Raw genomic sequence first — 60,948 nt, 5'->3', positions numbered from 1 at the left:
GGAGAACTGCCCCGGCCTCGCCCCCAGGGCTGCAGATGGCCGTCTTCCCTTGATGCCTGTCTGTCTGTCCAAATCTTCCCTTTTTATAAGGACACTGGTCACCCTAATGACCTCATTTTCACTTGATCATGTCTGTAAATCTCCAGATAGGGTCATGCTTAAAGGTTCTCAGGGTTAGGACCTCAACCCATGAATCTGGGGGCACACATTCAGCCCAGAACACAGGTCCTCCCAAGTCCAGTCTCGCTTCAACGCGGTCTGAAGCCAAGTTAGCTTCTCACAAGCACCCGCCCAAGACAAGCGTCTGACCTGGTGTTCAGTGGGCCCGAGGCGGCAATGGGGACATCTTGGTGCGGTGCCCACCGGTCACCAAGCCCACGGCAGCATCTCTTGGCAGCACGGACCCTGTACCCGGGGTAGCTGCCTGCCAGACCGTGGCGACGTCCCAGCACATCTCTGAGCTGCACGGAAGCGCTTGGGATGCAAAGCCTCGTCCGAAACGTGTGCAGACTCCTCCAGCTGTTTTCAAATTCTGCTCATCTGAGCCCAAGGGGCCCTGGGGGATGCTTCTGGACCGTGCGGGGAGTGAAGGCTGCCAAAAACACAGGGAAATGTGTGCCTGACTACGGCTTTCCACAAAAATAACCTCTGGGTTTTTTTTTGTTTTTCAATTGGTCTTTAGTGTAAGTTGACGTGGCAGGTTTTGTTTTTTTAAAAGACCAGGATCCTCTGCTGCAAAGAAAATCTGAAACTCTAAATACCATCCATTTTATCCACGTTCTGTGTTCTGCTGGTCCTACTTCCAAAATACACCCTGATTCCCGCCACCTGCCACAGCCCCCGCGACGCCAGCCCCGAATCCGCCCTGTGCACCTGCCCAGGGCTCAGCAAGCTCCTCTGAAAAGGACCAGACGGCAGAGACTCTCGGCGACGACTCAGCGCTCACCCAGCCCTGCCGCGCTTGTGCTCAGGCAGCCAGCGCCAGGAGAGGCGGCGGGTCGGACTGGGCTCCGCCGACGCGGCTCAGACCGGGCACCACAGCTCACCCTCCCCGCCCTGCTGCACCGCAGCTCGGGCCTTTACCTCCAGCTTTACTGAGACATAAATGACACGTAACTTTGTGAGTTGCCAGGTGATGCATCTGTACATTGTAATACGCTCCCCACGTGGCATCAGGAACCCCTCCACTCCAGCCCACCATCACCCGTGTGGTGAGAACATGTAAGATCTCCTCTCTCTGCAACTCTCAAGCACAGGACACAGTATCAGGACGTGTCAGTCTCACCCCTGGGAGTCTGTGCCCTTTGGCCAGCATCTCCCCCTTTCCCACCCCCTGGCAACCACAATCTACTGTTTCTCTGGACACTGGCCTCTTTGTGTCTCTCTACGGTTTTCTGAAGAGCTGTCTGCGAACAGCATCGTCTCACTCCCGCCCCGTCTTCGGTGCTGCTGTCCTGGAAGCCCACGATCCATCGCTACTGTTTTTGCTTTAGAAACTCAGTAACGTATAGAATGATTAAAAATAACAAAAACAATGCTTTGTAGCTCTACCTTCACGTCTAACAATCCTCATTTTCTGGGTGTGGACCTAGGTCTGTCTGGTATCTCTCACTTCTGTCTGAAGAGCCTCCTTCAGCACCTCTTGTGCGAGTCTGCGGATGATGAATTCTGTCTGCTTCCAAAGCCTTTCCATTTCTGAGAGATTTTTCTGGGAAGACTCTGGGCTGCCAGCTTTTTCTTTCCAGCATCTCAGAGACATCGCCCTACTCTCTCCGGCTCCCACAATTTCTGACAAGACAGCTGCTGTGATTCCTACCTTTGTTTCTTTGCAACGTGTGCCTTCAAATCTTTCTCTTTATCTTACTTTTTAAAGGTTTCAGTGTGACGTGTCCCGGAGTTTCCTGTGGTGGGCAGGTCTGTTTTGTTATTATCCAGCTTGGGGTTCTCTGAAACGTTCGGACCTGTAGCTTGATGTTTTCCATGATAAAATTACTGGCCATTATCCCTTCAAACTGTTTGGTACCGCCCCACATCCCAGGTGCCCTATTCTTTCGGTTTTCCCCCCATTCTTCTCTTTGTTCCAGTTTGGGTGGCCCCAGTGCCTCTTCCCTCAGCTGTGAGGTCACGGACGGGCCTGTCAGGGCCATCCTTCCTGTCACCACGATCTTGGCTCCCAGCACCTCCATCCACGTGGCCCCTCCTCACACAACCCCCATCCCGCTGAAGGCTCCCGTCTGTTCCACACATCTTCCCTGAGAGCCGTCGACACATTAACCCTAGTTATCCAGAATCTCCGCCTGCCGGTTCCAACAGTCAGATCATCCTGAGTCCGGTTCTATTGCTCTGTCTCTTGGCAGTGAGTTTTCTACTTGCTGTTTTGTGTGTCTTGTGATTTTTTTTTTTTTTTTTTTACCAAACGCCAGACCTGCGTGGGATGGCAGAGACTGACATACCAAGTTTTTATGCCTGGAATTGGCCGGCCTTTCGCCTCCAGGCCGTCAGTGAGGGGCCGAGTCACAGGCTGAGCTGGCTGGGTTCTGTCGTTGCTGTGATCACCCCCGGGCCCCAATGGCTTCACCTGGCCCCGTGGGGTCACGCTCTCAGGGAGGGGCTGCTCCCTGGCAGCTGCACGCCTTCCTGCCCTTCCTCGGCGGTAGACGCCCCTGTCGCTCAGTGTTTCCTCCCCTGGGGTCCCGTCCCGCTTGCCCTCCCCCACCCCTCCCTCCCCGGAGCAGAAGCCCCACCATACTGCTCCCGATGGAGCCTCAGGGCTACACCGACCCTGCTTCTGCTGCTGAGTCCAGACACGCAGACCATCACGTGCTGCACAGAGCATCACTCCCATGCACCACGGTGGTGACGTGTCGCTGACTGGATCTGATGAGCAGACAGTTTAATAATAGTGAACTAAATAAGCCACAAGATTAAGAGTAAAAATGGTACAAATGAACTTACTTACAAAACAGAGGTAGAAAACAAACTTATAGTTACCAGGGGGAAAGGAGGGGGATAATAAACTGGGAGACTGGGATTGACACATACACACTACTATATATAAAACAGGTAACTAATAAGGACCTGCTGTAGAGCACAGGGAGCTCTACTCAGTACTCTGTAATGAGCTATGAAGGAAAAGAATCTAAAAAAGAGTGGATATATGCACGTGTGTAACTGATCCCCTTTGCTGTACCCCTGAAACTAACACAACATTGTACATTAACTGTACGCCAATAAAAGTTAAAAAATAAAGATAATTTAAAAAAATTAAAATCAATCAATCCATCACAAGAAATAATGCTCCCCAAACTCAGGGGTCCCCAACTCAATGGCATTCCTGTGGATTCCGTGCTCTGAAGCGAGAAGACAGGGCACTGCGTCTCCCACACCCTCCCGAGAACAGGCAGCCCTGCTGGCTTGAGAGGCAGCACAGACCGTTTTGGGTGTGTTAATTCCATCCGTCTACACAGGCAGCATGTGGCTCCCAGTTAAAGAGGAACCCGAACGAGTTCGAAAATGCTGCACGACCATTGAGCCTGAGGATACGAGAGACCTAGTAACTCAACATCCGCGGCGAATGAGGACGTGTCACAAGCCTCCAGCAGGGACCAGAGGACACCGGCACAGACCTTCCAAGCACGTCAAACCTGTCCTCCTCCGTGGGCGCTGGTCCTCCGCAGAAAGAGCCTCCGCTACGCGGGCCGAGCACCTAACCACGGACATCGGTGACCGCGTGGCACGAGTGCCCTGAACACAGTGAGTGCTGTCGACCGCTTGGCCCACTCTGGGTGTGCAGCGACGGACACTCGCGCGCAAAGTACAGCAAGAGTGGGCGGCTGTGACGTGCACAATCACGCCCGCTGCACAACCGCAAGTACCCTTGTGACCAGGGACCCGAGGACCATCGTTTACTGTAACTTTGTCTTCAAAGTTCAGCTCGGCTGGACGGTCAAAGATTTGGAAGCAACGGGATTTAAGGACTGGCGACAGAAGATCCGGGTGGGGACAGACCTCTCCAAACAGGCACAGACTGTGCTCACCAAGGAGAAGCCCGACAGAGGACACTCACCGCCAGGTGGACAAAACGGCCAGTTGGGGGAGCAGACAGCTCGCTGAGAACCCCCGCCCCACTCCATGAACAAAGGGGCCATCGAGATGGGGACGGGGCTGTCTCAACAAGCTCGATGTCAGGCCCTGACCCTGGCTCACCAGCTGGCCCTGCCGGGCGCCCACTTGGCGACTGGACCGGCACCGAGGCCCAGGAGCAGGTGGCCACCTGCCGGCAGGCCCACTACACGGAGGCCAGAGACGCATCCTCACGGGATCGAACCCGTCTCCTGGACGCGGATCTGCCTGCCCTGCCTGTCGGCACCACCCCCCGCAAAGACGCTCCGCCAGCCCCACGGGACACAGAGCAAGGGCCTTGTGTCCACGTGGCTGCCCACTGAGACGCAGGCACGAGTCTGTCTGCCAGGACAGCTTAACGCTTTTAACCAGAGCCTGCGACCGGACCGTGCGGATCCTGGGGTGGAGGGGTTAGGGCTGGGCGGGCTCCGCGGGTCCTGGGGTGGAGGGGTTAGGGCTGGGCGGGCTCCGCGGGTCCTGGGGTGGAGGGGTTAGGGCTGGGCGGGCTCCGCAGCTTTACACCTGGAGCCCCACCGCGCGTCTTCCTCCCAGGCCTGGAGAACTCTGCTGGGAAGGCCTCGGAGCCCCGGGGGAGCTGCCTGCAGGCACGCGGCAATGGTCCTCCTGAACGTGGAGAGACCCCCGGGCAGGACTGCTGCTCTGGAACCCAGGGGCACTCGCTGGTACTTCCTGATGTTTCCGCGTACGTGAAGTGAAGGAACGTGTGACAGAGGCATCCAAAAACAGCACGCTTCAGAAATGAAGGGTGGACCGGGGGGTGGGCAGAGTCGGAACCGCACTGACCAGGACGGGGGCTGCTCTCCGACCACACCCTCCGCCTTCTCAGCGCCCGGGGAGCCGCACACCCGTACCGCGGCACCGCATCCCAGGTCCTGTAATCAAACTCCAGCAGGGGTTCCTGCGTTTAAAGAAGCCCCTCGGGTGGCTTTTAAGTTCGTCAAAGTCTGACAGCCCACGGTGTCCTGAGTCCCAGATTTGTCACCATCCTGCCCCCGGGAGGAGGGGACGCAGGGGGCATGGACTTCCCGGCCCAGGGCAGGTCTGGGCTGGAACAAACCGAGAAGGGGCTGGGGTCACAGACGGGACTCGCGTGCTAGTAAGGGAAGACGGGCCAGTTTTCAGAATAAAATGTAGCTTTATTACGACACAGGAAAAGACTACAAGCCATTAGAGAGAAGAGCCAAACAGTCCCTCAAAACGACAGGTGAAAGGGACGCGGAAACATCCCAGTAATAAAATCCACAGCACAATCATTGGAATCTCGTTCTTACGATTTCTGTTTTCAAAGTTATAGTAAACGACGAAACAAGTCACTTGAATTGTCAAAAGAACGGCAATTTTATACGACGAAAGCATCCACACCGAGCAGAACTACAACGGCACGAGTGTACGTGATGCAGCAGGAGCGTCCTGGACATTCTGGCGCCGACGGGAGGCCCGAGGCGGCCTGGAGAGGGCCCGGGCCCAGCCCCCCGCTCAGGACACCCAGGGAGAGCCCACTGTCTCACTGTAAAGCGCTGACACGGCAGCCAACGTCTCACAAACACAAGTCACTTTAAACACACTAGCCGGGGAGGAAGGGTCGCCCAGGGATTCCTCAGCGGTCTGGACATCGACACGGGTGGTGGTTTGAAACAGGAAACCATTTTCCCGTATTTAGTAGCTGCATCGGGAGCTGAAAGAAAATAAATTCCCCAACCCATCACGCAGTTCTTTGTTCCTGATGAGGTGACGTCAAAGCAGGACCTCAGCGCGCGGGACGGGGGGCGGGCGCGCGTGCAGGCAGCCGGAGCCTCACCGCGCCCCCCAGGTAGTTCTTCCAGCCACAGGGGAATCTCAGCAGCAGAGAGATAAGTGCTCAGAACACCAGGCCAGAGGGAACAGAGGGTTAACTTCGACATAAAAATTCAAAAGAACACCCAGAAAAGAGAAACGGCCTCACTGTCTCCTGAATCTTCCCATCCTTGGAGCAGCTGAGCCCTGGACGTGAGTGGGCGGCAGGGGAGGGCCGCAGGGCTCACCAGACCACAGGCGACCCGCCAGAACCCCGCGGCCAGTACCATCTCCTCTGTCGCCACTCTGCATGGAGGCCCAGGGCTCCAGGGCCCTCAGAGCAGTCGGGCCACGCGGGGCAGGCGCCTGAGCTGCGTCGCTGAGGACTCTGCCGGGTACGACGCCCCCGCCGCAGGACCCCAGCACCTTCCACGAGGGGGGGCAGGAGCCACGCCGCGCCCAGACCCGAGCAGCCGACGAGCTGGACCTGGTTCACGGTCTGTCGGCTGAGAACCCGTCACACGTTTTTAAACAGTGAAAACGGCTGAAATTTTGTGACGTGGCTGAAGTGTATGAAATTCAACTTTCCGTGATCATGTAAAGTTCTGCTGGAACACAGCTACGCTCATCCACGTGACCTGCAGCAGAGACCACAGGGCCCACAAAGCCAGAAACATCTACTACCTGGCCCTCTGCGGAGAGTCCGCTGACCCTGCCGCAGGTGAACGTGTTCCTCTGCAGGAAAGAAGCCTCACGTTCAGGGGACACTGGCTCGCCCCCCGTCTCTGGGCTGGAATCTCTCAGAGACGGGCAATCTAGGTTTGGGTGTGAACAGACAGATGTGTGCGAGGCGGCTCACAAGGAACAATGATGCTGCACCTCCCCCGTCAGCCCCTCCCACCAGCTCAGTCCCGGTCGTCTGTCCGGCGGCGGCAACAGAAGCTACCGGAACGCAAGGCAGAGGCACCCAGAGCCAGGATGCAGCCCCCCTGGAGGCCGCCGCATCATCTGACACACCCGCCGCCCAGCAGCGACCAGGAGAGCTCGCGGGACAGGTGGCCAGGAAGGAAACACGGGAGGGAAACAGTGAAACCACTGGAAACGCTTCAGGTACTAAAAGATTAATACGACAGAGACCGTTCCCAGCGCAGCCTGATTCTCCTCCACTGAGCCAGGCAGCTCTGACCAGGTCCAAGGTGCCTGTGGGGGGGGGGGGGGGGCAACAAAAACAGCACCGATGAAAAAGCAAGATCCACTCTCCAGGAAAAAAGGAAAACGATCTAAATTTCAGCCTGAACTCAATAATTCATTCACGTTACCATCATTACGTTTAAGAGATTCACCATCGTGGAAAGAGAGAGAAAGGGGGACGATACGCAAACGCCTATCTCTAGAAAACGGGGATCTGCTTCCACATGCAGGACAGACGTGCTCGGAGGCCCCACGGGGTCTTCAGCTCCACAGGCTCCGGGGCTCACGCCCGAGTCCGTGCTGCGCACGGACACCAAACTCACCAAGAGAAAGACCCGCGAGGCCTGCATCTCCTCCACCTCCTGCTTTCTGGGCCCCAGCGTGGAACGGCTGGCGCGGGGGCTGCGCCTGCCCCGGCTCGCGGGGGACACAGGAGACACTCCGGCGCACGTCTCCTCTGCCCCCACCCCCCCAGCCCACCTCTTGCCAAGTGTCCACACAGCATGACCCCGGGCACCCGGATGACTTCGGGGGACTTGCCGGTGCGCCGACGGCTACTCGTACTCCAGGAACTGTTTGTGATAGAAGAGCAGGTACCTGAGGAGGAGAGAGGACAGAGCACGCTTACTTCCACCTCCCGAGGGGTCGGAGCAAAACCACCCTGACCAGGACAGCCGTGCTCAGCCTGTCACCGCAGAGAAGAGACGGCAGGGAGGCGGCAGGGCCCCCAGTCCACGACCAGCCCGGCCTTCGTCCACCTGCTGGGCCCTGGCGGTGGCCGCCCCCCGGCCCTGTACACGGTCCCTCTCGGAAGGACGCTGGCCCCGGGTCCCTGCCCCAGCCCACCCGCCCGTCCTCCTCACGGCCACCGCACAGCCTCTCAGGGCTGCCCCACTGCTCGTGGCTCCAAGCCCAGACGCCTGCTGGAGCTCAGGGCAGCTGGGGTGGGGCAGGAGCCCCGCGGATGGTCTGGAGACCGAGGGAGGCAACGATGAGCAGGAAGGAGCGAACGGGGCGCAGAGGGGCGACGTGGTCCCGGGGCCCCGCGGGACACACCCCTCACTGTCCAGCACGTCTGCAATGCCAGCCTTGGTGATGATGGCGTCGTCACACTTGAACCACTGGTCCTTGTGCTGCCGGATGAAGCTGGTGTAGTGGCCACTCTCCAGGGTCCCCTGGTGGTTGACCACCGCAAACAAGGAGTACCTGGTTTGGGGACGGTGGCGGGAGATGGAGGTCACGACCCTGTCCCCACCAGGGACCACAGTCCCCACCGGGTAGCCGCCCAGGAGCAAACGCTGACAGGCGACAGCAGCACAGGGGAGAGAACGGGCCCGCCTGGGAGGCGCTGTTGCTGCTCTACCCTCCCCGCCGCCACCAACAGGAGGAACCGGGAGAAGGGCCTCACCGCGATGCGGCAGGGGGGAGGAGGGGGGAGGCCCCTCCCCGACAGAGGGTCGGTGGCAACACGACAGGAAGCAGGCCAGTGGCCAAGAGCAAGCAAGCCCGGCCGCTGCCCCTCACACGCAGCACCTCCTGGGAGACGCAGGTGGGCCTCCCGCGAAGCCCCTGGCCCCACTCGCGCTCGAGGTGCCACTCACTTGTTATCGTTACTGAGACTGTCCACCGGCTGCTGGTACTGTCCGTTCATCCTGTTCTCTTTGCTGTAAGACGGCGCAAACTCAGGCTCGATTAAAACAGTTCACTAACAACCCGCGGTTCACATGGTATCGTGGGCACCGGGGACGCGCGACACCGGACGCCGTGCTGGTGCGGCTTCCACGGGTCCGCTTCTCCCAACAGCTCCATCTCAGGCAGAGATGACCCCCGAGTTACGGTGGGGAAACCGAGGCCCAGGTTGGGAGGCGGACTGCCGAGATCGAGGCTCAGAGCCGGCCCAGACCCACGTCTCCCTGCCAACCCCCAGGCAGGCAGGCAGGCAGCCTCTGCAGATCGTCCTGAGGCCCCGCCAACACTGGACTCAGGCCTCTGTTGCTTTAAGCCGCCCCGCCTGTGGTTATTATTCACTAAGGCAGCCCTCCTACCAGCAAGCCTCCTCCTATTTTTGCAAGGGTAAATTTCAAGCAGTCCCTGATACAAAGACTCCAAAACAAGATAAATGAAGCCTACAACCACAAAACCACTGTGTTGATTTGTATCCAATCTCAGTGCCTGTGGCTGAAACGCCTGAAATGCTGCCCTGAGCCAGCTGGTAGGAGGACAGCCTCCCTCACACAGGGACGGTCCTGGGGTGAGATCAGGACAGTGAGGTGTCACGGACGAAGTGACATCAGGGCCCACTGGGGCCTCATCAGGGACCTGGTGCCACGCCCACCCGACCACAGACACGGAGGACAAACCTGGAGGCCATGAAGGGGGTCATGTCCAGCTCCAGGGGGAAGGACACGTAGGTGGTGATCTTGCGCCGAAGTTTGGCCGAGTGTTCGAATCGCTGCAGAAGTGGGGGTGGGAAGGCTGTAGGGCTCCTCCGACAGCACCGTCTCTGTGGCTCCCTAAGTGGGCCTTTCCTGCATTTTCCGAACCGCCCTTGGCCACAGCTAGAGCTCAGAGTCCACAGGGCGACATAACCCACAGGGCTCAGCCCAGCCCTGAAATGATGCGCCCGACAGCAGGTGTGGACCTAGCACGGTGCCCGGTGGGAGAAACAGGTAGGGCTGGGGATTTGGTTTCTGTCTTACATCTTTAAAGGGTCATGAAGTAAAAGAACGAGCAACAGAGACTGTATGCTTTACATGTAAAATCAGATCGCAAATACCCAAGACCAGCAAACACACTGTCTCTGCTGCATATTCTCTCATAATACATCATACACATGATTCATATTTGCTACTGGCCCTTCACAGGAACATGCTGACCCCCAGACTAGACCTTAATGCTAAGGGTCCTTGCTTTCAAGTAAAAGAAAATCGGAAAACTTGGGGTGAGGATAGAAGAACTTGGAGGAGAGAAGCAGTAAATCCCTAACCACCCCCCACCCAGAGTAACTCACCCTATTTTCATTACGAAGCAATTACTTTCTGATTCACGGGCAAACCTCCCGGCGACAGACACGAGCAGAGTAGTTTACGGGCACCGCCCTCTCTGCTCCACAAGCACGGACAGACTCTGCACATCCACCCACCCTCAGGCCCCGCGTGCTCAGGGAACTCACTTTGAGATGGAAGCAGGCCACGATGGGCAGCTTCTTCATGGTGAGCTGCTTTGTGGACTCCTGGTAGCTATGGCAACCGCTACACTTGATCTTGGCACTGCTTCCTAAGTGCTCTGGTCTGGTAAACCTGCAACGCAGTGAAAACATGGATTTTTAGGGAAAAAAGATGGCAGCAGTAAGAGAGGAAAAAGAGAAAAGTTATTTTATCACTTTCAGGGGGTTCACGTCCTTCCTAAAAACACACACACAGTTAGGGACGTTTATAACTTCACAATGAAAAAGCTATTCCTTCCTTTCTCTTCTCGAGCACTTCAAAAAATATTTATCCTCAACTTTTTTGGAAAATGAAAGTCTGGTGGACTCAAAATAATTTTCTAACTACTGTTAAGACCCAGCAATCAAATCTGTCCCTGAAAAGTGACAACCAGCACTCACACAAAAACTGTACATGAGTGGCTACAGCATTTTTATCTGTAAAGGCCAAAAAAAACCCTGGAAGCAATGCAGATGTCCTTCAGCGAATGAGTGGTTAAGCCGTGTACACCATGGAATACTAGTAAGCAATAAAAAGGAGACAACTGGTGATGCACACAACCTGGATGAATCTCCAGAGAATTAGGATGAGTGAAAAAAGTCAATCCTTGAAAGGTTACATGATGTATGATTCCACGGATATAGCATTCTTGAAATGTGGAATTTCTAGAAATGGAGAACAGATTTGCGGCTGCCAGGAGTTAAGGAGGCAACAAGGGTAGGAGGTGCAGGACGTGTGGTTGTGAGGGACCCTGCGGGGGTGCAAGCATCCTGCATCTTGACTGCAGGGATGTTGAGATCCTGCTGACCGTGACACTGTGCTGTAATTTTACAAGATGTTACCACTGGGGAAAACTGGGGAAAGAGTACACAGGATCTCTCCGGATTGTATCTTACAACTGCACGCAAAACTACAATTATCTCAAAATAAAAAGTTTAATTAAAAACGTTTTCATCACCTTCAGAAAAGGCCACGAGCCACAGCAGGAGGGCGGCCCTGCTGGGTGTGACTCTGCCCGTTAGTCACTAAAGGCCGCGGACCTCCAGCCTCTGCCGGGGTGGGGGGCACTCAGGGACAGAAACAGCTCGTCTGCTGGCCATCCCGTCTTCCCTCAGCTTTCGTGCGGGAACGTGGGGCCCTGGGGGGCCTGGCTTTACCAGGACTTTCCCCGAGCAGCCACGAGGAAGGGCCCCCTCCCCACAAGGCGTGGACGCCTCACCTCCGCAGGCAGTCCGTGAGGGTCGTGGTTCCCGACGCGTGGCTCTCTCCGTTCACCACGCTGCCCTCGCTCCCAGGGCTCAGTGGCCAGAAGGGGGTGGAAGAGCCGGGCAGGTCCAGGCTGATGTCCCAGAAGGGGTCGATGGTGGTGGAGACCCCGCTAGGAGCAAGCGGGGGGACGGGTGAGCACCACGGCCCGGGGGCGGCGCTTGGCCGGCAGCACCGGGGCTGCGGAGGCCGCACTTACTGGCATGCTTGGCAGGTGACGTCGGACTGCAGCCCCCCCGTGAAGATCTGGTCTATGATGCAGTTGCAGTGGTTAGGGTTGTTGGCCTTTTTCCCATTATCATCACCTGGCAAGAGACGGTGGCTCTGGGACCCTGGGCCCCCAAGGCAGCCAGCCCACTGCCAAGCCGCTGACCCAAGGGGCAGAGCTGGTGCAGCAGGAGGGCCCGGGTTTCCACAGGGGCGCGGGAGGGACGCGCGTGTGCTTTCAGTTTCTCCCCCTTGCTCCTCCCTGTGAACAGTTCCCTGCCATCCACCTGGCAGGCCCAGTAACAGGCCCTGAGAAACAGCGCCCACCTCTACAGCGCCCACCTGTGCAGTGCCCACCTTGCAGTGCCCACCTGTGCAGTGCTCACCTGTGCAGTGCCCACCTGTGCAGTGCCCACCTGTGCAGTGCCCACCTGTGCAATGCTCACCTGTGCAGTGCTCACCTTTGCAGTGCCGGTGCAAGACGTCCAGGGCTGCGATGAGGAACTCGTGCGCGTCCTGCTGCTCGTAGCCCGCCAGGTGCCGGGCGTGCGTCCACACCAGGTGCAGCAGCTTGTATGGGATGTGGGGGGACCGGTGCCCCGAGTAGAACTGCTTGGAGAGAAGGAGAAGCACCCTCGTCAGGAGCGCGTGCCTCCCTCGAACACAGACGCAGACACGCACGTCTGACAGCCGCCCGGAGCCTCCGCCGGCGAGCGCGGCCCAAACAAGTCATTTCCTTTCCTTTTCAGGCAAACTGTGTTTTCACAGACTCTGAGTCTGCTCAGAGTTTTCTCCATTCCCACCACTTGTTTTCTAGAAATAAGCCAAAACGATGAACGGCGACAAACTTTTGTCAAACACACACACATACACTAAAAGGTGACTTGTGCCGTGTGAAACGCGTACCCCCGTAAACCTGAACCTAAAAACCAACCTGACAGAGATGAACTCACCACCAACAGTGCCCTAGTGAGGCCCCCCCATCAGCCCGTTCTCCAAGGCACCCGTGTCCCCGTTTTGGCCCAACGATATCATTCAGCTTGCTCACTCCTGTGACCCCAGGAGCCGCTGTCAGGCTAGGCTGTAGGTATGTGGGGACTGGCTAAGCCAGGCTAGGAGTCGGGAAACTTCTGAAAAGGGCCAGACCGTGAATCATTCCAGCTCCGCAGCCAGATGGGTTCAGGCAGCCGGGGCCCAACAAGGAAAACGAGAGGATGTGATCAAAGGCTGACAAAACCAGACCCGGCCGAGTCTGCTGGCCCAGGGCCGACGCCTGAAGAACCCCTGGCTCCCCGCAGCACCCGAGGGAGCGGCTGGGCTGCACTCCCGCTCTGAGAAGGGGGGGTCCAGCCTGCGAGCCCGTCGGGACAGAACCTGATGTCCATGGCAGGGGCCCAAAGACAGAGGCCTCTGGTGACACACACAGTCAGCAGGGCCGGTAACAGGAGACCCGCCCGTCCCGTGGACAAAGCCGGAAAGCGGCAGGTGACGGGGAGGGGTTGGCACCTGCCACCTGCACCCCTGTGAGGCAGCCGCGAGCCTCTGCAGATGACCAAGTGCCTCACCCAACGATCCCTCTTGGGAAGGACGTGCGATTCCACAGTCGGCACGTCTGTGGATGTTCAGAGCCCACCCCGTGACGGCCCGGCCCCCTCCCGGCCCAGGCGCACCTCCTGGAAGAGGGAGGACATCTCGCAGACCAGGCAGGAGCCAGGGCTCTGCATCTCGCAGCGGTGCCGGTCGGACAGGAAGAAGTCGCGCAGCAGCGGCGTGTGCGTCAGCGCCTGCACGATGCAGTTCATGAAGCACGTGTTCCCGAGGTTGATGAGGCCGCGGAGACCTGGCAGGCAGAGCGCGGGGTGGAACCTACTTCTAACGTCTGCGCCCCACCCGTGGGAAACGTCCCGAGGCGTGCTCGCGCCCACCCCCACCAGCCCTCACTGCCCAAAGGCTCCCAGTAACAACGGGGCAGGGCAGGGAGGAGCCTCTGCGACAAGCTGACAGCCACGCTGCACCTCCCCGGAGAATGCACCCTCCACCCGGCCGTGCCCACCCACCTATGGTGCAGTTGGACGTGATCTTCCGTCGCTTGGGGTTGTGTTTCAGCAGCTCGAGCTCCCGTTTGGTCGGCTCCCACGTTGAAAACTTCTCCCCGACGCCTAAGCGGGTGGAAGGTGCCGTTAGCTACACTCTGATCGTGTCTATGAACCAGCGTGGTGGCAGCACAGGGTTTATCAGATTCAAAGGCGGGCAACGTAGGGTCCTTCTAAGACCCTGTTCCAGACAATGGAAGGAGCTTCTCTCAGAGCGTGCCGTGAATGAACCACGTCACATTCCCAGAGGAGGAGAGGAGAGCGGGACCTTGGGGGACAGCTGCCCCAGCACCAGCGGTCTCCTCAGCCTTAATTACGCCCTGAGCAGAGGGACCACGGCACCAGTGCCCACAGGGAGCGCTGGGTGGCGACGGGGATGAAGGGACGGCCGTACCCACCAGAGACTTAAACCAAGGACGGCGGCAGGGCCACCTGCACCCCAGTGCACAGACTACTCCTCGGAGGCACTGGCTCCACGCACCTAGAACTCAACACGCTCTGAAGGACGCACCGTCCTGCTGACAGATGGAATTGTGGAATGATTTTAGAAGAATCCCACTTTTTCCTGGGACATGCATTTCTCAGCCCTGCGGTTTGACTGTTCTGCACGAAGAAATAACGTCCTCAGCCTTAGCCTCACCGGCAACGTTACTAAGGTTTGGAGGTGGAAGAGAACAGGAAGTGGACTAAAGAGACTGTTCTCCAGAGAAGACAGGCTCCTCGGCTCTGATGACCGACAGCCTGGCTTGTGCTCCGTTCTCTAACATGGCACGTCTACAGAGGAGCACAATTAAGGCAAAACACTGTAAACCACATGCTGGGTTGTATGTTCTCTGTGGAGAGACGGTCACAGGCCAGTGGGGCTTTCTACACCTATTACTGTTGTGACCCATGACCGTGTGCTGGAAATGAGAACAAGAAAGAAAAAACTATCCGGGAAACCAAAAACAGGCAGCTGAACAAAAAAGAAAAGAGCTGCATAATGTTCACGTGTGCCGCTGCCTACGAGCCAGCGAAGGGACGGGAGTGGCGGCACGGCTCCACGGCCACCGCGCCGTCAGTGGGACACACGTGCCGCCCCTGCCCCGTCCCCTGCATGAGCCCCGCGCCCTGGTAATAAGGGCGCCTTAGCGGGAAGGGCACTAGAGGAACCTCTTGTCCTGATGAGATGACTCCGGGCGGGCTCCTGGATGGGCACTGGCCACCAGAAAGACCAGGGAAGCTTGGAATTTGCAGCACCCGCACGGCCGGCCCCAACTCCTCCACAGAGGGGAGGGGACTGGAAATGGGGTTAATGATCCATCAGGCCTCCAGGAAGAAGCCCCCATAACATCCCAGTAGCACGGGGTTCGGGGAGCGAACCAGGTGGGTGAACATTCCGCACCGAGTGGGTGATGCACCCCAACTCCACGGGGACCCTCCCCGGCCTTGCCCCTTGCCTCTCTCTAGCCATCTGGCTGCTCATCTGTGTCCTTTATCACATCCTTTAATAAACTGGCGAACGTTAAGTGTCTCCCTCAGTTCTGTGAGCTGCTCTAGCAAACGCTCCAGTCCAGGGGGGTCCTGGGAGCCTCCGATCTACAGCTGGACGGTCAAGAGCACAGATGAGACCCTGGACTTGAGACTCCAGCATCTGAAGTTGGGGAGGGGATCCCCCGGGGCCTGACACCTCCAGGCCGACTGTGTCAGAACTAAGTTGATCCATAGGATACCCAGCCGGCGCCACAGGGAATTTCTTGGCAGGGAACTGACCCCCCCAAAAAAACACTTGGTGACCAGAAGTGCCGGGTGTGAAGGGTTCTGTGCAAGTAAAGGAGACTCACGGGAGAGAAACACTCATCAGGGAAGACCTGGGTTGTTCCTACACAAGAAGGAAAGCCTGGAGTTCTCCCTTTCCGGCTACAGAGGCACCGCACAGGACGGAGAGCACGCTCCTGAACTAAGGGGTCTCAGCGGTAGACTGTTGCATTTTTCCTCTGGGAAGTTTAATTCTGTGCTGACACAGGTTTAGCATAACCTAACCAGTTAAGAGGTTTTTTTTTCCAGTTAAGAGTTTTAAGAGATTCCACGGTAATTTAATGAGAAAACAGTCTACCCTCCTGGAAGCAGTCAGCATACACATCCTGCAGTTACCGAGGAGCTGCTTTCTGGGCAGCTACCAGGGACGAGGCAGCACAAAATCCCTGCAGACACTGTGCCTGGTTCAGCCCTGTGTCTGTAAAAATGCCCGGCGACCGGAGAGGCTAGGTTGGGGGTGTCTCTCTCAACCCCGGCTAAGCCCTCACAGCAGCCGCAGGCCTGTGGGCACCGCGCCTGCCTCCCCTGCCCCCCCCCCCCGCCCCGTGAGCCTGCAGGAGGGAGCAGGCAGGTGTAGGGGCTCCTCCCCTTCAACAGAACCACCCCCCCTCCCTCCCCACCCCCGCCACGCCCTGACAGACAAGGGGGCAGGGAACGCAGGGCTAAGACACAAGCAGCCATGCAGATCTCAGGAAAACCAAACCTTGCATTTTCCAAGCTTTCCGCTGTTCCTCTTTGGCAATGATTTCTATGTCTTTGTCATAAATGTAGTCCTGACACAAAAAGCAGTAGATACCTCCATACATAAGCTCTATGGCTGAAAAGAGAAAAGAGGGAAGCGACAAAATTCAATTAAAAGTCGAAAGGTAATGCTTCAGGACACAAATTAAACAAGCAAGTTTTTTAGGCATTTCACTGCACCGTTTCTCAAAGCAGAGAATCCCATTATTACAAAAGGTTGTCCCCCCACTTCAGATGGTGTATCCTAAGCAGAGGAGGCACGTGAATTTTTTTTGGAAGCTCCCGCCAAGGGCTGAGGAACCTGAGGGAGAAAGAGGCGCCACGACCATATTTTGCGAAGGACCCGACCCCCAGGTACCAGGAGCCTCCGCCTATCCTCTGAAACAAGGGGAACTCGCATTCCTATCAGCCCACGAGGACTCGTGGCGTCCTGATGGGCAGCACGGCCCCAAGCAGACAGCCTGGAGGGCGTGCCCAGAGCTCCCGGTGAGCGGATCCTGCACTTTCCAAACTGCATCCTCCACGGAAACAGGCATGAAACCCAGCCCTTAGTTACTTCCTCACGAAGATAAACAAGAGAAAAGTCCTCGAAGCATCTGGAAGGAACTCGCTCAGTTCAACAATTAAAAAGAATTCCCCTTACCCTCAGAATGGGCGAAAATATTTGCAAACGAATCAACGGACAAAGGATTAACCTCCAAAATACATAAACAGCTCATGCAGCTCAATATTAAAAAAACAAACAACCCCATCCAAAAATGGGCAGAAGACCTAAATAGACATTTCTCCAAAGAAGACATACAGATGGCCAAGACGCACATGAAAAGATGCTCAACATCACTAATTATTAGTGAAATGAAAATCAGAACTACAATGAGGTATCACCTCACACCAGTTAGAATGGGCATCATCAGAAAATCTACAAACAAGGAATGCTGGAGAGGGTGTGGAGAAAAGGGAACCCTCTTACACTGTTGGTGGGAATGTAAATTGATACAGCCACTATGGAGAACAGTCTGGAGGTGCCTTAAAAAACTAAAAATAGAATTACCATATGACCCAGCAATCCCACTACTGGGAATATACCCAGAGAAAACCATAGTTCAAAATGGTTAAACTAGGGGACTTCCCTGCTGGCGCAGTGGTGAAGAATCCTCCTGCCAACGCAGGGGACACGGGTTCGAGCCCTGGTCCGGGAAGATCCCACATGCCATGGAGCAACTAAGCCCGTGCGCCACAACTACCGAGGCCACGCGCCACAACTACTGAAGCCCTCACGCCTGAGCCCGTGCTCCACAACAAGAGAAGCCACCGCAATGAGAAATGAGAAGCCTGCATACCACAACGAAGAGTACCCCCACTTGCCACAACTAGAGAAAACCGGCATGCAGCAACAAAGACCCAATGCAGCCAAAAATAAATAATTAAAAAAAAAAAGGTTGAACTATGGACAAATGCACCCCAATGTTCACTGCAGCACTGTTTACAACAGCCAGGACATGGAAGCAACCTAAAGGCCCATCAACAGACAAACAGATAAAGAAGATGTGGCACATGTATACAATGGAATATTACTCAGCCATAAAAAGGAACAAGATTGGGTCATTTGTAGAGACATGGTGGACCCAGAGACTGTCACACAGAGTGAAGTCTGAAAGAGCAAAACAAGTACTGTATATTAACACGTATATGTGTGGACTCTAGAAAAATGGTTCAGATGAACCTGTCTGCACGGCAGAAATAGAGACACAGATGTAGAGAACAAACGTATGGACACCAAGGGGGGAAAATGGCAGGGGGCGGGGGGATGAACTGGGAGATTGGGATTGACGTATATACACTAGTATATACAAAATAGGTAACTACTAAGAACCTGCTATATAAAAAATAAACAAAATAAAATTCCAAAAAAAAAAGAGAATCCCCTTGACTCAGACTCACCAAGGGACAGCAGACGTCTGCCAGGTGACGGGACACAGCTCGGAGCACAAACCCGGCCCCGCCACCTGCGCACCTCTGAGCACCTCTGAGCTCACCCACGTCCCCTGTGGTATAACAGGGACAGCAACAGCACTGACACAGGTCTGCGTGGTCACTAAGTTCATATATACAACTAAGCAGCACGCACCTCCTGGTAAATGGTAATGTCTTAACAAATCACAGCTTTTATCATATTTCATGTCTTTTTTTAAAAAATTATTATTATTTTTTGGCTGTGTTGGGTCTTTGTTGCTGTGCGCAGGCTTTCTCTAGTTGCAGTGAGCGGGGGCTACTCTTCGTTGCGGTGCGCGGGCTTCTCGTTGCGGTGGCTCCTCTTGTTGTGGAGCACGGGCTCTACACGCTTGGGCTTCATTAGTTGCAGCACGCAGGCTCAGTAGTTGTGGCTCACGGGCTCTAGAGCGCAGGCTCAGTAGTTGTGGCGCACAGGCTTAGGTGCTCTGTGGCATGTGGGATCTTCCCGGACCAGGGCTCGAACCCGTGTCCCCTGCATTGGCAGGCGGATTCTTAACCACTGTGCCACCAGGGAAACCCCCATATTTCATGTCTTAAGGTACAAAGACACAGGTCAATGATACTGTGGTGGATCGAAAGCAGATCTATCAAGACTCAAAGTAGCAATTTCAGAGAATCCCAGGCCTACCACTGCCCCTCCCTAAAAACCTACAAAATTCCGACCAAGTCTCTGCAAGTCCACGTCGAGGCTGCTCTGGAGGCCGGGGCCAGCTGCCCTGCGTTCTGCCCACTCCTGGGCAGTGTCACTCCTGCTCCGGGGACCAGAGCAAGCTGGCAGAGGCGGGCTTACGGTGGGAAAGAGGGACACTTTCAGGGAAGCAGTGGGGTTCAGCGAGAAACAGGTCAGCCGCACGGCGAGGGCAGAGGGAGGCCCCATGTCCCCAGATGAGTCTGCCTCCCACCCGCTGTGTGGGGCTGGGACCGCCAGGAGGGGCGAGGCCGACAGCGGGCGCTGGGGCCCCGGGATGAAACGAGGAGGCAGCTTGCCTGACCCCAGCCCCACGCAAAACTTCACTCCACACGGTCAGCAACCTACATCACAGCTAAAAGTATAAAAACTCAGACACACACGGGTAAGCGTCACGACCTCAGGTTTGCCAATGGATTCTTAGTCTGACACCGAAAAAGCAGGAACAACCAAAGGGAAATGCTGTTATTGCACACTTAAACTACGGTACAGTGTAAACATTATCTTTATATTCAGTGGGAAACCAAAAAACGTGTGTGCCTCGCTTTGTTGAGATATCTGCTTTATTGAGGTGATCTGGAACCGAACCCACAGTTATCTCCAAGGTCTTCTGGTATCCACAAGAAATGAAAACGTATGTCCACAAAGAAACTCACACAGGCATGTTTATAGCAGCATTATTCATAAAAGCCAAAGGTGGGAACCCAAATGTCTACCAGTGGATGACTGGATAAACAAACTCTGGAATATCAACACAAAGGAATGCTATTCAACCACAAGGAAATGAACTGACACTTCATGAACCTTGAAAACCTGCCGAGAGATAGAAACAGACACAGAAGGCCGTGTGTTGTATGATTCCTCTTATAAGAAATATTCAAGACAGGCGAATCCACAACTGAAGACACATCAGCGGATGCCAGGGCCCGGAGAGGATTACGTAACAGAGACATGTATTCTTCGAGGAGACGAAAAAGTTTTGAAAATAAAGAGAGATGGTATTTCCACACACCACATGGCAAGTGACTAAATGCACTGAACTGTACTGGTTGAAATGGTTAATTGTGTGTTCTCTAAATTTCATCTCAATATGGAATTCAAAAACCCAATGCAACACCTACAGTCACGGTAGTTCCTCCAGAAAATTATCTCACAGTCAAGATAACCAAGGACAAAGGCTTGACTGCATCAGGACTAAAGGCTGAGCAGACAGTCAGTGGTCCCGTGGTACCCAAGGTGGGGCTGGTTCCAGGACCCCCGCGGACACCAGGATCCAAGGATGCTCCAGCCCCTTGTAGGAAATGGTGTGACATCTGCACAGAACCTACATCCTCCTACACACTTTAAATCACCTCCAGGCTGCTTTACCTAATACAGCGTGAATGCCACGTAAGTAGCTGCCTGGACCAGACAAATTCAACTTTTGCTTTTTGGAACTTTCTGGAATTTGTTTTTCGATCTGAGCTTGGCTGGATCTGCAGGTGCAGAACCCATGGAAACAAAGGGCCAGCTGCCCAGGAACCCAGCTGCCTGGATGCGGGCGAGACGCTCCCAGGAAGAGAGGAGGCCGTCAACCCACTCACCCGGGAACCCCCGGCCGACAGGCCCCAGGCAGGCGCGTGTCCCCCTCCCTCCAGCCACAGGAGGATCCTGAGATGGAGGGAAACGTCACCCGCTCAGAGGGGAGCCGATACGCCCTCTTATGCCCACATACATCCTCACACCCTCTGGGAAAACGAAAATAACGCTTCCTAGAGGCAGACACAAAGCTAAAAGCACTCCTTTCACAGCCTCTGTGGCTCACGCAGGCAACATCCACGGGCCCCTGTGACTCGACATCAAACAAAAACCTGTACGAAACGAAGGAGCACGAAACCAAATCTTACTCAGTGACCTGGATCCCAACACCGTCCTGCACAGCAAACCGGCCGGCAGCGGGTCAGGACAGGCCCTTCCTCCTGGGGGCCACTTCCGCCACGTCACACCAGGCAGGGTCACAGGGCAGGTCGGACAGAGGAGCAGAAGCTTCGTCCTCCCACAGGCCGCCAGCAAAGACCCCATAGCTACCGACGTGCTGGTTTTAACTGAACACTCGCAAAAAAGCAAATACTCAGACGAGACTCCCCGTGGGCCTCTCACGCCCCTCCGCTTAGAAGCCGCAAGCCCTGGGAGAAATCCTTCTAAGCGTCCACCTCAGGCCCCAGGGTTATTCCGCGGGGCTCCCAGAGGCAGGACCCGGCCCAGGAATCACGGCCCCTTGGCCCTCAAACGTCAAGCCGCCGCTCTGAGGGGCTCCAGGGGTAACGGGGAGCAGCTCGAGACGCAGGGCCGGGGGCGGGCAATCCCTTTCCTGCCGGGGCTCCTCTCCCGTGCCCTCCCCTGCCATGTGGACACAGAAAGCTAAGCTCTGGCTTTGTTAACACACACGCACACACGCGCTCACACACACAACCTGCAATAAACTCCTGGGCTCTCCCATTTTGTGGTTTTGTCTCTTGAAGAAAACCTTCTAAAACTTATTCATTCTGGCCAAAGTAGAGGCAGAGTTTATCAATCAGTTGATAAAATTAATAAGCACACAAATTTCTCGAGTGACTTTTGTAGATGATGCTAGGTAACAATAAGAGTCTCAGCCCTTTGCAGTGCAAAGGTGTTTCCAATTCTCCATAACCCTTTTAACCACACAGTAAGTATCACAGCCCCGGTGTGAGAGGAGCCTAAGCGGGTCTGGTCCCAGAATCAGATGGTATTAAGCACAAAGATCTACATGAACTCACCACCACAGAATCCCACCACACCCGTCCTGCCCCATCAGACCTCCCCTCTGGTCCCTCGTGGGGAAGGGGGACGGGATTGCTGACCCCCGCCCTGCCGGGCAGCCGCTCACCCACAGCCTGTGAAGCACCTCCAGGGCCGCCAGCTCTCCTTCCAAAAAGGCCACTTAGCTCCTGGTGACAGGCTGACCCCCAGCACTGGCTGCAAGTTCTCAGCTGCAAATGAAACGAGGCACGACCTCCGGAGATGACCGAGTTTGAACGAGCCCATTCCTACTACCTAAAAGGCCTGAGACTATCTTTCACTGGAAGGCTAGGTCACACCAAGTTATGTTCTAGAAAAGGGTCTGTGGTCTGGACCTTCTGAAAGTGATTTTCTTACAGATATCCTAACAACCTCAGCATCGTTTGACAGAAAACACAATCCTCAACGAGGGAAACATTGAGTGACAACGGTCAGAAAATCAAGCCAAGAGCAAAACTCAGCTTCGCGTCGCCTCTGGAAGGCACCAGTGTCTGAACATGAAACGTGAGCTCGCCTCAACGCCAGCCTCTCTGCGAACACTGACGACACTGCAAACCCGTTACAGAAATCACTACATTCACCCAGTGCCCCCCACCCCCACGCTGACACCACTAACCTAAGGCTGCATTTAAGACCTGTGCAAATTTCTGCCTGATCTAATACCTAACCGTTCTTTTCAGAGAGAAAGATGAGTCTCTGATGCTCCGTTAAAGAAAGTCACCGTTCAGGGTTACACGACTTTATGTGACCTCGGGCACGCTGGGCACGTGCCCCTCTCGTGGGTTCAGTTTCTCTCTTTCCTCTCCCCCTGGAGTTCCACGAGGAGAGCACAAGCTATTTCACACAAAGGTGGACTCCCGAGAGAGTGGAAGGTCAAATTCACAGAACGAGAGTCGGGGAGGTGACCCCAAAGCCCAGGAGGCGTCGCGCGGCCTTACCCAGGTTGTGCCTTTTCGACTTGGCGTGCTCGTGAATGTGCTTCTTCGTGAAACAGCCAAAGAAGACGCAGTGGAGGCACGAGTGCAGCCGGTTCAGGTGGACGCCGCACACGTGACACACGCACGACTTCGCCTGAAATGCAGAAGAGAGAGTTAGAAACCAGGGGTTCTCGGAAACACCAGGGCAAGGTGATCCCAACGGGCACAGCTCGGGAGGAAGGGAAAGCCCGGATTTCCTCTCAAGGTCTCACTGCCTAAAAGGTCATTTCGTTAATCCTTTCAGTTGCCCCCCAAAAGGCACGTAGATCATTTAGCTCAGAAGTGGCTCCGTGTAAGAGACCTCGGCCCCTTCTCCAACTCAAAGCCGCTCAGACAAAGCGCCTGGAGCTCCAGGAGCTGTCAAGGTCCTTCCGCATCCAACAGGGCCCCCAGCCCCAGGTCACCTTTAACCTGCACTTCACTTCCAGTTTCATATTCCAGGTTCCAAGACCACAGCAAACCTATGATCCATCAATCCAGATGAATATTAATCAAAGCAATACACAGAAACAAGAAAAAGAACGGCGTGTGTCCGAGAACCAGACCACGGAAACCTGAAGTTCTAACCTCAGCGATTAAGAGCACCATGGTAAACAATTCTCGTCCCCCCGAACCACCCAGGACGCCCGGCACGACAATCACACCCGCGCCAACTGTGAACCCCTGCAGGCCACCAACTTGAACTCCCAGCCCCTGCGATGACACCGCACGACACAACCCTCTCGCTCTGACTGGGGTGCAGGGAGCTTGGGGTGAAGGGAGGTGGAAGATGAACGGGCCTGGGAGGTAAGGTTAAAACAGAAAAGGCCCAGAAACAAAGGACAGCAGCACAAACGTGACACGGACACGGGCGCCGGGTACTGGAGCGATTACGCCCTTTGATCCTCACGGCCAGCCCCGAGGAAGGCCGCGAGCCCTTCTGACATGCGTCTGCTGGTGGCCACACAGCGGCACGTGGGCTAGGACCTCCTGACCCCGCAGGCCACGCTCCCCCATGGAGCCCAGAAGCAGCCCCTCCGAGCCTCACTCTGCACACACAAGACCCAGGCAGGAGCCGCCCGGGGGTCAGGCTGACCGTCCACCCTCGATGGCAGGCGTGGAGGGCATGGCCTGAGGACGAGGCACAAACCTCTCATCACGTGAAACTCGAGCCACAGTTTTTCCACCAGGGAAAGCTGCACAGAGACTTCGTAGAAGAGCAGGAAGTGGTGCAGGGGAGCTGGGGGAGGGCGTGTGGATGCTCCCTCAAGACGAGAGCCCCGAGGCTGGAGCACGGGTCTGAGGACAGGCACACAGGGCGGCCAGACCACCAAGTTCCTCGACGCCAGGTGCTCAGCTTGAGAAACACAAATCCTCACGGGCAGCCACAGGCCAAGAGGCCCTGTCCTGGAAGCACAGCCTCAGGAAAACCTCACGCCCAGGCTGATCTTTCACCTCCACGTACAATTTATCTCTGGACCCAAATGCAACTCTGATCATTACCACCGTATTTCTTCTTGACTAAGAGCCGCTCTCGGGACTCCCCTGGTGGCACAGTGGTTAAGAATCCTCCTGCCAATGCAAGGGACACGGGTTCGAGCCCTGGTCCGGGAAGATCCCACATGCCGCGGAGCAGCTAAGCCGGTGCGCCACAACCACTGAGCCTGCGCTCTAGAGCCCACACGCCACAACTACTGAGCCCACGTGCTACAACTACTGAAGCCCGTGTGCCTAGGGCCCGCGCTCCGCAACAAGAGAAGCCACTGCAATGAGAAGCCCGCGCACCACAACAGAGAGTAGCCCCTGCTCGCTGCAACCAGAGAAAGCCCACGCACAGCAACAAAGACCCAACACAGCCAAAAATTAACTGACTAATTTTAAAAAAAAAGAAGAGTCGCTTTCAATGGCTAGTTACTTACCTTGTTTTGACACCAGCAAGAGGTTACCTCTGCAAACCCCGTATGGTCAAGCCCCAACGCAGGCCTCAGCACAGGGGGCCCGTGTGTGTGCTCGGGTGGCGCAGGGTGTTCCCGTGGATGGCAGGATGTCCAGCGACATCCCTGGTCTCCACCCTGGGTTGCAGGGGGCGCCTGCCCCCTCCCAGCAGGAAGCCCTGCTCTGGGACAATCCCACAGGAGTGCGAGGGTCACTGGAAAGACTTGTCTAAAATGCTGCGACGCTAGAAACAGTAGTTGTGTCACCTGTTTATTCTTCCAATGAGCAATCTAAGGAATTCGCTAACTCTAACTGTCCTCAGTAACACAAGGACGTTTTTATTTTTTATTTACTTATTTTTTAACACAGGGAAATTTTTAAATTACATTAATAGTTACTTGATGTGTAACAAATGATGCTTCCCAGTACCCGTGAAATTTTTCTTTTATATAAATACTGTTAGGAACAGATTCCAGGAAGCTGTTTACTGCTCACTACAGCTACAGATGTAAAGATTAAGAGGTATTCCTTATTTTTATCACTCAGGATATATTAAATGTGTGATCGTAATTTTATTAAAATTCCTCCACGAACTTAAAAAGAAATCCAATTCTGTTTATATAATTTGAGAAAGAATTCAGGACTAGCATTACCCTGAAAATACAGACAAATCAGGATAAGTGTATCATTTTAACACATCATTTTTCCCCTTAAAACACACAAAAGCTTTAAAAACAGATCAAAATTAAGCCCTGAATTTCAAATGTAAATCTGTATCACCTGTTCTCTTGCAGAACTTCACAAAAGAAAAATCTGCCTAAAGAAGAAAGGCTTCAAGAATTTTAGCTGCACAAAAAAAGAACTACAGAAATTAAACAGAGGCAGATGGGCTACAACCAGAAACAAAGAAACTGGTCACATCCTGAAACAGATGAGGGAAAAGAAAGCCCCAGATTAAACACGCACACACAATTTGACTAAACCTTTTCCACATAAATAAAGCCCATGCTCAGGGCTCATTTTAAGGCCGTGAATCCGATTTTATAACTAGGGCTCCACTGACAGGCAGTCCCAAGCACAAACCTATTTTCCATAACCACCAAGGATGCGCCACCTGCCCCAGGCGGAAACGCCTGGCTTAGCTGGTGCTTCCGTGAACAGCACCTCCCACACGCCAGTGACTCCAGCGTGATGGGCATGAGGAGGGAGGGGAGACAGCCTGGGAACTACCGCTGGGCAATTCTGGCCCTATCTGAGCACAGAAATGAGTAGCGGAGAGAATGGGTTATATGCACTGTACAAAAAAAGAATCCCCAGCTCCACTCTGAAACTGACACTGCACACACACGCTGCGCAGTCTTCTTCATAGGAGGATTCCACCTACCGCAGTAGAAAAGACTACAAAGCCTTCATTTTATAATCAGCATAGTAATAACTGATTCACGTAAAAAAAAAAAGGGGGGGGTGAAAAAATACTGGGTCATTCACAATAGTTAAAAGGTGCAAACAGCCCAGATCTCCATTAATGGATCAATGGATACACAAAATATGGTGTATCCACACAATGGAGTACTTACCCAGCCATAAAAAAAAACACAAAGTACTAATTCACGCTACAACGTGGATGAACCTTCACAACATGCTAAGTGAGAAAAGTCAGACACCAAAAGTCACATACTGTGTGACTCCGTTTATATGAAATGTCAAGCATAGGCAAATCCAGAGAGAGACCAGAGATCAGAGGCTGCCGGGGGCTGGAGGGAGCGTGGAGAGCAGGTGACACGGTTTGAAGCTTAACAGAGGCAGCTGGTGATTGTACAACGCTGGGAACTCACTGGTATTTTAAAGTGGTTAATTTTTGTGTGAATTTCAGCTCAATAAAGAAAAAAATACATCAAAGTATTCACATGTGTGTATACATATGCACGTATGTATGTATACTGGGGTGTTGGATATTTTCAAAGTATCACCCCAGAGACGACTACTGTTAATTAAACGGGAAAAGGTTATGTTTGGCAACAGAGAACTCCGGCCAACACGGCCTTAACCAAACTTAACATCCTCAAAAGGAAAAGCTTACCAATCCAGATAGATGTACAGCTGACCCTTGAACCACACAAGCTTGAACTGCACTGCACGGGTCCACTTATGTGTGGATTTTCAATAAACATACAAAAAATATGTGTGTAGAACACTATATGCAAGACTTGTAGTGAAGTGGACAGCCTATCCTCACATATGCGTAAGGTAAGGGATGTTTAATGTAAACTATTCATTTCTTACTGTTTTAAAACTTTGCTTTCAAAGAATTACCATACAGTATGCGCCCCTTGCTCCCGCTCTCCTCGCAATCGGAGATACTGCGTATCAGTCTATCATCACGGGTAACTTTTTAATTTAACAATGTTTCCAATACGGTATTATGAACATGACTGCAATGCTGTGTACCGCAGACATTTTACAATGATTCAATCATTACCGTACAAGCTACTGTACTGATTTGATTACACTCAGCTACCATAAAGCAATCACACTGCTACTTCTTTGTTACCAATACAGAATTGCTCTACCTATAAACTAATATGAATTTCTTTTTCACATTATCTTTTCATTTCTGACATTAGCTCCATCCCCCAACCTCCATCAACAACCTATGATTTAATCAATCACACCTGTGTAATGATTTAATCACTGCCTATTTTTTAAATAACTAAATTTATTTATTTATTTTGGCTGCATTGGGTCTTCGCTGCTGTGCGCAGACTTTCTCTAGTTGTGGTGAGCGGGGGCTACTCTTCATTGCGGTGCGCGGGCTTCTCACTGCGGTAGCTTCTCTTGTTGCGGAGCACGGGCTCTAGGCACGCAGATTTCAGTAGTTGCAGCACATGGGCTCAGTACTCGTGGCTTGCGGGCTCTAGAGCGCAGGCTCAGTAGTTGTGGCGCACGGGCTTAGTTGCTCTGCGGCACGTGGGATCTTCCCAGACCAGGGCTTGAACCCGTGTCTCCTGCATTGGCAGGCGGATTCTTAACCACTGCACCACCATTAATCGTGACTATATAATGAAGCCTCCATAAAAACCCTAAATGATGGTTCAGAGGGCTTCTGGGTAGGTGAATGCATCACTGTGCTGGGGGGTGATGCACCCCAACTTCATTGGGACAGAAGCCCCTTTGCTCAGCACCCCCCAGACCTCAGCCTACGGATCTCTTCATCTAGCTGCTCACCTGCATTCTTCATAATAACCTTTATAATAAATGGGTAAACGTACGTAAATGTTTCCCTGAGCCTTGTGAGCCCGAGAAGGGGAGAACAGCCTTGTGACTGGTGTCTGAAGTGGGCGCATCCTGCGGGGCTGAGCCCTCAACCTACAGGATTGGCCGCCAACTCCCGGTCGACGAGTCGGACAGTCAGATTTGTGTGACGCCCAGCTGGTGTCGGCTGAGACTGGAGAATTACTCGGTCGCGCTAGAAAACATGCCCAAATAATTTAGCTGGAGCATGAACTTCAGAGTCAGACTGACCTAATTTCAAGGCCCAGACCTGGCATTTAATCAGTGACCTTGTACAGGGCAGGAGACTTGACTGCCAAGGCCACCTAAACTGCACCGTGAGTTCCAAAACGAAATTACGTGAGATGCTTTATAAAACGCAAAATGCTATGTAAATACAAAGGATAATCATAAAGGAAAAACAGGTGAGCCCAAGAGCCGTGGAGCCGCCCAAGGTCGAAGGGCACACACCTGGCAGAAGCAACCCCGCCCCTGCCCCATCACCTCCCAACTGTCCATCACAAGTGCCTACAAGAAGCCACCGGATTATCCTAGAACCTCATTTAACCTGTTGCTCCCACTGTCCTCCCCAGAACTGCTAACAGGTGATGAAAGTGACGGACACACCCTCCTCTACAGGTGCTGCTGGGTTAAGATGAGGCAAGAACAGGCGTCTGTGAGGCAGGTCACCTCAGTCTCTGGAAACCTCAGCTTCTCAACATCTGCTTGACACCTGCCTCCTCAGGTCTGGGCACTCCGGCAGCAGGACCTTCAGGAAAGACACGGCACTGCTTCAGATCTCGCCCGAGGGCTCAACTCAGGTCTGATGCAGCCTCTGAATCGGCTGCCAATTTGCAGGAAACAGAACCAAAGATGAATTCGTGCCCCAAGCCTGCAACCAGCAAATCCAGACCCGGCAAATGATCCCGGCAAAGCCGCAAGGTCTTCAGCAGATGCCATGTGCAGACCAGGGGTGAGGCAGCCGAGACAGATCGGTACAGCCACGAGGGGACCCCACCCAGGGACGAAAGGCTGGGAGAGAGCTGAGCAGGTAAAGCGCGGGGTCGAGGGCGTGAGGTGTTCTGTGAAGCTCGCGGTGGCAGACGCTTCTCACCTCACCTGCCGCACCAAGTGCAGACCTTAATAAATAAAGGCTTGGGCTTCCTCTTCAAACCTGGAACCACAGCCGGGAACCAGGAGGGAAACCTCAGACAAACCCACATCGAGGGACGTCCTACAAAACACCTGAGCGATACTCCTCAAACACTCCTCAAAACCGCTAAGGGCGTCAAAAACAAGGCAAGTCTGAGAAACTCTCACACACACAGGAGCCTGAAGAGACTCAGACCAAATCTCAGGTGGGATCCCAGAGGGGGTTCTGGGACGATCAGGGAAAAACTAATCAAATCTGAATAAAGTATGACCTTAGTTAATAATAATGTATCAACCTTGGCCATTAGCTGGGACAAAACGTACCAGAGAAATGTAAAAAGTTAACAATCGAGGAGATGGGGGATTGATAACAGGACCTCTCTGTATTTTTTAAAAATATTTATTTATTTATTTGGTTGCGCGAGGTTTTAGTTGCGGCAGCAGGCTGCTTAGTTGCGGCATGCGAACTCTCAGTTGCGGCATACGTGTGGGATCTAGTTCCCTGACCAAGGATCGAACCCAGGCCCCCTGCATTGGGAGTGCAGAGACATATCCACTGCGCCACCAGGGAAGTCCCTCTGTATTATTTTTGATAACTTTTCTGTAACTCTAAAACTACTCTGTTATTAATTTGCATAGAACTAAATACACACACAGATGAGCGCAAGTAAAAACTGGGGAAATAGGAATAAATGAGCTGATTGTATCGATATTGACTCGTGGCTGTAACAGTGTATTAGTTTCGCTAGATGTTACCATCAGGGGAAACCAGGTAAAGGTCCTCTGCTATATATATATTTTTCAATATTTATTTATTTATTTTTGGCTGTGTTGGGTCTTCGTTTCTGTGCGAGGGCTTTCTCTAGTTGCGGCGAGTGGGGGCCCCTCTTCACCGCGGTGCGCGGGCCTCTCACTATCGCGGCCTCTCTTGCTGCGGAGCACAGGCTCCAGACGCGCAGGCTCAGTAGTTGTGGCACACGGGCTTAGCTGCTATGCGGCATGCGGGATCTTCCCAGACCAGGGCTCGAAGCCGTGCCCCCTGCATTGGCAGGCAGATTCTCAACCACTGCGCCACCAGGGAAGCCCGGTTCTCTGCTATCTTTCACAACAGCTGGTCAATCTACAATTACCTCAAAAGAAAAACTTTTCATTTTAGATCTTCTACTTGGAATGGCCTGTCCCCTGCTTAGTATGAATGCTGCAATGCTTTGTTGTGATGACTGGGAAGATCCAATTCATCAGTAAATAAAGCAAAGGTTAATTCTGCAAAGCAAGAAGTTTTGAAAAGGAAAAAAGTTTACTTTAAAAAAATACATATCTAAAAAATGAACTAAAAAAAAAAATGACGGACAGGAGACAGCTCTCTGCAGCATTCTCATCACCATCACGTTAAGTGCCTGGCAGAGTCAAAAAATACTAATTTAGTCACTGGTGGAGCCAGTAACGCTGGACTTTTCACAGCTCTCGGTCTACCACCTACCAGATGCTGTGTCTGGTCACTTCAGGTATTTTGTCTAAGCCAGTGACAGCTGAACTGTTACTCTCCAAAGATCACTTCTACTAAAAATTTCAAACATAAGGGATTCATTCAGACCTCAGGAGACAGATCTCAGACTCTAGAACTGAAGCAACATTGATAAAAAGAGATGACCTGTAAGATCCCTAGAATAAATCTTCTTCTAAAACACATAGTGGGGACTTCCCTGGTGGCGCAGTGGTTAGGAATCTGCCTGCCAATGCAGGGGACACAGGTTCGATCCCTGGTCCCGGAAGATCCCACATGCCACAGAACAACTAAGCCCGTGTCCCACAACTACTGAGCCTGCACTCGAGAGCCCGCGAGCCACAACTACTGAAGCCCATGCGCCTAGGAGCCCGTGCTCCGCAACGAGAAGCCACCGCAATGAGAAGCTCGTGCACCACAATGAAGAGTAGCCCCCACTCACCACAACTAGAGAAAGCCTGCACGCAGCAACGAAGACCCAACACAGCCAAAACTAAATCAATTAAATTAATTAATTAAAAAAAAACACATAGTAAAGTAACACTGACTCAAGATAAATAAGACCATTTTCCACCTGAAATGACCTCCCTTTCCACAACACAACCAAAGGCTTGAACCATGCTTCTAAAATACTGACTACCCAGAAACAGAAAGACAAATATGATACCACTTATATATGGAATTTAAAATACGACACAATGAACTTATCTGCAATACAGACTCACAGACATAGAGAACAGACTTGTAGTTGCCAAGGGGGAGGGAGGGATGGAGTGGGAGTTTGGGATTAGCAGATCCAAGCTAGCATATATAGGATGGATAAACAAGGTCCTACTGTGTATCACAGGGAACTATATTCAATATCCTGTGATAAACCATAATGAAAAAAATATGAAAAACAATGTATACATGTGTGAATGTAACTTTGTTGCACAGCAGAAATTAACACATTGTAAATCAATTAGACTTCAATAAAATAAATTGAAAATAAAATAAAATGAAATACTGACTACAAAAGCTTCCCTCCTCTTAGGCAAGTGTTCATAGGCTAACAAGCTATACTGTCCCTTTGTAATGATACAAAATGGAAGTTAGGGCATTCCACTTGTACTCTATGAAAGTATATTACCTTAGACTTTTATATTTTACACTTTTTAAAAATTTCTCTACTCTGTTTCCCTTACATAAAACCGCATTTTAAATGCATCTCAGGTTTGTATCAGTGAACAAATCACATTTCAATCCCTCAGCAAACCAAAACTCATGCAGTTAAAAGGGTCTTGCCCAAGATTATTCCTTCTTAAAACTGATTACCAGGCTTAAGTTTTACAAATTCTTACTAAATCCTCCAAACTGAAAGCCTGGGGGGTTGGGGGAGAGCAAAATACACAATGCCATTTCCAGCCAATGGAATATTAATTGCACAGTTCAACAGAGTGAGATTTGTATGCATTAGGAACAAATGAAAAAAGGAAACAGTATACACAGCATGTATATTTACAAAAACAAAAATGTGTAACTTTGCTGTATATGGCTTTGAAGTGTTCTCTGTTTTTTTTTTTTTTTTTTTTTGGCGGTATGCGGGCCTCTCACTGTTGCGGCCTCTCCTGTTGCGGAGCACAGGCTCCGGACTCCGGATGCGCAGGCCCAGCGGCCATGGCTCACGGGCCCAGCCGCCCCGCGGCATGTGGGATCTTCCCGGACCGGGGCACGAACCTGCGTCCCCTGCATCGGCAGGCGGACTCCCAACCACTGCGCCACCAGGGAAGCCCTGTTTTTTTTTTTTTGGCAGTACCACTCGGCATGCAGGATCTTCCCCGACCAGGAATGGAACACGTGCCCCCTGCGTTGGCAGTGTGGAGTCTTAACCACTGGACCACCAGGGAAGTCCTGAACTGTTCTCTTTTTAAACACTGAGAACATATTCATACCATCACTTCTGCAATTACTTTTTAAAACTATGTGGATTCATGAATTTTAATCTTAGTAAAACCAACATCTCAGCATCTAGAATTATTTACACATTCCTTCACATATGTTTAGGCTACAATTATCTTATGTGTAGGAATTGTCACTGGACATCTACAAATACTGTAAATTTTAAGGCAGGTATTTAGTATCTTTTTTTTTTTTTTTTTTGCAGTACGAGGGCCTCTCACTGTTGTGGCCTCTCCCGTTGCAGAGCACAGGCTCCGGACGCGCAGGCTCAGTGGCCATGGCTCACGGGCCCAGCCCCTCCGCGGCATGTGAGATCTTCCCGGACCGGGGCACGAACCCGCGTCCCCTGCATCGGCAGACGGACTCTCAACCACTGCGCCACCAGGGAAGCCCTAGTATCTTGCTATTTGACACCTACTATTTAAATGGCCTTTAAAAATTATGATTTCAATTCCTCAAGATAGAAACCTGGGCTTAAGAGTTAGTTGGCTCTGACTCAACAACAAAAAAGCAACAAACCCAGTCAAAAGCTGGGCAGAGAAGACCTTAAGAGACGTCTCTCCAAAGAAGACATACAGATGGCCAGGAGGCACGTGAAAAGATGCTCAACATCACTAATTGTTAGAGAAACACAAATCAAAACTACAGTGAGGTACCACCTCAAACCAGTCAGAACGGCCATCATTAAAAACTCTACAAGGGGACTCCCTGGTGGTCCAGTGGTAAAGAATCCATGCAGGAGACACGGGTTCGATCCCTGGTCAGGGAACTAAGACCCCACGTGCCATGGGACAACTAAGCCCACGCGCCACAACTACTGAGCTCGCGCTCCTCAACGAGAGAGCCCGTGGGCTGCAAACTACAGAGCCTACGCACCCTGGAGCCCCTGCCACAACTCAACTACAGAGAGAAGCCCGCGTGCCACAACGAAGACCCGACACAGCCAAAAAAATTAATTAAATAAATATATTTTTAAAAACCTCTACAAATAATAAATGCTGGGGACTTCCCTGGTGGTCCAGTGGCTAAGACTCCACGCTCCCAGTGCAGGGGGCCCGGGTTTGATCCCTGGTCAGGGAACTAGATCCCACACGCCGTGACTAAGAGTTCACGTGCCACAACTAAGATCCAGTGCAGCCAAATGAATAGAAAACAAATAACAAATGCTGGAAAGGATGTGGAGCAGAGGGAACTCTCTTACACTGCTGGTGGGAATGTAAGTTGGTGCAGCCACTGTGGAAAACAGTACGATGGTTCCTTAGAAAATTAAAAATAGAATTACCATACCATCTAGCAATCCCACTCCTGGGCTATACCCGGACAAAACTATAATTTAAAAGGATGCTATAGGGCTTCCCTGGTGGCGCAGTGGTTGAGAGTCCACCTGCCGATGCAGGGGACACGGGTTCGTGCCCCGGTCTGGGAAGATCCCACATGCCACGGAGCGGCTGGGCCCGTGAGCCATGGCCTCTGGGCCTGCGCGTCCGGAGCCTGTGCTCCGCAACGGGAGAGGCCACAACAGTGAGAGGCCCGCGTACCACAAAAAAAAAAAAAGAAAATATACGATACACAGAGAATCCTAAAGATGCTACCAGAAAACTGCTAGAGCTAATCAATGAATTTGGTAAAGTAGCGAGATACAAAATTAATGCACAGAAATCTCTGGCATTCCTATACACTAATGATGAAAAATCTGAAAGTGAAATTAAGAAAACACTCCCATTTACCACTGCAACAAAAAGAATGAAATATCTAGGAATAAACCTACCTAAGGAGACAAAAGACCTGTGTGCAGAAAATGATAAGACACTGATGAAAGCAATTAAAGATGATACAAATAGATGGAGAGATATACTATGTTCTTGGACTGGAAGAATCAACATTGTGAAAATGACTCTACTACCCAAAGCAATCTACAGATTCAATGCAATCCCTATCAAGCTACCACTGGCATTTTTCACGGAACTAGAACAAAAAATTTCACAATTTATATGGAAACACAAAAGACCCCGAATAGCCAAAGCAATCTTGAGAACGAAAAACAGAGCTGGAGGAATCAGGCTCCCTGACTTCAGACTATACTACAAAACTACAGTAATCAATACAGTACGGTACTGGCACAAAAACAGAAATATAGATCAATGGAACAGGATAGAAAGCCCAGAGATAAACCCACGCACATATGGTCACCTTATCTTCGATAAAGGAGGCAAGAAGTGGAGAAAAGACAGCCTCTTCAATAAGTGGTGATGGGAAAACTGGACAGCTACATGTAAAAGGATGAAATTAGAACACTCCCTAACACCATACACAAAAATAAACTCAAAATGGATTAAAGACCTAAATGTAAGGCCAGACACTATCAAACTCTTAGAGGAAAACATAGGCAGAACACTCTATGACATAAATCACAGCAAGATCCTTTTTGACCCACCTCCTAGAGAAATGGAAATAAAAACAAAAATAAACAAATGGGACCTAATGAAACTTAAAAGCTTTTACACAGCAAAGGAAACCATAAACAAGACCAAAAGACAACCCTCAGAATGGGAGAAAATATTTGCAAATGAAGCAACTGACAAAGGATTTATCTCCAAAATTTACAAGCAGCTCATGCAGCGCAATAACAAAAAAACAAAAACCCAATCCAAAAATGGGCAGAAGACCTAAATAGACATTTCTCCAAAGAAGATATACAGATTGCCAACAAACACAGGAAAGAATGCTCAACATCATTAATCATTAGAGAAATGCAAATCAAAACTACAATGAGATATCATCTCACACCAGTCAGAATGGCCATCATCAAAAAATCTAGAAACAATAAATGCTGGAGAGGATGTGGAGAAAAGGGAACACTCTTGCACTGCTGGTGGGAATGTAAATTGATACAGCCACTATGGAGAACAGTATGGAGGTTCCTTAAAAAACTAAAAATAGAATTACCATACAACCCAGCAATCCCACTACTGGGCATACACCCTGAGAAAACCATAATTCAAAAAGAGTCATGTACCAAAATGTTCATTGCAGCTCTATTTACAATAGCCAGGACGTGGAAGCAACCTAAGTGTCCATCAACAGATGAATGGATCAAGAAGATGTGGCACATATACAAAATGGAATATTACTCAGCCATAAAAAGAAACGAAATTGAGTTATTTGTAGTGAGGTGGATGGACCTAGAGTCTGTCATACAGAGTGAAGTAAGTCAGAAAGAGAAAAACAAATACCATATGCTAACACATATACATGGAATTTAAGAAAAAAAAAAAAAAGGTCATGAAGAACCTAGGGGCCAGACGGGAATAAAGACACAGACCTACTAGAGAATGGACTTGAGGATATGGGGAGCGGGAAGGGTAAGCTGTGACAAAGTGAGAGAGTGGCATGGACATATATACACTACCAAACGTAAGGTAGATAGCTAGTGGGAAGCAGCCGCATAGCACAGGGACATCAGCTCAGTGATTTGTGACCACCTAGAGGGGTGGGACAGGGAGGGTGGGAGGGAGGGAGATGCAAGAGGGAAGAGATATGGAAACATATGTATATGTATAACTGATTCACTTTGTTATAAAGCAGAAACTAACACACCATTGTAGAGCAATTATACTCCAAAAAAGATGTTAAAAAAAAGATACATGCAGGGGCTTCCCTGGTGGCGCAGTGGTTGAGAGTCCGCCTGCCGATGCAGGGGACACGGGTTCGTGCCCCGGTCCGGGAAGATCCCACATGCCGCAGAGCGGCTGGGCCCATGAGCCATGGCCGCTGAGCCTGCGCGTCCAGAGCCTGTGCTCCACAACAGTGAGAGGCCTGCGTACCGCAAAAAAAAAAAAAAAAAAAAGGAAAAAAAGAGATACATGCACCTGTATGTTCATAGCAGCAGCACTCTTCACAATAGCCAAGGCAAAACAACCTAAATGTCCATCAACGGATGAACTGATAAAGAAAATGCGGTACGTAAATACAATGGAATACTACTCAGCCACAAAAAAGAACGAAATAATATCATTTGCAGCAACATGGATGACCTAGAGATTATCATACTAAGTGAAGCCAGAAAAAGAAAAATACCATATAACATCACTTATATGTGGAATCTAAAATATGGCACATACGAACCTATACACCAAACAGAAACAGACTCACAGACATAGAGAACAGACTTGTGGTTGCCGAGGTGGGGAGGGAGAGGGATGGACTGGGAGTGTGGGGTTGGTAGATGCAAACTATTACATTTAGAATGGATAAACAACAAGGTCCTACTGTAGAGCAAAGGGAACTATATCCAGTCTCCTGGGATAAACCATAACGGAAAAAAATATTAAAAAAAAGAATGTCTATATGTGTAAACTGGGTCACTTTGCTGTACAGCAGAGATTGGCACAGTGTTGTAAATCAACTATACTTCAGTAAAAAAGAAAAAAAGAGTTAGTTGATTCTGGACTGAAGAGAAAATGGGAGATCTAAAAAAATATGGAATCAGCCCACTTTCTTCCACAGGGTGCCCGGTCCATAGTTCTTTAAATAGTAGCATTAAGCCCACAAATGCAGAAACAGAAAAAATGCTGGAGCAGGCAAGGTCTGACTTCTGCGCCTGAGAGCATCTAGAAACAGTCCCTTCTCTCCAGCCCCTTTTCTCAAACAAAAAACCTCTCATAGATTTTCTACCCAAAGGGTTGCCTTAGTCCCCAAATTCTGTGCCAAGAAACCTTCAAGATGGTTTCCTGTCCTCCAGATTACTGTCTAAATTAAACCAAAATCAGTAATCGTTCAAAAGTGCCAAAGCTTCTCCACTTTGTGGTGACGTACTTTGGTAAAAATATTTACCACAGCTACAAGAAGTGCTCCGTATTTTTGAGGACAAACTGCTGGAAAATTTTAGAATCACAGAAACCGTTCAAGAAGACAGAAGGGATTATTTAAAACAACATTACCTGTCCCTCAAAGTGTCTTTATATTCAAAATAGAACACAGACTGGGTTAAGTTATAAAAAACAGAAGAACTGAAAATTCCTGATGTCTTCATTTCCCGTTTCCATTTTCACACACAAATCCTCAAGTGGTAAGACACATGCCAGAGACATCCAGTAGCTCTGAGTCCTCAATCGGGGAACATTTTTCCGTTCAGAAAATTATCAAATCTGATCACGCTCTTCTCACTCTGTCCATGAAAAGAAAAATCAAAGTTTGGATATAAAAATCATTAACCACCTCTACTTAGAGGAGACAGAGTTTTAACCCCTGTAATTTCACTATAGTTGAGACCTCACTGCAGCTTCTTTGAGCAACCTCAAAGAAGCTTAACTTAGGTTGAAATATTTTATAGACAACTTCCTGGTGTTAAAACCAAACTACTAAGCCTGCACATCTGCTGAGAAACCTCTGCAAACTGCCAAACGTGCCTTACTCACTGTTCACCATTCCTCAAACCAAATCCTCTTTGGCTGGGCCACTAGGGTTGTAGAAATGCACGTTCAGGGAATGACAGATGGAGGACATAAGGGTTCACTGCTGGGATACGACCATAAAGCACTGCAGCATGACAGACCCGAGTTCGGAAACAGGTTCTCACACCACTTCTTGTCTGTCTATAGCTCAAGTTCTTACTAGTGAGTAATACAGACGTGGTTCATCAGCTTTCAAACTAAGCAACTGACATTTGAAGATTAATCCAAGCCACATATGAGCAAAAAAGAAAAAGAAAAAGTGATCCTCTCCTCAGGAAATTCGGCAAAGTTAATGATGGGTTAAACTTGACTCAAGTTAAACATTACAGGGGTGGGGGTTGACAAGGAGGGAAAGAGTAAAAAGGGCAGGGGCTCCCGCCTCAACGCAATGTGGAGATGGGTCACATGCATACTGACCAACAAACAATATGGAGCAGTAACACGATTATCTCCTGAAAAAGTTATCAACTAGGCGATTTCATTTTAAGGGCACAAAATTCCACCAGCAAGAATCTCACTCCCATCCTCGTAGAAATCGGTTTCATCTCCGATTTAAGTTCATCCTACCAGGCAGTGCTTCCCAACACCAATACTGATAAAAATAAAGAAAACTGGTGCTTAACATTCTCTACATGCTCAGCAGATGTTAGTTTTCCCATAAAAAATGCTACTCAAGGTGGACACTGCCTAACACAGCGCCTGCCCTCAGGCTGCGAACTGTAAAATCGCGTTACACGGTAAAAACAGTTTCTTCAGGTGAGATAAAGAAATAATGTCATTTTCTGATTTCCAAGTCACCAATAAGCCTAATCGCTTAGATGGTACCTAAGCCCGAAAAACAGGACACTGTGTACCGTTCCATCAGTACCTCAGGGAGGCGCCCCAGCCCCACCTGCCTTTAGACAGTCCTTTCTTTAAACCCGCTCCTGCGCAGCCACAGGGGACCCCCTCCCCAATCCCCGTCGCGCTGACAAACACGCGACTCTAAGCGGCAGAGCCGGCTGGTTTCTAGGACTCGCGGCGCTCTGCACCTGCGCCCGTGCACACCTGGGGGAAGCTGGCGCGTCCCGGAACGTCCCTGCGGACCCTGGGCCCGGGGGTGCTCCGCGCTGAAATGGGTGGCGCCCCGCGCTGAAATGGGTGGCGCGCGTCCCTGCGGAACCTGGGCCCGGGGACGGCCCGCACTCAGAGGGCGGGGCGGGCGTCCCTGCGAACTCTGGGCGCTCGACGGCTGTACCCGCATCCCGGTGACCCCGAGCCTCCGACCCAGCAACCCCCAGGCACCAGCCAGGGCAGCGGAGGCTTTGCACAGCGTGGACGGCACAGGCCTCGGCAGCTGCGTCCTCTCCCTCTCAGCGTCTCCATCCCCGGCCCCACCCCGCCCGGAGGGTCCGTAAGACACGCCCCGCGCTGCAGCGTCGGGGACCCTCCCCTCCTACCCGGCAGCCCCGGGAGAGACCGCCCCCCCGCACGCACGGCCGCGCCCACCCCGCCCCCGCCCGGCGTGCAGGAGGTGGGGGAGGGGACGGCGAGGCGCGAGTTCCCCCCCCCACCCAACGCAGAGCCGCGCTGCAGGGGGTGCACCTTGCGCTTGCGGGCCTCCGCCGAGCCGCTCCACACGAAGCACTGATAAATGGCGCGCAGGTTCTGCTTCCAGTTGTCCACCTTGAAGCTGCCCAGGTGCGCACAGCCCGGAGGCGTCACCACCAGCTCCGCGTCCATGGCCTCGCCGTCCGGCTCGCGCCGGGGCGCCGGCGGAGACGAGGACGACGCCAGCGCGACGCGGGGCTGCGGGCGGCACGGCCAAGGGGCAGGCCCGGAACAAAGCGGAGTCTCGCGACCGGGGTGGCGGGCGCCGCCCGCGCTGCGCTCGCGGGTAGCCGAGGCCGCAACAGGGCTACGTCATCGCCGCCGGGGCGCGCCGCGCATGCGCCAGCCGCCGGCGGCTCGCCCGCCGCCCCCTCCCCCATGGGCTTGGGCAGGCGATGGGTGGAGCTGGAGAGGCTCCGCCCCTTCACCCCCGCCATTGGTCAGCGGCGGCCGCGTGACGTCCCGCCCTCCGAGGAGGCGAGGCGGGACTGGACCTGTTTGCGCCGGCGGGCGCTGCCGCAGGGGCGGAGCTGGCGGGGTTTGGGGGCGGCGGTCGCTGGTCCCCACCGGGTCGCAGTCCGGTGAATCCGGTCAGGCTTGCCGCACGTGGACTCTGGACTTCCCGATAGGAAGCAGGCAACCACAGACTCGCGCGCTGTATCAGGTTTCGCCGAGGCGTCGCCGTCCAGCTCGCTAGCCGCACATTCACGGCTCCGGGAGCTCGAGTCCCGCGTCCTCCGGGTGGGCTGTGCAGCTGCTGGCGGACCCCGCAGGTGCGGGAGGTCCGTGAAGACAGGTGCCAGCTTCTCGAGGGCTTTTCACTGCGTCCCGCGCCGGCCCACCTCCGCAGCTAAAAGACGGAGAAATAAAGATGTTGTCGCGGCAGTTAGAGCTCAGGGCCCGGCGGGAGGGGTGTGGGGTGAAGCTTCTGTGGTCGGGACGCTGGCCGGCACGCTGGCCTAGGGCTTTGGTGCTTGCAGCCCCTCCGCCTGAAGCCTGCCCGACCCCAGCCCGTGGCTTTATCAGACGCCGCCTGCCCAGCGAGGCCTTCTCCTCCACCCTACTGGACCTCACGAGCCCCCTAAATCCTTCATCTCCTTACCCAAAGAATTTATTTACTTGTTCTTTTAATATTTGTTTATTTATTTGGCTACACCGGGTCTTAGTTGCGGCACGTGGGATCTTTGTTGCCCTATGAGTGATCTTTAGTTGGCATGTGGACTCAGTTGTGGCATGCATGTGGGCTCCAGTCCCCTGACGAGGGATGGAACCCGGGACCCCTGCATAGGGAGGGAGGAGTCTTAACCGCTGGACCACCAGACTTCCCTGCCCTGTTTTTTAATTAACTATTCCCAACGTAGCATGAAAACTCCATGACGGTAATGATTTTTGTGTTTTATTAACGTCAGTATCGCCCAGTGCCCAGAGTAGTACTAGTTATATGCAGGTTCTCAAAAATAAATAAATTAATTAACCCAAACAAACTTTTATAGGAGAATCTAATAAGATCATTCTCAGAATAAAACACAGGTGAAGTAAGGCACGTTATGGATATGTTAAAGAAAGGTGTATCCGTTTAATAAAAAGTGAACTCAGAAATAGTTAGGAATTACAAATTATATGTGATTCACCTCTATTAATATTCAATGTCACGAGTATTTTAGTTTTACTGTTCTTGTAAATATGATTCGGTTTCAAGAATGTGCCCTTAGGGACTTCCCTGGTGGAGCAGTGGATAAGACTCTGCACTTCCAATGCAGGGGGCCCAGGTTCCATCCTTGGTCAGGGAACTAGATCGCACTTGTATGCCGCAACCAAGAGTTCGCATGTGCAGCTAGGGATCCCGCCTGCTGCAACTAAGACCCGGCGCAACCAAATAAATAAATAAATATCAAGAAAAAAAAAAGAATGTGCCCTTAGAATTCAGGCCCCTAATATCTATTGATCACATTTTTTTATCAGTATGGTCATCTAACCTTGGGAGAATTTCTGTGCTCTCCACTTGGATTATAAATAATGATTTGAAATGCCCTGTAATCAGCCTCATACATAAATAAGATTAAAACACGATATATCCTTGAAAAGCAGTTCCGAGAAGAGTCATGGATGAAGCTGTTTACTACGGCATTTTTTTTCTGATGGGAAAAAAGCTGAAAACACCCTAAATGACCATTAATAGGCAAATGATTGAGTAAACTATTAACTAGGCATTCTAGGGAATGCTATGCTGCTGTAAAAAAATGACCTAGGTTTCTAAGTACTAATATGGAAAGTCTATAAGACATACATGAATAAAACAAGTTGCAGAAAAATACAGATAGTATGGTGACATTTACCGAAAAATAATACTGTATGTGAGTATCTATTAAAGGGCTGGGAGAAACAAACAAATCAATCATAGTTAATGTCTGGTGAGGGAGAACTTCATCTATGGCATTTGAATTATTTTATAATAAGAATTAATCATAGTATTTCATACTTAAAAAATCACTAAAACTTGAAATGACAAAATGTTCTAAGGCGGGGAAAGGGGACTTGCTCAAGTTCCACAGCATCTAGAAAACAGGTCCGGAAGTTCCATTCATGCATCCACCCAGAAAACAAGTCAGACTCTTAACCTTCAGTTCTGGCTCCACCACTTTCTGCTTGTGTAACATGAGGCAGATTGCTTATCTGTTAAAATTGGGGTGACACCAACTCAGTGCTTACATTAAAGGGTTACAGCACAGAATAAATGGTAATGCATGCCAAGCTCTTAGTACGTGCCTGTTGTTTAATTAAGGGCTTGAGAAACAGGGACTTCCCTGACAGTCCAGTGGTTAAGACTCCACGCTTCCACTGCAGGGGACTTGGGTTCAATCACTAGTTGGGGAACTAAGATCCCGCATGCCGCAGAGCAGCGCAGCAAAAGAAAAAAAAAAGAAACATTAGCAATTGATCTGGAAGTTGCTGGGCATTGAAATGATTGACAATATCCTACTTTAAGAATCCCACAGTGTAGTGGGATAAATAGGAACACTAGCAGGCAGTTTCAGTACAGCCATTGCTGTGTATCCATAGGTACCACATCCAAGGATTCAAGCAACCTCGGATGGAAAATATTTGAAAAAAAATGCCAGAAATTTCCAGAAAGCAAACCGTGCACTGGCCACAGCTTACATAGCTTTTACATTGTACTTACAACTATTTACACAGCATTTACATTGTATCAGGTATTATAAGTAATCTAGAGATGATTTAGGTATACAGGAGGATGTGGGTAGGTTATATACCACTTTATATAAGGGACTCGAGTATCTGCAGGTTTGGGTACCTACAGAGCGTCCTGGAACCAGTCCCTTGAGGATACTGAGGGATGACTGAAGTATGAAATTGCAGAGATAGAGGAAAGTCCAGGTAACATGAAAACCCTCCAAGACACCTCTCACCCTAACCCTGCCCAGGCGGTTGCAGTGGAGGGGATCCGGAAATGTTTCCTATGCCTGACCTAAGAGTAGAAGGATGGGCAAGAGCTGGCCAGTTTAAAAATAAGTGATATGGGGCTTCCCTGGTGGCGCAGTGGTTGAGAGTCCGCCTGCCGATGCAAGGGACACGGCTTCGTGCCCTGGTCCGGGAGGATCCCAGATGCCGCGGAGCGGCTGGGTCCGTGAGCCATGGCCGCTGAGCCTGCGCGTCTGGAGCCTGTGCTCCGCAGCGGGAGAGGCCACAACAGTGAGAGGCCCGCCTACCGCAAAAAAAAAAAAAAAAAAAAAAAAGTGATATGGTCAGGTATTTGTCTCAAAAGGCATTTCCCACTATCCACGGGACTAACATGGCCTAAAATGTTATTCTCCATATCTGTTTTTTGTTTGTTTTGTTTAGTTTTCAAATTTTTTTTAATGTAAACATCCATGGAATTGTGCTTTCAACATGGTCAAGTATATCCTATAATCCTCTCTCAGATAACAACTATGAACTCTTGTCAGAATGCAAACACAAATACCTGAAGGCATTGGAGAATGAGCCCAATTGTGAGGAAGTAGACGCTTGGACGAAGGGACCTGCCCTGAGGAAGAGACCTGTTTTTTATGGCTTATAGACTGAGGACAGACCACGCTAACAGGAGCCCAAACAGGGAGGCTGAAGATAGAAAACGCACAGTCTTTCTGGACTGAAGAATTAGAGAACAGAGCACAGAAAAACTAAAGTCACTGAAAAGCGAGAACAGAGTCAGGGAAGGGGAGCCCCAGAGTCTGTGGATAAACCACGTGCAAGTTGACCACTGAATCACTCGTGTGGGGGGCAAATTCCAGCAGCCCAACTGAAACAAAAAGAAATGAGTGGAGATTTAAGCTGCTGCCCAAGAAATGGTTAAATTAACAAAAAAAAGTTTCTGTTTTTTTAAATATAAGATTCAATACCCACGTTGCTTGATGTGGAAATTGTGTGGTTTAGCTGAAACGTGATTTCAGCTCTTAAGTTCAAGTCTTTTTGTGTGTGATGTAACAAAGTAGTCCAGTTTCATTCTTTTGCATGTAGCTGTCCAGTTTTCCCCACCCTGTTTTTTTTTTTTTTTCTGGGCCGTGCCATGTAGTATGCGGAATCTTAATTCCCCGACCGGGAACTGAACCCACGCCCCTTGCAGTGGAAGCTCGGAGCCCTAACCACTGGACAGCCAGGGATTGCCCCCAACACCATTTTTGGAAGAGACCGTCCTTTCCCCATCGTATATTCTTGGCTCCTCTGTCGTAGGTTAATTGACCATGTCTGAGAGGGTTTACTTCTGGGCTCTTAATTCTGTCCCACTGATCTAGGTGTCTGTTTATATACCAATACCACACTGTTAATCACCCTAGCTCTGGGATACAGTTTGGAGTCACGCCGTGCTGCCTCCAGTTTCCAGCTTTGTTCTTCTTTCTCAAGATTTTTTTGGTGGGGTTTTTTTTTGGCTATTCAGGATCTTTTGCAGTTCCATACAAATTTTAGAATTATTTGTTCTAGCCTATAATTTTTTTAATTTTTTTTGCAATACGCGGGCCTCTCACTGACGTGGCCTCTCCCGTTGCGGAGCACAGGCTCCGGATGCACAGGCCCAGCGGCCATGGCTCACGGGCCCAGCCGCTCAGCGGCATGTGGGATCTTCCCAGACCGGGGCACGAACCCGTGTCCCCCGCATCGGCAGGCGGACTCTCAACCACTGCGCCACCAGGGAAGCCCAAGCCTATGAACTTTTGTGAGGCTGTTTTCAGTTCTCTTGGGAATATACCTAGGGATGGAATTGTTGGGTCCGTGGTAACTTTATGTTTAACCTTTTGAGGAGCCTCCAGACTGTTTTCCACAGCAGCTGAACCATCTTACTTTCCCACCAGCAGTGTATGAGTGTTCCAGTTTCTCCACATCCTCACTAGCATGTTATTTTCCTTATTATTTTTTAAAATATTTATTTATTTATTTGGCCGTGCTGGGTCTTAGTTGTGGCACACGGGGTCTTTGTTGCAGCACGCGGGCACTTAGCTGAGGCATGTGGGATCTAGTTCCCTGACCAGGGATCGAACCCAGGCCCCCTGCACTGGGAGCGCGGAGTCTTAACCGCTGGACCACCAGGGAAGTCCCTCCTTATTATTTTGTTTATTTATTTATTTATTTATTTATTTATTTATGGCTGCGTTGGGTCTTTGTTGCTGCACACAGGCTTTCTCTAGTTGTGGCGAGCGGGGGCTACTCTTCATTGTGGTGCACAGGCTTCTCGTTGCAGTGGCTTCTCTTGTTGCGGAGCACGGGCTCTAGGCATGCGGGCTCAGTAATTGTGGCACGCGGACTCAGTAATTGTGGCGCATGGGCTCAATAATTGTGGCGCATGGGCTTAGTTGCTCTGTGGCATGTGGGATATTCCCGGACCAGGGATCGAACCCGTGTCCCCTGCAAGGGCAGGCGGATTCGTAAGTGCTGTGCCACCAGGGAAGTCCCTCTCCGGCTATTTTAGATAAGAAAAGTGTGGTGATTAATATCCTGAAATGTTAAAATTTCGCCAAATCATGTTACAACTTTCCAACCAGAATTGTTAATAAAGTAATTCCAAGAGTATTATTTGGTTTCAGTTTGAAATTAGTAATGCCCACTACATAAAACACTAAAACTGTTATGTCTTAGGGAAAAAGTTTTTCTAGATGCAACAAGTGTCAGCTTCTGTCCTGAGCAGGTTGAATGATCACAATTTCTTAATCAGCAGAGTTCACACTCTTCATTTAAACTCTAAAGCTCATTGTTAAATAATAAACCCAGGAAAGTTGGACATTTTCCATCATGCATTTGGGAAAAGAGAACGAGGCCAGTGATCCTTGTGGTCAGATGTAACAGATAAATCTTGGAAGTATCTATTAAGAATACAGAGACTCAGTTACAAGACGCCCTCCAGAGCAACAAACTATCAACTAAGATAACCCTGTAGAAATAATGTCCTTCCTGTAGGTTGTGGAATGTGGAAACAATTTCTAAAGCTTCTGTGTTCGAGTAACACATGCAAGAAAAAATTTATTTTAATCACGGACAGAAGTTGGAAACTGTTATATTCACACCAGTCCCAATTTTGCATCAGAAGATAAGATCTTGTGACCACTCTCAACTTACCATCCTATCAAATTGGATTATTTTAAATTGTTTGTGATTGTAACAGATTGTTTAAATAGTTTAGATTATTTAGGGTAGGTTATTTTAAATATTTTATGATGCACAACATTCTCTCTAACCCTTAGATCTTCAATTCTTTCTGAAACTCCCTTTGTTAATTTTTATTTATTTATTTATTTTGGCTGCGTCAGGTCTTAGTTGCGGTATGTGGGATCTTCGTTGAGGCATGCTGGGTCTTTCATCGCCGCGCGGGCTCTTCATTGCAGCACGTGGGCTTCTCTTTAGTTGTGGTGTGCAGGTTTTCTCTCTCTAGTTGTGGCACGCAGTCTCCACGGCACCCGAGCTCAGTAGTTGTGGTGCGTGGGCTGAGTTGCCCCGAGGCATGTGGGATCTTAGTTCCCTGACCAGGAATCGAACCTGTGTCCCCTGCATTGTAAGGCGGATTCTTTACCACTGGACCACCAGGGAAGTCCCTGTTAGTTTTTAAGACTTGTAGTTTTTAAGGCCTGGCTCTGAAATGGCCTCTTATTCAGCATCTCGCACAAAGAACATACCTGCAAAGTGCCTTTTTGCTGGCAGAAATGGAGCAAAGACTGAATATGGATCTTAATAATGAAAAGAACCTGCTATATAAAAAAATAAATAAAATAAAATTCAAAAATTCAAAAAAAAAGTATTACAGACGTGTGTCAGGCAGTTACAGATTTTGTGATGTTGGTCAGCTTTTAAAATTCGTAACTTGTGGGCTTCCCTGGTGGCGCAGTGGTTGGGGGTCCGCCTGCCGATGCGGGGGACGTGGGTTCGTGCCCCGGTCCGGGAGGATCCCGCATGCCGCGGAGCGGCTGGGCCCGTGGGCCATGGCCGCTGGGCCTGCGCGTCCGGAGCCTGTGCTCCGCGGCGGAAGAGGCCACAGCAGTGAGAGGCCCGCGTACCGCAAAAGAAAAAAAAAAATTCGTAACTTGTGATTCCTTTCCTTGGTTGAAATAAATATAATTTTTATACCTAAAAAAAAAAATAGTGAAATGAAAGTGAAGAGTGTATAGAATTTTTCTTCTTTGAAACTAATTGGGCTTTCCTGTATTTAACTTTCTTTTGGAAAACACTCAAGATAGTAATAACCCCTCATGCTTCTTAACAACCACTTTCCCATCCACACCTTTGTGTAATTGTCACAGCAGCCCTGGGAAACAGGCACTAACTTCCACGTTGCCCATGAGGGGCCTCAATGATGCTCAGGGCTTTCGTGGCAGCATGAAGACTGGAAGCTTGGTTTTGTCAGGCTTTAAGGAGGGCGGTGATATGAATAGTAATGGCAACAACTAATATTTATTTAATACTTACTAAGTACCAAGCACTGTTCCATGATATAAATGCCCTCCTAACAGCCCAATGAAGTGGTTACCAAGACTGACTTTAACCTCACACTGATGCACCAGCCTTTTTTTTTTTAAGTTTTTCCTCCCTAACATCTCCTTACTCTTGCTATTCTTTTTTTTAACTTGATTTTTTAAATTTAATTTAATTTATTTTTATTTTTGGCTGCATTGGGTCTTTGTTGCTGCACGTGGGCTTTCTCTAGTTGCAGCGAGCAGGGGCTACTCTTCCTTGCGGTGCGCGGGCTTCTCATTGCGGTGGCTTCTCTTATTGCGGAGCACGGGTTTCAGTAGTTGCAGCATGCAGGCTCAGTAGTTGTGGCTCGCGGGCTCTAGAGTGCAGACTCAATAGTTGTGGCTCACGGGCTTAGTTGCTCTGCGGCATGTGGGATCTTCCCGGACCAGGGCTCAAACCTGTGTCCCCTTCATTGGCAAGCGGATTCTTAACCACTGTGCCACCAGGGAAGCCCCTCACTCTGCTTTGTTAACTTTATATGGAAGTCAGTAAGATATATTGTGACTCACCATTTTGTCCCTCTAAAGGACAGTGTTGGGGTGAGGGTTGTAGGGTATGTGATCAGCTCGTGGACATTTTTCTGATTGGTTGGTGGTGAGGTGACAGGGTGATGTTTTGGAAATTAACATTATCAACCTTCTGGTTCCAACTATGCTGGGGTCTACATGCTGGTGGTCAGTATGCAATTAACTTCTTCCAACTGGTGGCGGTTTCAGTACAGGCAAAACAGTTCAAGGATATGGCTCAGGAGCTTGTCTACAGCCCTTGAGAGGGAAATAAATGTCCTTGACTTTGTTTTATGGCTAAACTATTATTATTTTGTCTTGCTTGATTGTTTTGTTTCTGTGTGTGTGTGTATATATATATATTTCCCACCCCCTTTGGCCACACTGCACAGCATGCAGGTTCTTACTTCCCCAACCAGGGATCGAACCCACGCCCCCTGCAGTGAAAGCACAGAGTCCTAACTGCTGGACCTCCAGGGAAGTCCCGTTTTTTTTTTTTAACTTCTCTGATTAAATTTTTCTTTTAGGGACTTGGGGAAGGCCTAGGATGCTAAAGCTTTTCTACAAACAAGAAGCAGGAGACATGGGGGACATGTCCCCAGGAAGTCCCCGCAGGGTCCTGCTCGGTTTCAGTGCTATAAACCCACTTGGGCTTCCACTGCCAACTGAAAAGAGTCCAGTCCGACCCGATCTACTTCCCCACATCTCATGTCTCATCCTCACAGTAGCCAAATGAAAGAACTGACCTTTCTGTCCGTTCCTCTGTGCCCTTGCTAATGTCCCAAGGGTGAAATGGACGTGTCCGAATTCTCCCATCCTTCCAAGTCCCACACGGATGTCTCCTCTTCCATGCAGCCTTCTTGGATGCACTTCCTAGCTCCATTTCCTGGATTCCCACAGCAGTGTGACTGAAACTCCCCTACACTGCATGCCATTTCCTCCTGCCCCAGCTACATGTGGACATGTCTTCTCTCTCCCCAGGTCATGTGTGTCTTGTGGGCCAGAGCTGTGCCCGTATTTTCCTTGTGCTCCCACAGTACCCTGCACACAGTAAGTGCTGCATAAGCATTGGTTGAATGAATACAAAGGAAATGGGAAGTGAGGAAATGCGGTGCGTTTCTCTACAGGCGACACCATGATCCAGGAGAGCGCCTGTCAGTGCTCCTCTGAGTGCTCACGATGTCCTAAGGCCAGGCCTGGACTCCTGGGCTCCACGGAGCTGAGCCCCAGGCTCCTGGACTCACACTGTGTGCTTTTCCACCCCTCCCTCACCTCCCATTTTATCTCATAGATCAGATGGTTTAACTGACACAGAAATGTCATGGACCCTGCTGTGCTGTGGCTGATGGGGCGTCTGTGGGCAGCAAGGGTATAAAATAGGTTTTTGTAGATACTTAAACAGAGTGTGTGAGAGTCATAAGTGTTTTCAAAAACCCAAAATACCTTCTCAGTGGCTGAAAGTCTCTAAGATGCGAAATGGCAGAGGCTGCAGCTTTTTTGAGCCCTGACACCTTGCTGCCTTCCTGGGAGAAACCTTGAGATCAAAGCTTTTTTTTTTATCTCAGAGACAGAATTTCCCTGCCTCAAAGAGGGATGTGACCATCTCAGGAATACAGACATGCTTAGAAATATAAAGTCTCTTTTTTGGGGAAGTCTGTGCTAAAGCAATAGAGAAATATTGAAGTGAGCAGCTCTCTTTTTCCTTGGCCTCCTTAAATGTCCTCTATAAACAGCGAAGGGGAAATGGAATTGCTTTAGGAAGGGGTTTCTTTAGAAGAATATAGAGAATGGAAAGAGTCTACTCTGCGTAGCCAGAATTACTTACGCACAATTCTAGCGAGAGGCACTTGGCAAGGGGAGCTGCTAAGACTGGAAGAAAGGGACAGACTAGCAACTTGCCCTGGGAGTCTCAGTACAGACGCCTCCTAGTGCCCGGTGGAAGAAGAATGGGCCCGCTCTGAGTGGCACTGTCTGCAGGGACTGTGCCCCACTTGACGCTGGAGCACCAGGCAGCTGGGCCAGGCCTTTGTCCTGGCTTCATAGTCAAAAGGTCCTCACGTTTTGACTGCAGAGTCACAGAGACACTGACGGGAGAGAGACAGGTGTGGCTCCTCATAGCACCTGCACTCCTGTCCCAGCACAGCCTCTGGGGCAGCTGTCTTTGAGTAGATTTCCCATGAATTCTGTAGTTCTCCTGTAAACAACACAGACACATCACACTGTATTTGCATGTTAAATTACGTGATTTCTTAAATGGAAAACTTACAAATGTTCCATAAGTACCGTAATCCCATTTGGGGATTTTTTTTCCATTTATTAAATACACCCAGAGGCTCAGAAAATGGAAGTCCTGGGACTGAATATAGGAGAGAGAAGCAAGTCGGACCATGTCTCATGAAGCCAAGATTCAGATGCAGCAACTGCCAAATTGATTTATTCTGATTCAAACAAAACCCAAATTGTTCCTCGTGAACGTAAAATTGGATTGACTTCTTAGGAGGCCTCCCGCACTTTTTGCACGCACCTGAGGCGTGTGTGTGTGCGTGTCTGTGCGTGTGCGCGTGTGTTGGGGGGATGCTTCTGCGTCCACAGGACCGAGTCAGAGGGCTGACTCCCTGGGCTCGAAGTGGGGACAGCCACGTCCTGGCGCCGCGCTTTCTTTCCGGAATCGGGTGGCATGACTGTTTCCAGGGATGTGCTCTGGGCCAGACTCCCGGGTTCAATTCCCGGTGACCAATGTTTAGTTTTTTCCATTTGACAACAGCTCACTGTCTGACACGCAGATGTCTTCCACAGGACTAGAGATACTTGGTGGAAATAACAGAGGGCAGAAGGGCTGTTTGTCAAGGGTAACGTGCCCTCGCTGTGACTCATCTAGCACATTCCTCCAGAACCTTCTGGGGTGGTAGAAATGTTCTGCATCTGGTGGGACTGGGGAACTGAATTTTTAATTTTTTTTGAATTAATTTACATTCAAAGAGCCACGGGTAGCTAGTGTCTACTGTCCTGGACAGCACCGTTCTAGCCCTAGACAGGAAGCCACGGGCTCCCTGTGGAAAAGTCAGTCTTATTAAAATGTTCATTGCATCTGACACAGCCTTTATGGATATGCCTCTTGAATATTACATCTGCCTGAGGATTTGAAGAAATACAGTATAGATATTATTTGTTAGAATAGGCAACAGGACACTACAGGACACTTTGAAAAGTCTTAAACCCTTCCTTCTAGGGAAGGAATATCACCTTTCTTATTTCTGGGAGTCACAGCACTCGCTTTTCTCTTAAGTTTCAGTGAGGAGCAGGAAAACTCCCCTTCCTGCCAAGAGGCTGAACATGTCCTAGGAACACAAGTGACAGAACGTGTGTCTGTGTCTCTGGCTGACACAGCAATAGCTTTCTTCTGTTATCAGATCCCTGTTCTTCTGACTATTTAGTAACCTCGGCAAAACATGGAGCTGGGCAGGAGGTTTCCGGGAGGAAGGGGTGGTCTGACATGTGCACACCACTGAGGAGGGGCCTCGAGTCATCATTCCCCAGTTCCAAGCAGCATCATACAAAGCGCATCACTAAAGAGAAGTTCTTATAACTACAGGAAACCTCTGTCGTTACCAGGAAAACATGTTTTCTTTTCCGCCCTCGTCAGAGGAAAGCCCGCTTATGCAACTTCGTATTCTTGCAACAATCACCCCACCAACAGCAATCAAAGCAACAGCTACAGTTTACTGATCACAGCTTACGTGGTTCTTCACAACTGCCTTTGAGACAGGCAGGGACCTGGGACCCTTTGCTGCAGTGCTTGCACCTGGACACACCTCTCCTCCGGCAGCAAAATACAAGGAAACTATATAGGACTAAAAATAACTGAGTGCATGCACAGTTGGGGTAAATTCTGGACAAAAGATACAAAGAGACCAAAAAACCCAGCTGCCACTTTTGAAGAGCAGGGAGCAAAAACAGGGTACTGCGAACGCCCCCTGCTCTCAACACCACCTAAGGGGTGGGCAAAACAGCTAAGCCACCCCTCTGACCCGACCCCTGGACACACCCCTACCTTCACCCCATGTGAGAAACAAGCCCGCCCCCTCTCAGGGAGCTGGCAAACAAGGCAACCTGTTGTTTGTTCTCCCTCCCCCCGCTGCATCAGCGGTCCCAGTAAAGCCTTGCCTGAATTTCTTGTCTGCCCTCTGATCAATTTCTACTGGGTAAGGAAGCCAAGAACTCTGGTGGGTAACACCTTTGGTCTCACACTTTATTATCTTCATTTTAGGTTGAGAAGCCTGAGGTTGGAGGTGGTAAGAAACTCAACATCTGTCATGTGGGGTTTTTTATTTTTAAATTTTAAACCTTATTTGGAATGAATCATTTTAATTTTAAACCTTATTTGGACCACCGGGGAAGCCCCTCTTTGTTCGTGTTTAAATTGAATTGCCCATTTGTTTACTGTTGAGTTTTGAGAGTTCGTTATGTAATCTAGATATGAATCCTTTTTCAGATATATGATTTTCAAATATTTTCTCCTAGTCCATAATTAGTTTTTGCAGCTCATTAACAGGGTTTTTTGCAGAGCAAAAGGTTTTAACGTCAATTAAGTCCACATTATCAATTTTTTCTTTTATGGAACATACTTTTAGTGTCATGTCTAAGAACTCGTCAACTCCTAGTTCCACCAAATTTTCTCCTATCTTCTAAAAGTCTTATAAATTTATATTTTAGGGACTTCCTGGTGCTCCAGTGGTTAAGACTCCGCGCTTCCACAGCAGGGGGCACAGGTTCCATCCCTGGTTGGGGAACTAATATCCCACATGCTGCGCACTGTGGCCAAAAAAACCCCCAAACCCTATAATTTTATGTTTTACATTTAAATTTGGTTCATTTTGAATTAATTTTTTCAAAAGATGTGAGGTTTAGATTGATGTTCTTTATTTTTTATTTATTATATGTTTTGCCTATAGATATCCAATTGCTCCAGCACCATTTGTTTAAAAAGACTATTATTTCTGCACTGAATTGCTTTTTCAACTTTTTCAAAAATCAGATGGACTTAATTGTGTGGAGCTACTTCTGGGTCCTCAATTCTGTCCCCTTGATCCATGTGTCCGTCCCTCGACATCACAGAGTTTGAGCTCTATAATAAGGTTTGTAATCAGGTAGAGTGATTTCTCCCACTTTATTATTATTTTTCAAAATTGTTTTAGCTATTGTAGTTCCTTTGCCTTTCCACATACATTTTATTTATTATTATTTTAAAATTAATTTATTTAGTTTTGGCTGCATTGGGTCTTCTTTGCTGTGTGCGGGCTTCTCACTGTGGCTTGTCTTGTTGCAGAGTGCGGGCTCTAGGTGCGCGGGCTTCAGTAGTTGTGGCTCGTGGGCTCTGAGCACAGGCTCAGTAGTTGTGGCACACGGGCTTTCTTGCTCTGCAGCATGTGGGATCTTCCCGGACCAGGAATCGAACCCATGTCCCCTGCATTGGCAGGCGGATTCTTAACCACTGTGCCACCAGGGAAGCCCCTATACATCTTTTATTTATACCTAAGTATTTCCATTTTTTAAAAATTAAAGTATAGTTGATTTACAATATTGTGTTAGTTTCAGGTGTATGGCAGAGTGATTCAGTTATATATTTTTTCAGATTATATTGCATTATAGGTTATTACAAGATATTGAATATAATTCCCTGTTATACAGTATATCCTTGTTGCTTATCTATTTTATGTGTAGTAGTTTGTATTCTATTTTCATTTTCATTCAGTTCAATGTATTTTTATTTATTTTATTTAATTAATTTATTTTTTAAAGTGTTTTTTTGATGTGGACAATTTTTTTTAAGTCTTTATTGAATTTGTTACAATATTGCTTCTGTTTTATGTCTTGGCCCTTTGGCTGCAAGGCATGTGGGACCCTAGTTCCCCAACCAGGGGTCGAACCCTCACCCCCTGCATTGGAAGGCGAAGTCTCAACCACTGGACCACCAGGGAAGTCCCTCATTCAGTTCAATGTATTTTTAACTTGAGACTACCTTTTTGATCCATAGATTATTTAAAAGTGTGTTGTTCAGCTTCCAAGTTTTTGGATTTTCTTTTTATCATTCTCTTATTGATACCCAATTTTTTTAAGGTTTTTTTTTTGATGTGGACCATTTTTAAAGTCCTGATTGAATTTGTTACAATATTGCTTCTGCTTTATGTTTTGTTTTTTTGGCCACAGGGCATGTGGGATCTTAGCTTCCTGACCAGGGATTGAACCCGCACTCCCTGCAATGGAAGGCGAAGTCTTAACCACTGGACCACCAGGGAAGTCCTGATACCCAGTTTGATCCCATTGTAGTTGGTACACACTCTATAAAATTTCAATTATTTTAAATATGTTGAGGTTAGTTTTTATGGCCAGGATATGGTCTATCTTGACTTATGTTCTGTGAGTGCTTAAAAAGAATGTGTTGTCTCTGGTGTTAGCAGGTGTTCTACAAATCTTGATTAGATCCTGTTGGTTAATGGTATCATTAAGCCTTTCCAAATCTTTGCTGACTTTTTATTTGTTCTATCAAGTACTGAGAGAGGTGTGTTGAAGTCTTCAACTGTAATTGTGGATTTGTCTATTTCTCCTTTTAGTTCTATCAGATTTTTCTTTGCATATTTTGCACCTCTGTTGTTTGGTGCATAAAGATTTAGGGTTGCTGTGTCTTCTTAGGGATTGACTCTTCTATACGTAAGGTACCTTTCCGTCCCTGGTAATTTTCTCTGCTCTTTTTTTTTTTTTTTAACATCTTTATTGGAGTATAATTGCTTTACAATGGTGTGTTAGTTTCTGCTTTATAACAAAGTGAATCAGCTATACATATACATATTTCTCTGTTCTTCAGTCAATTTTATCTGGTATTAATATAGCGACTCCTGCTTTCTCTTAATTAACTTTTGCACAGTTTATCTTTTTTCCATCCTTGTACTTTCAGCCTACCTATACAATTGAGTTTCTTGTAGCTAGCATACTTTGGTTATATTATTTTTATCCACTCTGCCAATCTCTTTTTTGTATTTAGACCTCTTTCTTTTAATGTTGTAATTATTAATATGTTAAGGTTTAAGTGTATCATTTTATTTTTGCTTTCCATTTTTGTTTTGTTTTGTTGGCTTTTTTTCTTCCTGTGGTTATTTGAACATTTTTGGATTCCATTTTGATTCATCTATAGTATTTTTTAGTGTATCTCTTTGTATAACTTTTTAAGTGGTTGCCCTAGGGATTTCATTATATATACATAACTTATCACTGTCTACTGTTGTCTACATTTTATCAGTTCAAGTGAAGTGTAGAAAGCTCACCTCCTTTTATGTCTGTTTATCCCTTCGCATTTGTAATTGTTTTAAATATTTCCTTTGCATACATTGAGAACCATATTGGAAAGTGTTATAATTTTTCCTTCAACAATTCAACATAATTTAGAAAATTTAAGAGAAGTCTATTTTGTTTACCCATATTTTTACTCTTACAGTGTTCTTTCTATATCTTAGAGCCTAACGTTCTAAGATTCCTTCTTTATCATTGCCTTTCTGTTTATAGCACGTCCTTTAGTCATTTTTGTAGGGTAGGCCTGTTGGCGACAGATTCTCTTAGTTTTCCTTCATGTGATAATGTCTGTTTCCCTTTCATTCCTGAAGGATACTTTTGCTGGATGTAGAATTTTGAGTTGCACTTGAAAAATGTTGCATCACTTTCTTCTGGCTTCTGGGTTTCTAATGCAAAATCTGCTGTCATTAAAATTTCGCTCTTGTTTTCAGATTTTGTGGATACTTGTGAGGACTTCCATGGTATGTTAATTGACTAAAGTGAATAAAAGGAGTGTGTAGAGTATTATGTTGTTTGTATAACAAGGGACGGTGGGGAGAATATATACACAATTGCTTGACCACACATAAGATGGCTCTGGAAAGACAAGCACAGCTGGCACTGTTACCAAGGTGAAGGAGAAAGGGGTGCCTGAACAAAAGGAAGGGAGGTTTTTCAATTTATACACTTTTGCCATCTCTTGAATTTTGAACCATGAGAATTCCCCCCAGTTTCTCTCTCCACATCCTCTTTCCATGCTTCCTCTTTTACTACTTGACATCTTTACAGAATTTATTTGCAAGAATTACTTATATATTCTAAATAAAAGTCATCTTCAGATATACGTATTGCAAATACCTTCTCCACTCTATTGCTTGCCTTTTGCTCTCTTGATGGTGTCTTTCCACGTCTTAAAGTTAACGATGACCAATTTATCAGCATTTCCCTTTAAGGTCGGTACTTTTTAATGTCCTGCTAAAAAGTATTTTCCTCTCCCACGGTCACGATATTCTGCTGTTTGGGACTTCCCTGGGGGTCCATTGGTTAGGGCTCGGCGCTTTCACTGCTCTGGCAGGGCTGGATCCCTGGTCCCGGAACTAAGATCCCCAAAACCGCGCGACGCAGCCAAGCAAAACAAAACTAAAAAACCCCGATATTCTGCTGTTGGCTGTTATTTTCCAGAGTCGTGTCTTTTCACATTTACGCCTACAACCTATCTTGGATTGATTTTTTTGCGTGAGGTAGGGGTTACGGTTCGTCCCCCAACCCCGCCAAGGACATTCAATTGATCGAGCACTTTTCCTTCAAAATAACTCTTCTATTTCATCACAGTTGCTCTTTTGTGGAGAGAAGACATGTGACTACATACCCGTGGGGCTGTTTCTGGCTTCTCACTTCTTTTGCATTGATCTTTTTATTTATCCTTGGGCCAGTATCACACCGCTTTAATTACTAAGGCTTTATACGCCGTAGCACACATTCTTCAACTTTGTGTCCCCTGCCCTCTTCCCCAAGAGCGCACGGAACTCAAACCGCGACCTTCCGAATTTCCCTGCGAAGACGGAGGGACAGTACTTAGGCTGGAGGACACAATTCAGACCTCCGCATCCAGCCCCTCCTACCTGCGCCTTGAGGCGCGCCCGCCCAACGCGCATGCGCAGCCTCACGACTGGTCGAGGGAAAAATACGTCACCGGAGAGGCGGGAGGATGGGGTTGATTCGCCATGGCCTCCGCAGCGACCAGGTAGGGCTGCGGGCGGGGGAACCTCGGAGGCGAGGGGCGCGAGGTCCCGCCCCGAGCTGAGGCGCGCGGCAGGTCCCGGCTCGAGCTCGTCTCGCCCGCTGAGGGGAGAGAAGTGGTGTGGAGGCCGAGCGGAGGCTGCGGACCCGGAGAGACGCCCGCACCGGAGTCCGGGCTCAGCGTTTTCTGCATGGGGAGCCGCGCCTTCGCTGAGCTTTGAGCCTCGGTTTGCGCGGCTGCAAGTGGGTGTAGGCAGGCGGCGGACCCGATTTCCCCGACTCCGCGCCGTGCGCGGGCGAGGCCAGCGGCACCTGGCCGGTGCAGAGTTAGCGCAGCAGGTACCTTTGTCCGGAGGCAGGGCGGGGTGCTGCCTGCTGCGTACCCGCGGGGTGGCCACGGCATCTCTTGCTCCTCCTGCCCTTGCTCTGCTGTTCCCAAGCTGTGCGGCTTGGACCAGTGTCCTCAGCTGTAACTTTGGGAATAAAACGCCCCTCCCCCCACAATGAGTTTGTCCAGAAGCGTGGTGAGATTGCGCATGGGTGGTACTCAGCTAGGGTTTGGCACAGAATAGGTGCTCAACAAATGGTACCCATACAACCCTCTTTTTAGTTTCGTTTGCTATGGTGATTTGAGAATTGACGAGTTACTTTTGTTACGAAATAGTTAAAGAAATAATTTTTGAGCTTCATATACACGTGTGTTTAGTGCACATAATACTTGCTTCTCTTAATGGAATTACCAGGAAGTGCTTTTCACGTCTTCCAACCTGTGTATGGGCAAAACAGGAAGTCAGTTTCTAGAAAAGTGGCAGATAGAAAAAGGGATCCTCAACTTGGTTATACAGGGATAGAATTAGCAAAAGTGATCTAATTCTTAAGGATAGGCAGGGAACTAACTTTTTTGAGCACCCACCAAGAGGACTGTTGTAGATATCTCTTATTCCTCAGCACGAGAAAGTATAGTATAGTGAGTGGTATCACGATATTTTCCAGCCCAGTTTTGGGTGCTGAGAGCACCCACAGCAAATAAGTGAGGGAAGCAGGCTTTTAAAACTAAGCTTCTGTATAAAACAAACTAATTCTAGTACAGGGGTTGCTTCTGAAGAGGTCCTTGCTCAAGAATTTATTTTTTTAAAATATTTTTTAGAAGTTTATTTATTTTTGGCTGCATTGGGTCTTCGTTGCTGTGCGTGGGCTTTCTCTAGTTGTGTCCAGAGGGGACTACTCTTCATTGTGGTGCGCGGGCTTCTCATGGCGGTGGCTTCTCTTGTTGCGGAGCACGGGCTCTAGGTGCGTGGGCTTCAGTAGCTGCAGTACGCGGGCTCAGTAGTTTGTGGCTCACGGGCTCTAGAGCGCAGGCTCAGTAGTTGTGGCGCACGGACTTAGTTGCTCCGCGGCATGTGGGATCTTCCCGGACCAGGTCTCGAACCCGTGTCCCCTGCGTTGGCAGGTGGATTCTCAACCACTGCGCCACCAGGGAAGTCCTGTCTTCATTTATAGTAGAAGAAATGGACTCAGAGATGGGAAGAAATTTAGCACTGAACTAGTAAGGGCAGAGCCAATTCCATGTCACTTCAAAAGCTAGTGCTTGTCTATGTATTTCATTAATTCCTTCACTTCACAGATATTTATTGAACAGCTGGTCTGTACCAGCAGGTGCTAGGTGTTGGGGATACACTGATGGCTAAAGCAGACACAGCCCCTGTCTTCAGGTAGCAACTTGAGTTGAAGTAGCAACTCATAAGCAATGAGTCTAGCAAGGGAGACACACAGAAAATAGAAAATGACCAACGAAATATTGGCTGTGGTCGTGGTACCCGCCATAGGAGACAGTAGAGGGCGCTGTAAGAATATATAATGGGGTCAGTGGCAGCAGGCCGGGTGAGGAGGGACAGGGTCGCCTTTCCTGAGGAGATAGTAGTCAGCTGAGACCTTAAGGACTGAGTTGGAGTTAAAATGGGCAAAGAGAGGGCTTCCCTGGTGGTGCAGTGGTTGAGAGTCCGCCTGCCGATGCAGGGGACACGGGTTCGTGCCCCTGTCTGGGAAGATCCCACATGCCGCGGAGCGGCTGGGTCCGTGAGCCATGGCCGCTGAGCCTGCGCGTCCGGAGCCTGTGCTCCACAACGGGAGAGGCCACAACGGTGAGAGGCCCGCGTACCGCAAAAAAAAAAAAAAAAAGGGCAAAGAGAAGAGTGAAGAGGAGGGACGCACGTGAGGCCTCGAGGGTCGGAGGGGCTGTGACTGGTAGTTTCGGAGCGACCCATGTGGCGGGCAGTGGAGAGTACTTCCAAGGCAGAAGCGGACACAGGTTGGATCCCATCCGAGCAGTGTTGCACCCCAGGATTTATTTGCTTCCCAGGACATATAATCATCTCCACAAACTGTGTCTGTGTTCCAGCTCCCGGCCTCCTTCTTCAGACATGGTTAGGCCTCTGGTTGCCCTGGGTGGGGACAGATGTGCGGAGGGGCAGAGACCTCAGTGTGACACTTGCTCAATGTTGGTTACTTGTGTGGCAAAGCTGAATAGACAGGAGTGCCAGTATTGTATTTCACCCTATTTGTCTCTGGTTTGCAAAATTATTTAACATTTTTTAGTCTCCCAATGGTCCAAGTCCTATGTTAGCTACCTAGGATGCAAACGTTTAAGGATAGTTATTAATTTAATTCATGTTTTACTTGCTTTCCATTTAAGATGCTACAGTTGTTTTACCAATATTATTCTTCAGATGTGTTTGTTTACCATCTACTATGTGCTAGGCACTGTGCTAGGGACATAGCATGAGCAAATAGACATCGTCTGTGTCCTCCTGGAGCTTAAGCTCCCAGTTGGGGCTGGAGGACGGAGAGGGAGGGGGAGTGACTCAGGGAGATGGGGTTGGAGAGGTAGGCAGGGGTCAGACCATGCAGGCCTCACAGGTCATGCCAAGTATCTGGAGCTTCTCCTAAGGATGGTGGGAGGCCACTGAGGAGTCTCATTCAGGGAGTAGAACCAGCAGGTGTGTGTTTATGAAAGATCACTCTGGCTTCTCCCTCGGCGGAGACGGAAGTCGATGGGTGTGAGGGCTGTTTAAAAGGTAGGATCAGTGGGGCTTGGTAATAGGTTCACTCTGGGGTAAGATGGAAGAGGAGGTTCAGGGCTGATTAATTTTCTGGCCTGTGTATCTGAGATCAGAACTCAGAGGAAGGACATGAGTTCAGTTTTGAGTAAGACGTCTTTGCAATGATCCAGGTGGGGTGTCACAAAGGCAGGGATGTAGGAAGGTCTGGCACTCACATGACCGGAATGGCTGAGTCTCTAAAGCTCTTGTCAGAGAGGAACACCTTTCCCATGTTTTTTTGCGGAGGGGGGTGCTGTGCTGTGGGGCATGTAGGATTTTAGTTCCCTGACCAGGGATCGAACCTGTGAAGCGTGGAGTCTTAACCACTGGACCGCCGGGCAAGTCCCCACCTTTCCTTATTGAGGGAGCTGTCAAGGTGGGACCTGTGAGGTGGTCCAGTCCACATTTATGTTGGGAAAAGGTACAAATAAAATCTCCTGCCAACCTAGGAAATGCTCTCCACAAATGCGGAAAGAAAAGAATTCTGTTATTCAGTCATTAACCGAAACTGGGATACAACACAGGTAATCTGCAAATGAGACTACAAAAACAGAAAAAAAACAACCCACCA

General features: G+C 49.8%; 1 protein-coding gene across 4 annotated transcripts; it reads right to left on the bottom strand.

Moving 5' to 3' along the window:
* Positions 1 to 5,258: 5,258 nt before the first annotated feature.
* USP22 (ubiquitin specific peptidase 22) lies at positions 5,259 to 40,024 on the bottom strand. 4 transcript variants are annotated; one of them, XR_009537427.1, is made up of 14 exons: positions 39,710 to 40,022; positions 22,856 to 22,988; positions 16,380 to 16,493; positions 13,844 to 13,945; positions 13,457 to 13,626; positions 12,248 to 12,395; positions 11,779 to 11,884; positions 11,533 to 11,691; positions 10,280 to 10,406; positions 9,468 to 9,559; positions 8,709 to 8,771; positions 8,164 to 8,313; positions 6,601 to 7,704; positions 5,259 to 5,818 (listed from the first exon to the last, which is right to left on the bottom strand). XR_009537427.1 is itself a non-coding variant. In XM_060133147.1 (14 exons), exons 1-13 carry the CDS (start codon positions 39,845 to 39,847, stop codon positions 7,662 to 7,664), a joined length of 1,545 nt encoding a protein of 514 aa, XP_059989130.1. In that variant the 5' UTR covers positions 39,848 to 40,024; the 3' UTR covers positions 5,259 to 5,818; positions 7,648 to 7,661. The 4 variants fall into 4 exon arrangements, 2 of the variants coding, with proteins under 2 accessions (XP_059989130.1, XP_059989129.1); XR_009537428.1 differs by having other exon boundaries at positions 7,431 to 7,704; XM_060133147.1 differs by having other exon boundaries at positions 7,648 to 7,704; positions 39,710 to 40,024.
* Positions 40,025 to 60,948: the final 20,924 nt, after the last annotated feature.

The sequence above is a fragment of the Lagenorhynchus albirostris genome, chromosome 20, assembly GCF_949774975.1.
Source record: "Lagenorhynchus albirostris chromosome 20, mLagAlb1.1, whole genome shotgun sequence".
NCBI classification, from domain to species: domain Eukaryota; kingdom Metazoa; phylum Chordata; class Mammalia; order Artiodactyla; family Delphinidae; genus Lagenorhynchus; species Lagenorhynchus albirostris.
The sequence above is the reverse complement of the archived record's forward strand: the minus strand, read 5'-3'. Positions and strand labels throughout refer to the sequence as shown.

Coding starts and splice junctions, on each gene's coding strand:
- USP22 (XM_060133147.1), bottom strand. CDS start 39,847: ATGGACGCGGAGCTGGTGGTGACGCCTCCGGGCTGTGCGCACCTGGGC. Junction 10,407..11,532: donor CTCACGGACTGCCTGCGGAG/GTGAGGCGTCCA, acceptor ACTGCGTTGCAG/GTTTACCAGACCAGAGCACT. Junction 8,314..8,708: donor AGTCTCAGTAACGATAACAA/GTGAGTGGCACC, acceptor TCCCCAAACCAG/GTACTCCTTGTTTGCGGTGG.